Source organism: Vicugna pacos, chromosome 13, assembly GCF_048564905.1.
Source record: "Vicugna pacos chromosome 13, VicPac4, whole genome shotgun sequence".
NCBI lineage: Eukaryota > Metazoa > Chordata > Mammalia > Artiodactyla > Camelidae > Vicugna > Vicugna pacos.
In genome coordinates this window covers 50,528,952-50,589,899 of record NC_132999.1, presented here as the reverse complement: position 1 = coordinate 50,589,899, position 60,948 = coordinate 50,528,952, and the positions used below count along the sequence as shown (strand labels likewise).

At 41.7% G+C, this 60,948-nt stretch overlaps 2 protein-coding genes across 3 annotated transcripts in view; both read left to right on the top strand.

The window, feature by feature from the left end:
* Positions 1 to 1,090: 1,090 nt before the first annotated feature.
* RCAN3 (RCAN family member 3) lies at positions 1,091 to 29,242 on the top strand. Of its 2 annotated transcripts, none has more exons than XM_072975101.1 (5): positions 1,091 to 1,425; positions 8,401 to 8,642; positions 24,891 to 25,064; positions 26,298 to 26,469; positions 27,435 to 29,242. In XM_072975101.1, exons 2-5 carry the CDS (start codon positions 8,448 to 8,450, stop codon positions 27,623 to 27,625), a joined length of 732 nt encoding a protein of 243 aa, XP_072831202.1. In that variant the 5' UTR covers positions 1,091 to 1,425; positions 8,401 to 8,447; the 3' UTR covers positions 27,626 to 29,242. The 2 variants fall into 2 exon arrangements, with proteins under 2 accessions (XP_072831202.1, XP_072831201.1); XM_072975100.1 differs by having other exon boundaries at positions 8,398 to 8,642.
* Positions 29,243 to 56,163: 26,921 nt separating this feature from the next.
* The window catches only part of NCMAP (non-compact myelin associated protein), a 38,753-nt gene continuing 33,968 nt past the window's right edge, over positions 56,164 to 60,948 (top strand). The window contains exon 1 of the mRNA XM_006196785.4: positions 56,164 to 56,255. The gene's annotated coding sequence lies outside the window, so the exon portion shown is untranslated. The remainder of the gene's footprint in view (positions 56,256 to 60,948) is intronic.

The window sequence follows — 60,948 nt, the reverse complement described above, 5'->3', positions numbered from 1 at the left end:
TGGGTGCCTGACAGCATGACTGCCTTGATTTTGACCTTCATTTTGCTTCACTTTGCCTCTGAGGGGGCTATGTGTGAGTGATCAGAGCTGATTTTCTTCTAACTGCACACTCTTAAGACAAATTCCTTTCCTGTTCTGTGCTTCTGTTTTCCTCTCTGTGAACTAAGGGAAGAGACACAGACTCCCTTCCAAGTTTGGCTCAGATGCCTTGTAAAATCATCATCATCATCATCATCATCATCATCATCATCATCATCATCATCTGCCAAAGGAAGCCCCAGTCCTACCACTGTAACTGTGGACAACTCATTGAAAAGTTTATGCCCTTGCTTTTTCTATTTGTAAAATAGGCATAATTATGGCCCACTGTCTCTCGAGGCTTCTGAGAGAATCATGCAGGACTGTGCCGTGAAAAGTGTTTTGCAAACGTAAACTAAAGCATTAGAAATATAAATATTATTAATGTACGTGTGATGAAGAAGAGGAGGGAGGGAGAGAGGAAAGAGGAGGGAGGGGAAGCGGAGGATGGGGAGAGGAGGGAGGGAGAGAAGAAAGAGGAGGGGGGAGGAGGAGGCAGAAGAATCCCACCGTGGTTGAGTCCAGGATACGGAATAGCATCCGGATGCAACCTGTAGCTTAGCTACCTAACTAGCGGCCTCTCCTCGGGCAATTAAGCACATGGAAGTCCTCCTCATCTATAGAAGGATAATAACGTTCGGTTCGTCGGTTACTGTGAGGTTAAATGAGGTAAATCTTGCAAAGCACGCGCGCGGTGCAGTGTACATAGTAACTGGCCCTCAGTAAATGTTCATAATACTCCTACAAACTATCCTTGCGACCGACATGATGGGGCCAGAAGGAAAAGGAGATAAGATATACCTGGTCACAGTGCAAGACGAGAAGATCGCCAAAGGCCCTGTCGTCCGGGATACCTAAAGGCCCCGCCCCAAGGCGACCGCCCAAGCCCCCCACCTGTGGGGTACCAGAAAACCCCTGCGTGCAGGCCAAGTGCGCGCGCGCGCGGCCGGGACCCACCCCGCCCCCGCCCCATGGCTGTACGCGAGGGGCGGGGCCGCTTCCTGCCGGCGTCGGGGCCCGGCGCGTCCCGGCCCGGCGGCCAACCTGGGGCGCCTGCGCCGCGCGCGCTCGCCGGAGTAGGGGGCCGCGCGGGGCCGGGCTCGCGCGCGCGACGCCGGCAGCCTCGTTCGCCCAGACGCCGCTGGCGCCCCAGCCGAGGCGGCCGCTCCCGCCGGCGTCGAGGGCGTGGCGGCGAGGCTGCGGGGCGCCGCACTGACTTTGCCCCGGCCGCCGCCCGCCGGCCGCCGCGTCTCCCCAGGCCTGGTCCCTCGCGGCGCCGGGTTTCCCACGTAGCCCGTGCTGCCGCCCCGGCCGCTCCCTGCCTGCCTGCGGCGGCCACGCGCGCAGGTGAGTCTCTCCGAAGGGTGGGCCGGCGCCCAGCTTCTCCGAACTGGCTCGGCACCCGGCACTGGGCAGGGTGGGGGGCAAGGGTGCGGAAAGGTAAATTAAAAAAAAATTTTAAAGAAAGAAAGAAAAGAAAGGAAACAATATGCAGGTGCACAAGACCCTAGAGATGCTGCGCCTTTGCCTCCCGGGTCCAGCCCCTCTCGAGTCCAGGGTCTTTTCTGGGAGCTCTCGGGTAGTGTCTTGAAAAACAAAACCAAGAAAATTGTCCTCTCCGCTCCCAACGATTGTTTGACTCTGAAAAGCTGACAGGCCCAACCGGCTCCTGAAGGCAGAAGGGTGCTGTGGGTAAAACAGGGACGACCACAAATTGGAAGTCCCTCTTTTTCATTTGTTCTCCCTCCTCCGTGATGCGCGGGTAACCATCTCATTACTTATTCCGTAACTTCTTGAAACTTGTCTATCTGCTTCCATCTGCTACCTGGACCGGTAGACCAAAAGCGGTCTGTTTTCTGATTGCTTCGTTCTAGCTTCCGTGCAAAATCTGATCATCTCCTTCAGGGATTAGGAGTCCAGTGCAGAGAGCTTTTCAGATCCGTGTTGCAGATACAAACTAGGATTATTTAAAGTGACGTTTTAGTGTAGTGCTCAAAGCCAAAAGTATTGGCTCCCTCTTATTGAAAGTTACCTAGAACACCACATTTATCTGAACTTTTCTTAGAAGTCTCTGCATTCAGTAGAAGTCTCTGATGTACAGTTTGATAAGAGAAGCAATTGACTTATTTGTCGTTGTGATAAGAGAAGCAATTGACTTATTTGTCGTTGTGATTACATATGATTTAAAAGGATTAGTTTTAAGACTTTCATTAGCTCAGTTTCAAAATATTAAATTATAAAAACACAATATTGAGACTCAGAATGTAGATGTTCGTGCATCACACAAGTTCGTGGGTTTTGGTGGGGATTTATATTGGTTTTCTAGAAATGGATTTCTGATGCAGGAAGACAGTGAAAGGCCTGAAAACGGAGAGCCCTTCCTTTAGCCACGCTGTCAGCTTTATGTTTTACAGGGTTGGCAAACCTTTTCTTTTTTAGCGTGGGAAGAGATTTCAGTGCTTTTCGGGAAAACACGGTTTTTCCCACTATTGAATTTTAACATTTGTAAAGCTTTTAAACATGTGCATGTTAAGGGTTACAAAGGAGTACAGATTTTGTATGGTGCTAGAGGGTATATTAGTTGAAAGACTTAAGCAATGCGTGGTTTGGAAATCCAACAGTCTGAAGCCCGTGAAATAACGGAAGCTCTAAAAAAGTTCAGTATCATTTGTTATTTAGACCCAAAGAGCCACAGAAGGTGGAGGTCAGACAGTGAATCTCCACTTTTCTCCTAGAATGTAGAGGATACAGGAGGGGAAATGAATTATATACAGTGAAACAAATAGCCTCAGTGTTTGTATCCCTACTTCAGTTATTCTTTAAAATCTGTTATTTTCGTATGTTCTGACAGTTGGGTTTTGTTGTTATTTCTCTCACACTAACAAGTACTTCGCTGAACCTCAATAATTACAACAGGACCAATTCTAGATTACCTGGGAAAAGAAACTGTAGTCATTGAAACATACAAAATTCAAAAATCTAAATTTCACCTATTTTATTTGACTGTTGCCCCATTTTTTCTTTTATCACAGCTACTGAAATAGTAAGATTCTTCCTATAAGTGGTGAATGAGGAGGAAGTAGAAGATAGAGGCTTGCATGACAGCTTTTTGGAACCCCCACATTGACAATCCCGAGGGTTTTTTTTTAAAGAAATTTAGTCCAAATGTATAATTTAGAAGTTTTAAAAAATAATTTAGTAGTTCAGCAGCATCCGTATTTTCCTCATTTTATATATGAGAGAACAAATGTAATACAAAAAGCCAAGTGGCTTTTCCAAGGTTATACAGCAGGACACTTGTAGAGCTGGAGATGGGGTACTTGTTTGCTTCCAGTATTGATCAGTAACATTCTGAGCACATCAAAAATAATAAAGTGTATCTAACTAAGGTATTTTAAATATTCACCAAGTTGAGAGGCATACTATTTGAAAAATTAGTTTAAAAAAAAAATCCTCCAGGAGGAGAAATTTACCTTTTCTTGATGAGAATTTAAAATGCAAGGTTCAATCCATGTGCTTGACATTTTGCCTTGATTAGTTACTTTTGTCACAGGGCTTGTTGTAGCAGAGCAGATGGTCATGCTACTTGGAGTTTTCCACTCATTTGATGTTTCCATGAAGAAACAATTTGCCAGAAGCCAGCCATGGCTACAGTTGTGCTGGAGAGGATGCTAAACCCTGGTTAGCACAGACCGTTGCTTACAGAAGCTGGTGGATATTGGTTCAATCCTTTCTGTTGAACCAATCGATATTTCCCTGGGGTTAGTAAGTAAACTGAGGGAGAGCTTCGTCTTATAGGAGCTGGAGTGGGGCAGAGTTAGCAACAGCTCCAGTAATGCCAGCATAGAAGCACTGTACTTTGCCATTCTGTTCTTCGCATTAATAAAACCATACTACTTTTTAAGTACCAGCTGAGTTACCTTGTAAGATGATTTCTTTACAGATGCGCTGGGATTGTCCTTTCCACTGGCGGATCTGATCATATTTCTCTATTCAAATCTAGCTGTATTTGTGATGTCAGAAAATTAGGAAACGGTCGACGATGTTGACTTAAGCTATACCTTGACTCCCCCCTCCAAATCTCATGGCAAGCCTCTAGCAAGAGAACCATCATCTGAAAGATAACGTCTCTAATACTGTGTGTGCTGAATTACGACGTTAAAATTCTGTGAAGCCCTTAAAAAGTACACCATAGCCTTTTTTCAGCTAGCTTTGGTTTTAAATCTTTACATGGTTTTGTGCTGGAGCCCTGACTCTACTGCCAGGGGCTGCTTTGGAGCTGGTTTTATTGATAGGTCTGCAGTGGAACAATTTTCTTGAAATGATACAAAGTGTTAGTTTTATTTTTGGATCCTTTTTGTTGCTTGAGATTAGATCATCTGTGTATGTATTTTTCTCATTTTATTATTTAAATATCAGTTCCACCGAAGGTTCTGATATTACTGGGATCCTTTCAGCCCAACGATGCATTGTGCCTATGAAAAAACAGTTACTGAGCACCAACTGTATGCAAAGCATTATCCTCAGCACTTAGCATGTATCCTGCTATTTAATACTTCTAACATCCTTCTTAGATAAGGATTATCATCACCCCCACTTTATAGTTGAGGAAACAGAAAGGAAGGTAGAGTAATTTACCTAGCATGGAGTAGTCAGGGGCAGGGGACAGAGTTTAAATCTAGAAAAGTCTGGCTATGGAGCCTGAATCTTCCTGAGATATACTTAAAGAGTGTTCAGAGTTGTTTGCAGTTACTGTGATATTTCATCAATCCATCCTTTTAAAACATATCAAATACACAGTAATGTATAAGTGAAGAAAATGTGACAATGCTGTAAAGATTATTGAGATATCTTGGGACAAAAGGCAAATAATTTAACAATAATCTAAAAAGATTGAAGGGAAGATACCTCTAAAGACATTATAGGGGATAACTGACAACTTGAAAGTAAGCTCTGATTTAGATAATAGTGTTATATCAATGTTAAATTATTTAATTTTGATAATTGAACTGTGGCTTATATAAGAAAGTGAACTTGTTCTTATGCACTGAGTTATTTGAGAGTAAAGGGAGCATACCCTATCTTAGTCTTAATGGTTCAAAAAAATTTATATGTATAAAAGTGAGAGAATGATTTTTTTTAATGTACAAAAATGTAAGGAATTGATAACTCCAGGAAAAGTGTGTACAGAAATTCTTGTGCTGTTCTTACAACTGTTCTGTTTGATATTCTATCAAAAGACAGAGTTACCCAAAAATGAAGGTACAAAACAGGAAATGAAGGTGTAACATTCTAAGAATTTTTTTTTAAAGTCAGCTGAAGGATTGTTTCCTGTGCTCTGAATTTTTCCCCCTTTTTAGGGGTTGGAGGAAGGAACTTGAAACAAACAGAAATCTTACCAAAAATAGCTTGACTTTCTCAAATTTCAAAATCTAGCGGTTCAGAGAGCTCCCCAGCTCTCCAACCAAGCCCAGTATTTTCCTCACCTCTTTGTAATGGGGAAAGGGGAGGATAAAAACATTAGTGCCTCGAAGAAGTAAGAGGTAAAGCCAGCCCACTTTTAGTGATACCGAAAGTTAAACTGGGATGGTTATATCATTTCCCTTCCTAAAACCTTCAATGCCATGCTGATATTGACTGATTTTTATGTCTGGAACCCTACTTGCAAGGCAACCTGGCCCATATGTACATTTTTCACCTTGACTCAGGCCTCCCCCACCAAACAGGGTGCACTCTGACCACGCCAGATCTCATGCTCTTGTGCATGCTGATCTTTTGTCTCCCTGTCCTTGTCCAGAAACTGTAACACACCCCATTCTTCTGCTGAAATTCTGTTCATCCTTTAAGGCTAACCATGGCCGCCTTTGGGAAGCTGTCTCTAATCTCATGCAGAATTACATTTTCTTTTGTCTGTGCTGCCATATCGATGGGTAAACACAATGCTATCTGCTTTCACTCAGCAGCCCTTATGAAGCACATACTGTAGCTGGAAACTGTGCCAGGGACCTGGGATTCAGAGGCACTCATGCTCTGGTAGCTAGGAGTGATTTGTAAACAAATAATCATAAGTATGTAACAGAGAAATGAACCAAGTGCTGTGAGAGCCAGGGACTCTACCTGACCACTCAGTCTTGAAGAAAAGATTACATTGAAATTTACAGTGAGATACCATTTTTCCCTCACTGGGCACCTTTCCAGATTAGAGATTTCCAGCACAATAATCTACTTAAAGGAATATGTTGAAAACAGTTGTAGTACCTGTGAGCTTCCCAGATAGATATATTCAATGGAAAGCTAAAAATACAATTCTAGAACTCAGGAGAGAGTTGGAATCTGGGTGCATTAATCATATAGATTAGTGATTTTCAGCATGCATGGGCAGGAAAGACCTGGGCGAATTCGGAATCTCTTGGGATCACATAGTTCTTTACACCACCATCCCCTTTAGTGTCCAAGACTGCTCTTGCTTCCCCCTCAGCTCTGGTGGCATCCTTCCCGGCGTAAGAATAATTGTATGAAATGAGAGACAGTATTGATAGACACGTATTGTGTATGTGAACCACAGGGAGGCAGGAAACCAAGCTGAGAAACACTGGTGGTGAAGTAGTTAAAGGCTTGGGTGTGGATCAAACCACCCAGGAAGAGGAAGATGAGGAAGAGGCTGGGGTTGAAACCTCAAAGAGACCAAGTTGTAAAGGGTGAGTGGAGAAAGAGGAGCCAGTGACAGAGACAGCGGGGGAGGATAGAGCCCGAGAGGGAGGGAGGCCTGGCACAGAGAGGTCCCAGGGTGAACGATGGGTGGTGGGACCTGAGCTGCAGGGGTGGGCTGAGGCGCGGAGGCGGGTGCCACCCGGGAGACGGTGCTGCTAAACCACGAGGCCAGTTTCCACCAGAAGGTGGTGGCCCAAGTCCAGCTGCACTGAACTCAGGAGTGACTGGAGTTGAGGACGCGAACACAGCAAATACAGGTGCCTTTTTCCAGGAAGCTAGCAGGACAGATGAGGCCGAGACAGGGAGGTAGATGAGAGGAAGATAGAATCCAAATGGAAGTTTTTCTTTTTTCAAGCTTGGGGGCGGGGTTGGGGCCGGGAATCTCAAATAGGTATGTTTGCTGAGGAAAAGGAACTTGTGGACAAATGCCAAGTACAGGAGCCAGTTACTGGAGCAGGGTCCTTTTGGAGTGGTTAGTGCTGTTGAGAAGCAATTCTTGCTTCGTGGGAGCTCCTTGAGGATAGAAGCTGTGTCTTGTTGGTCTCCCAACTCCCCATACCTGGCACACAATAGACATTCGGGAAATATTTATAAAAACAGGTAAAGATTTTACTTTTTATAATTAGTCTGTCCTGATCAATACAGTGAAATAACAGTGTGGGAGGGAGGATCACCGTTTTTATCCTGTAACTGGGACTCTGTACTGTACTCTGCATGAGCAATGTGTTTGTGGCTTTACGTTCTTTGAAATGAAAGAGAAAATCACGAATTAGGTAATACTGAGGTAGTAGCAGTCATGCTCACCTGGTTTTTCTGTGCCTGATGGTATTACTTAAGTTCCATTTCAGTGTCTTGAAATGTGTTTTGTTCAAGGCACTCTGTTAGGTGTGGAGTCCAGTTCATCAGAAGAGACAAAAGTGCATATAAATAGTCCTGTAGACAGACTCTGTTCCAGTATTGAACACCATCAGCTCCATGCCTTGGGGATAAAATGAGTGATTTTTTAAATGTTCAGAAAAAGGACGTCTTTTTCATTGTCTTCTGTCAGATTTTGCTTATTGTAAATATTTCTGATATTAGCAGGGACCAACTTTATGCAGAATTTTTGGTTCTGCATAACTTAGTTCTTTGAGAGTATATTCAAAAAGAACTCATTGGTTTGAAAAGATAAAGTCAGCTCATTGCAGACCGTATTTCAGGATGCAGATGGTGAGTCAATCAGTGTGGGTTTTATTCTGCTGTGCCAGTTTCAGTGTTGTAGACCTAAAACCCAAACAAATATGTGAAGGCAGTGCTGGTTCACATTTTCCTTCCTGCTGCTTATAAACTGGTGTACATATTGATAGTATCTCAGTTTGTGTTATACACCCCATTTCACTAGGAAACTTTTGGCCTTTTTTTCATGATATGTCTTTGCCAGTGAAATATATAATGTAAAATGTGCTAAGCAAATCAAATTAGAATATATAGAATTCATTTATAAGGACTGTTATGAGTTAAATTAAACGTTGATTTATTGTCCTGAATAAAATTGCTTCATTTGATGAATTGATTGGAACATTATTGGGCCTTCAAAGTCTTGTCTCTGTTGTTTTCTTTTTTTAACAGTAGATGCCTGTAGAACTTTAAAAACGGAAAAGACCTGCTTTTAGGAGATAATGCTGAGGGACACTATGAAATCTTGGAATGATAGCCAGTCAGATCTCTGTAGCAGTGACCAAGAAGAGGAAGAAGAGATGATTTTTGGGGAAAATGAAGATGATTTGGAAGAGATGATGGATTTAAGTGATCTGCCTACCTCACTATTTGCTTGCAGTGTCCATGAAGCAGTGTTTGAGGTGCAAGAGCAGAAGGTAGGCACGCATCCTAGCTTTCCCTGCCTTTGGTAGTGTGTTGAATGTGTGTGGATTTGGGGAAACAGCAGATGGCTTCCCATTTGTAAAGTGTGTTACTGGTCCCTGAGAAGTGAAGAAGTGTGCCTTACACTTTAGGCATTGCTGCATCATTTTTATTGTATTTTATGAGACTACCAGTCTGGAACAGATAGGAAATATTTAAAATCCAGTCCTTCCCACAAATATTTTGCGAGGCACTGGTTTATAGTGACCTCTGGATCAAGTCTTATTAATTCATCCATTTATTCACTCAGTCATTCATTTTTGGAGCCTGTGGTTAAAGAAAAGCTAAGTGATTTTTAGCCTGGCTTCCTATTACTTGGAAGTAAATTCACAAAACAAGGAATTATTTTAAGCCTTTTTCTGGGGCTAATCACATAGCTAGAACTATCTGTGATTTTATTTTAACAGAATTGTTAGTATTTCTTGTTTTATTTTCTACAGCCTGACTGGGGCAAAATGATTGAGTTTATTTTTTTAAAGATTACTCTTTAGTTCATTCATTATTTACCTGGAGAAAGAGAGTCCAGTGTGTTTCTTTTTTTAACTCCCATCGTGACCTCACAAAAGCCTATGGGTCTCAGTCCTACAAAAGTAAAATATTTCTGCCATCAGCATGAATTTTCCATGTTCTAAGACTTTTTTCAAAATCCTATCACCATCCCTTTGAATTTGCTACCGGTGCCCTCGAAGTATTTTCCATCCATGAGTCTCTTGGGGCAGAACTCAGTATAGTTTGACTCAGTACAGGTTTGAGTGCCTCTAGTTGTAAGGCACTGTAGCAGTTTCTTCAGGGGATAAAGCAGAAATTTAAACAGCTTCTGCCTCCGAGAGTATACAGTCCTGCAGTGGAGATGATACATAATTTGATGTATGATGTAAGATGGAATACTAGTGCCATTAGAAACGTTCGAAAGTACCAAGGTAGCAGAGGAGAGAGGATCACAGCCAGCTAGGAAAAAAGACCTCACGGGGAGATGGCATTGCGGAAGAGCTGTGTGAGTTGGGTAGGAGTTTAGCAGGGAAGGGAAAGGAACTCCCGCCAGAGGGAACAGTATGAGCAAAAGAGCTGAATCAGGGAGTAGCAGGCAGTTCTATGTGGCTGGCACAGAGGTAAGGTGTAGCCACTCAAGAGAAGTCAGGCTGGATAGAAGAGTACGGGGCATCCTGTGACCTCAAGGAGCTTGTTCTTCTGTGGCCAGTAGTCTCAGCGAAGGAGTGACAGTCAGAATTACGTATTAGGAAGATCAGCTGACAACTGAGGGCAGAGGGGTGGCAGGAGAGCTAGAAGGAGGGCCCGTTGGGGCTTTCGCAGGAAACCAGCCTAGAGTCACAGGAGACCTGGAAGGGGAGCACAGAGAGGGATGGTGGCTGCTAGTTTTGTACCTTTAGGGTTTGTTTTCATTTGCAAATGGCTATTTTCTTTCCCAGGTTCAGTCACAATGCAGAAATGTTGAAAGCTTTCTTCCTAGTTTTCTCATGTTTTATGAGCTCCATATTTTCACATAATTTAATTACATTAACTTTGTTGTTTGTTGTTGGGAGAAACCACATGTATATCCCTAGTTTATCTTAAAATTCCTAAGAAACCTCACAATCTTAGCTACTCCAACTTTTTCTTTTTTAACTATAGCCTTGGGGTTTTTTTTTTTTTAACTTGCCAAAGTGGGGAATTCTTGTCGGTTTTCATTTTTAAAACTATTTGAGTTTATATCTAACTGGGATTTATATTGGAAATCATTATCAGCAGAAATTCTGGTAGGAGCTCAGTGGACTTCACATCCCATACAGTTCTTAGTCATAGTAAATTACACCGTATGAAGGCCTTGGTAATATCTGAAGCTGCAGCGTATGAAATGTTTATGTAATAAGATTATATGTGGATCATTAATTGGGTATAAAGTGTAAGGAGAATCAAGTGTTTTCTGTACATTTTTCTTCTCACTATCCGTGTCTTATTTTGCTTTAATTTCTCCTGGAGTAACCTCTTAGTGCAGGTCATCTACATATATGCAAAAAACAAAGCAGCACATAAACTTTTCTGATGGATTATGGACAAAATAATCCTGACTGCAGTTAAATGCTTTATTTTCAGAAGAATTTCAGTTTTTTTCCTGACTTGATAAGGTTTTTGCCTCCATAACTTTCTGATCGCTGGCGTGAGCTTTTTCCCTCTCCTGAAAGGGAGATTGAATCACACAGGTGCCACTTTAACATAAAGGTGAATCTTCATTTTTGATTGCTGGATTTTGGCTCTACATTTCCATCAGTGTTTTCTGAAAATTGTGTGAGGTGGGGGAGAAAAATAAAGAATATGATAAACTGTAAGAAAAATAAACTGAAGAAAAGGCTTATCTTGTAGTTTCTGTTTCTGCAGCCGCGTGGCTGTTGGTTTTGTGCCTGTGCTCAGCTAATCAGAGGCTCCATCCAGAGCGCTGCAGGTGCACTGCCTGATTTTTCTATAACAGATTGGGATTTGTCCCAGTGTGATTTTTATTGGTCATTTTTAACCAAGTTTTCCCTTTCGTAAAATAAGGAAAAATTAAACAGGGCTTCTGATTTGAACAGGAGAGGTTTTCAAAATACAGTTTAGGTTTTTATGATGGGAGAAATTGGACTGTTCTCTTCTTTGTGCTTTAGGTCTGTGTGCCTAAAGAGACTCAGTCAATGATTGAAAGCAGTGTTCCAGACAGGACTGACTTTATAAAGAATGCATATGGCTTTGGGGTCATAGTCTCTTCACAAAGCACTACTACCCTTTGTATGTAAAGCTGTTTCTGCTGACTTACTCACCATGTGACATTTGATTTGTTTTTCTGATGACAATGTTTGAGGTATATCAAGACATCTCTACTTGCTCTCCTGGTCCTGCTCTTTGATCAGTGACACTTGGCATCTGATACAGTTCCCAGAGCAGTATAACATCTGTTAAATGTTTGTTGAATGAATGGATTCTATAAAGTAGTTATAGAGAATTAGTGATACAGAGCTGTGGTGAAGAAACAAACTTAAGAACTGAGTGAGGTTAAGTAGTACATAGGAGATTTAATCTGAAATTACGATTTTAGATGCACTGGCCCAGATTCTTCAGTGGTCTGTAAAATTATATGCATGATGTACATTTTTCTATCAAGCATTTGGTTTCTATGCCCTCCATTTAAAGAACAGAAAATGTTGCTTAAGAAAAGTAAATGACAGTTGGAGGTTAACTGAAATAAACTGATTATCTGGTTTTCAGACTTAAATCAATTGTCAGGTGTTCTGATACAGTCTTCAGTCCAGAAATAAATCCTTTAAGGAAAGTAATTTTTTTTAATTTGGGAAGTGAAAGGGGAATTCAAAGGAAGAAATTTGTTATAGTGAACTGCATTTTTAATAATGCCTGGAACATAGTAAGGTTTCAGTAAATATTTGTTTGATTGACTCTATAATGCCATTCTGGACAAGAATTAGTAAATATTTAGTTACCTTCAAGGCTAGATTAAATACTGGAGAATCATAGAAATTTAGAGCTAGAAAAATCCTAGTCAAGTCTCTTTTGTACAGTAGGCTCAGAGCAAGTGAGCTTGCTCTAGAACCCATTTTTCACTTCTACATTGAAAACTACAAAACATTGCTGAAAGAAACTACAGAAGGCACAAATAAATGGAAAGACATTCATATCCATGGACTGGAAGACTTAATGTTGTTAAGATACTAATACTGCTAAAAGTGATCTACAGATTCAGTGTAGTCCCTATCACAATCCTGTGATGTTTCCTGCAGAAATAGAAAAGCCATCCTAAAATTCATGGAATCTCAGGAGACCCCAAATAGCCAAAATAGTCTTGAAAAAGAACAAAGTTAGAGGACTCATACTTTGATTTCAAAACTTAATACAAAGCTATAGTAATCAAAGCAGTGTGGTACTTATATGTCTGTTGTATCACAATTTTAAAAAATTGTGATATTTGTTATAGTGAACTGCATTTTTAATAATGCCTGGAACATAGTAAGGTTTCAGTAAATATTTGTTTGATTGACTCTATAATTTCTTAATTTCTTGACTATGACACTAAAAGCACAGGCAACAATAGAAAAAAAATAGATAAATTGGACTTCACAAGTTAAAAACGTATGTCATTGGAATGTATCCATAGAAGTGCAAAGGCAACCTACAGAATGGGGCAAAATATTTTCAAATCATATATCTGGTAAGGAATTAATATCCAGAATATATAATGAAGCCCTAAAACTCAACAACAACAACAAATAGCGAAAACAGGTAGTAATGCAGGTCTTTTTTTAAAAGAAAGTGGCATAAAGTACAAAGTGGCATAAAGCAAACTTTCAAAAAGTGGGAGATGCCTGTATTGGCATTTCTTCTGTTTCAACCTAATACTTTGTGTTTTTATATGTATTATTTCAAAATTTCTCTATTTGCAGTTAACATGATTGTCTATTTTAAAGAGGAATCTACATAAAAACTGTTAGAACTAATAAGTGAGTTAGGAAGGCTGTAGGGTACGGTGTCAGTATACAGTGTCAGCTGTATGTCTATATACTAGCAGTAAACATTTGGAAATTGAAATTTAAAAACAGAACCATTTACAGTAGCACCATGAAATGCTTATGAGCCTTGCTATTCATTAAATATGTGATGAATAAAAAACTGGGAAGATTATCTGCAGGGTCAGGGTACCAATGCTCCCCAACGTTTATGTTGAACCCTCATAAATTAATTTTAATAGCCATGTCTTTCCTATTTCTTTTTTCCTAATCTGATTACATTTCAGTTCTTGTAAGTTTTATAGATCATATTATATTGGGATAGCACAACATAACATATTTGTGTGTGTGTAAATTTAAAAGTAGGTGAATAAATAAAATATACTGGCAATGCATATCGAAATACTTTTACCGGTTTGGGTGTACAAAGAACTTTTTTTCCTAAACCATTTGAAGAGTAAGTTGCCATGGAGTGGGTATAGCTCAGTGATAGAGTGTGTGCTTAGCATGCAGGAGGTCCTGAGTTCAATCCCTAGTACCTCCATAAAAAAATAAAATAAGATAAAATATTTAAAGAGAAATAAAAATATATTTTTTAAAAAGACTAAGTTGCCAGCAATGGTGGTCAACCCCCCTCCAGTATTTTAATATGTATTTTCTACAAACAGGGCATCTTCCAGGGGAAAAGGCAAAATTCAGGAAACTAACATTGACACATTACATCCTTCTAATCCTCAGGCCCCATTCAAGTTTGCCAGTGGTTCCAATAATGTCCTTTATAGCGAAAAAAAAAAAAAGAGAGAGAGGAAGAGAGAAAGTCCATCCCCTTATCACATGGTGCCTTCAGATGTCAGGTCTCTTTAGTCTCTTTCAGTCATAAACAGTTCACAGTCCTCCCCGCCTTTCAGAGTGCTCACACTCTTGAGGACTGCAGGCTGGTTATTTTGAAGCACGTCTCTGGGTTTGGGTTTGTCTGGTGTTTCCTCAGGATCAGGTTCAGGTTGTGCATCTCTGGCAGGAACATCACAGACGTGATGCCGTTCTCTTCTCACATCCATTTTTAATTTGTCCCATTACTGAGGAAACTCACCTTGAGCTCTTAAGGTGGTGTCCCCCAGGTTTCTCCACTGTCAAGGTGTTTTCTCCTTGTAATGAGTACGTGCTTTGTGGGAGGTACTTTGGAGCTCTAAATATCCTGTTTCCCCATCAAGTTTTAAACATTTACTCCTATCAGTAAGATACGTGGTTTCCTATGTTACTCAGTGGTTATAATCTGTTACAGTCATGATTCTGTGCTCACTTCTGTCCCAGGTTTGGCCATTGGTTGCCCCTTCAAGGTGGCCTCTGTATCTTTTTGATGGGTGCCCATCACACTTTGAGTACCTCTTTAAACTTTCTAGCACAGTAGAATATTCCAGAATTATCTTGTACTCTCCCTGCCCCAGCTCTGGAATCAGCCGTTCCTCCAGGGAGCCCCAATGCCTTTCAATGGGGAACAGTAATATTTAGGAACCGGGAGAGGAGTTTGCTGTCTGTGCCCAGTGCTCTTGGAGTCTCACGGTGCCCAGGCTTCTCGCATGGAGCCAGGAACTATGTAGATATGTACATATGTTTGCATACATACCTGTGTTTAGACTTACACTTCCAACTCCAGTCCAACACTAAAGAATTGTTTCTAGTTTTCTCCCTTGTCAAATTTGTAACTTCTCTCACAGTGAGAAAACTAGCTTCCATATGTACTTGTTCAATCCCTTCCTCTGTATCAACTTAAATTGAATCACGACGCACCCCCTTTCCCCTGTGGACACCCTCCTTACCCTCCTGTGTGCTCCAGCATCCTGTGTCCGGTCCCACCCTGCACTCAGATCCCCCCACCCCCGACAAGAGTCCTCTTCACCCCACCTGGGTTCTGATACCCACATGGGCACCATTCTTACCTGCTTCAGGACCCAGTGTCCTGTGCTGGGCTACCCTCCTACGGATGCATCCCTGGGGCTCTAGTACCCCAGGCTGGACCGCCTTCCTGCATAGATCCCCTCCTTAGCCTTCTCATACCATCAGCCTGCCCGTCTGCTGGGGTACTCCGCTCCTGCCCTGCTCTGGGCAGTCTTCCCGCACTGCCACCCTGCTTGCCCCACTGAGCTTCAGCACCCTGTGTTGGGCTGTCTCTGCGTGGGCACAGTGTCCTCATCCATGTCAGGCTCTTGCATCCCATGCCAGGCCAGCCTCCCTTCCTGGTGTCTGCCTCTTTTAACCCACCTGGGCTCCGACACCCTGCTCCAGGCCACTGCAGCTCCCCGCCGCCCATCAGTGAGGACACACCTGCCTTACTTGGCCTCACCTAGAGGCTTCTGGACTGAATGTTCAGGAAGAGGAAGGATGCCTTCTTCTTTTAAAGGAACAAATCATACACTTCCTTCCCAGACTTGTTTCAAGTTTACATGGCATTAACAAGATGGATCCCTAACTTGAAAAATCACCTTCATCCTCTAATCTCCATGAAGAAAACACCACGGAAAGAAATGAACATTCACCCTGGAATAAATCACACAATGAGCATTTGTTCCTTGTTTTAGCCTCAGCATCTAAGATAGCACCTGGCCTTACTGAATGAGTGAGTGAGTAGGTGAACAGTGAGAAAGAATTTACCCCAACACGTTCACATTAAGATCTAGATGGAGACCAAAGAAATGAAACAGAGCTCCAACTGCTAGTCTCTGAGCACATGGACAAGCTGAGAACGACACATCTTTTTGGTCTTTGTGTGTAACTGACCATAGTGAAGAAGGATCATGTCTTGCTCCTCTGTGTTTTCACACGGGTTGTGATAACTTCACATCAGCTGTTACCATTTGTTTTAAGTGGCTTTTCATTCTTGCATGAATACGTGCATAGTAAGCAACTTCAGGGCCATCACCAAACAGTTGATTTTAAGAAATGGAAAACAAGACAAAAAGATAAAATTAATAGGCAAGAATAAAAGCCACTGACATGAAAACAGTGTATTTTTTAAGTATGTACAATTCCACTATGGCTACAATTTTAAAAAAAAATGCCTGCTATCCTCTCCCTCAATTCAAGTCCAAGGTTGTAGCAGAGTAACATAATACTGTGTCATAACAGAGCAGTGTCTGTCCTCCGCTTCAAAGGCTCAGGGTCAAAGATCAAGTTCTGAAGAATCCTGGGAAGGTGGACACTGATTCTGTGAATTAGTGGTGCCAGTATCACCCACTGCTCCTGCATCTCCTGGGAGAGCATGTCTCCTAGGTGACTTCTCCGTGGGCTTGATGCATCTGAATTAAACTAAAGGACTGTTGGGAAAGGCAGGTTCTGATTTTCCACTGGCGACCTCCGTAGTCCCTGCTGTCTGCTTCACGCTGTATCATCACGGCACATTTACCTCCTTCCTGGGGAGTCCACATCATGCAGCAGAGCAGCTGCTTTTGTGACCACAGAATGGCAACTGGACTGTTGCAAAAGCTCTACCTATTTCTGTTAACAGTAGTAATACTCCCAACATCTAGTCTTAAGAGCTTTAAGTGTTCCTTCTTTCTATCAGCAATAATCCAATGAGATGAGTTCTATCATTATCCTCATTTGATGGATAAGGAAACTATAGGCACAGTGGTAGTGAGTAACTTGTCCAAGGTCACACAGCTGAATAATAGACTGCCAGGAGTCAAACCCAGGCAGTCGAGCTCCAGAGTTCTGCACTTGATAAGTGGCTGGTAAAAACCATAAGACCTGGCTGAAGTTATCCATCCAGGTTGTGGATTCCTCCTCAGGTCTTCCTTTTGTGGTCCACATTTGAAGAAGTGAGCCGTCTGTTACTGGAGGCAGAAAGGCACATTTTATCCATCCTAAGGCCAATAAGCAGAGAGCTTCTGGTCCTCGGGAATGGATAGCGTGTACTTATGTCCCCCTCTCAGATACAGAGGTGTGTTTGGTACTTGGTCATCAAAGCCAGTGCCCAGTCACCGAAGTCCCAGGAGAGATACCACCATGTTGATGATGTTGAGTCTGGGCCGTCGGAGCATCTGCAGGCTGACGCATGCTGTTCTCCCCACTCCAACAGAAGCCTGAGGCTAGATGTGAAGTTCAACCTGAACCTGGACTTCCCTGCTCTTTCCTACTTCATGGGCAGGGAGAACAAGAAAGAGGAAGTGAAGATTCAGGTGGATGTCCTGGAGAGGGGAGTCCTCAAGCAGCTGGCGTAGATATCCGACCCACCTTGACAACTGAAGCCTGAGTACTTGGAATAACAGTCTGGCAGCTGAACCTGTTTTCCTTGTTCCTGGGGAAATTTACATGGTTTTTTAGGGAAAGAATTGACTTGTGGTTTTCCTTACCAGTGATGTTTTAGATCAAAACTGTATGTTTGCACCCAGGTGCTTGGATGGGTTTGAAGTGTTTCATGGGCTGTTTTGAGCCTTTGATGAGATAATTGCCCTGTAATCTGACTGCCTTTTCAAGATGCCCATCAACAAGAAAGTAGCTCAGTGGGGTGGCGAGAGGACACTCTGGGCAGGAGACGGAATTCTCTGCTTCACCATTTGTCCTGTCTCCCTGCTTCTGTTCCATCTGCTCTTTCCTCCAGGGGGCCTTGTAATCTGCTACTCTGTTTTCTCTGCTTTTTTAGTAAACAGCTAAACAACCTTAAGGCTAAAAAGAAAAAAGACACAAGCCATTGCTGCTGCAGAGGGATGGCCAACAGCTGGGACCTCGTTAGAAGTTCTCATAGTTATGGTTTTGAAGATTGTGCCTCTTTAGTAGATGTCACCCAGAAAAGTCACCTGAAAAGTGCTTTGTTCATTGATGGGCTGTGGGGCTTGAGTATCATTGATTGAGTGCAGTAAGTACCTTTGTCACTTGAAAATAGTGTATATGAGTGTGGCGGGGAGGTGTGTGTAAAGACTTCCCGTAGAGACCCTGAGTCCTGCCTAATCAGCTTAACTGTTAATGTGATTGGTGGGAGCTGTGGTTATGGTGCTCATTCCCCTCCTGAAGGGCCAGGCTGTGTTTTCTAGGGCTTTTGAGGCGAGCCATTAGCCACTAAACTGCTTGAAAAATGATGTCTGCATTGTGTGCACAGCTTCTGTGTGAACACAGTCACAGTCTTTTCCAGCGTAGCCATGGGGGAAAAGGGAGAACCAACGGCCTTGCCTCTGGTATCGGTGAACCTGTAGCCGCTGGACTCTGGAGAGATGGCATGTTCTATCTCAGATTTAAGAAACATAGAAGGTGAAGATCTCTTGCCTTAGGGCTCCAAAGATAATTTGACTGCTGAACAGACGGAAACATCACTTCTCTCATCAGTGAAATTGTTCCTCCTCCAGCTTAATGTACAGAAATGATGGGTGCCTCAGGACTCTGGGGTCCAAGGCAAAGGATGCAGCAAAATCACTTTCGTAGTTTGTTCCTGGGTGAAATTGGTAAACCTCGCCTTCTCTGCTTTGGGCTGCGGATCAGAGAGTGGAGCAGCCATAGTTCTGGAAAGGTCAGGAAATATGCACTTGGTTGCCATCCTCATCCTGGAACCCTACCTTCCCATCAGACCTCCACTTTTATCCCTCAGTGATTTTCGTATGCCTGTTGCCCAGCTACAAATTACTCTTCTCGAGTTCTCAAGGCAGTTGTGAACTGTTGTCCTTTCGTACTCTAGGTGCCAGGCATTCGTAGTCATTTTTACTGCTAACTTATTTGCATAGGTGAGTTCAGCTTGCGAAGGCAGCTCTGGTCTACATCGTGCGGAACACTTACATAACAGGAAAAGCCTTGGCTTTTAGGCCAAATTAGTTATGTTATTCCTGTAGATATTATACTGCCAGAGGGGACTACCAGGTGACCACCGGAAAAGTAGAGTGCTCAGTAATGACTTTGGTTTTATGAGGTCCACATGTGCAGCTGTCACCCTTTTAACATGGTGATGTCACTTTTATATCATCAGAGAATTCAGAAACTTACTAACGTGAATTATTTCTAGAACAATTTAAGGAGAAAAAATGATGATTTGGTTTCCGAATGAGTTAATATTTGTCACAAGTCATTTGTCACAAGTCATTTTCAGCCCATGTTCGTGGGTTAAGTCCTTTCCTCCTGTGTGCAGTCTTCTAAATCCCTTTTGTGCTAATGCAAGGTTGGCAGGAGCAGCCTCAGGAATCCACGTGTTGGTATCTGTGGATGTATGAAAGGCAGAGCTGCTAGCTAAGGCTTCTAGCTTTTTCTTCAAATAGGAAACAGCTGTGATTTTGCCCCCACATTAATTTTTCATGTTTCCTACCTACCTCATGGCTCGAAGTCACATATTTCATAAACCATGTTTATGCCACATCAAGGGGAGACTGCATGGGAAAGAGCTAACAAAACTTAGAAAAAGTCTCATCAACTCTTGCATGGCTTCATTTCTTAAATAATTCTTAATCATTTCACAGATGTTGGGATTTAGAGAGAGAGACCCATATAACTCAAGGCGATCATCTGCGTGTTATATTCATTAACACTGTATTCTAGAGTGATTTAAAAAATGTTTTGAAACAAAATAGGAAGAAGGATGTGATTATCAAGTAGCTATGTAGTTTGCAAGATAGCTTGTGTTACTGTTACTATGAAAAATTCATTGTTGTGAGGAATTAGGAATAAATACACGGTCCTTTTACCTTGGACAGGAAACTGTTTAATGTACAGAATTACAAAATACTAATATTTCATAAACCATACTTAACTAGTTTTTCCTTAGTTTCCATTTCCCTTGTATTCAGTGTTGATGTTTTTAACTAGCTCATGTGGGAATTTTAATATTTACTTAGTATACAAAATGTGTTTAAAGTAAGCATCTACTAAGAATTAAATGAAATGTGATTTGACAGAATCTCAATTCTGACTTTTTAAAAAGTGACAAAGCTAGCCATCTTTGAAATAGATGCTGAGAAAACTATGAAATGCTCCCAGGAGTATTAATAATTATTAGTATTTAATATACTTACATGTTCATATTTCTATTTAAAAATCTTTATATATGATATTTTATTTGTCCATATTTCTTTAATATGTGGAAATAATATAGAAAATAATAGGACTGAGCTTAAAGTTCACCTCTCTTTTTAACATTTGAAATCCAGCACTTAGGATGTGGTTTGGTATGCCATTGATTGTTTAATATATTTTTAAATGAATGAACAAAAATACTAATATAATTTTTAGGATTAATTACACCTCCTGAATAGTAAGAGATATTTGAACACTAGAAGAATAAATATTAATGCACATGTCATTTTATATTTTATCAAATTGGAGAAATATTGCAAAGTGGTAGGTAAATGTCAAGAGAAGATAATAAATGAGGGAATGTATGATTTTCACTTCACTTTCAACAGGTAATTGAAAGATCTTCACATAGACCAAAAAGCTGATGTATAGGTTCCTTTGACTGCATCGCCATTGGCAAGCCTAGGGAGTATTTTTAAGGGTATTGAGAATTTTCTTAGGTATGTTTTGTTAGACTTCACTTATGAAACTACTGCATAAAGTGACTGGTAAAGAATATTTAATGTTGCTATTCTCTTGATAATTGAAGTTTTTTCACTATCCCAATTAATTGGCAAATGAGAAAAGAACCTTTTTTTTTCTCAGCCACTTAGAATCACTCAAATATTGTTCTGCCTCTTTCCTGCTCTATTCCGTCTCAAATTCTTAGGGAATGTGTATATCTAATTTTGCTTTTTGCCAAAAAAGTGCTATTTTTGTGGAATCACACACTTTCAAATAAACCTTGAGAAAAAGATGTTACTGTTTTGTCTTCATAAGAGAGAAACTGTGGCTGTAAGATACTATGCTTCTTGGAAGAAGGTGCTAAATACATATTAGCGTCTTTCGTAGAAATTCCACTCAGAAAAAGAAAAAAAATCAGTGAAAAGATGGCAAAAAATGAGATAAAATGAACATAGTGAACCGGAGATAGTAGATAAATTAAGATGTTAAATGTCCAAAAATATCAGTAATAATAACTGAACCAATTCCTCCACTTAAAAGACAATGATTGTCAGACTGGATTTATTTACATGTACATCCTTTAAGGAGGTGTGTTTAAAATATAAGGATGCATAAAAGCTGAAGTAAATGATGAGAATTGAGTTCTGTGTAATAGGTAGTTGACCCTTGAACAAGACAGGTTTGAACTACACGGGTCCACTTAGGCATGGATCTTCTCCAGGACACACTTACTAAGGTGCTACCCGATCCCCGTAGTTGGTTGACTCTGTGCATGTGGAACCGTGGATAGGAAGGGCCCCTGTAAGGTTATGTGTGGATTTTCGACTGGTAAGGGCTGGTGTCCCGTCTCCCGTGTTGTTTAACTGTATAGCCAAAAGAAAGCCAGACCAGCTGTACTAATATCAGACAAAACAGACTTTAAGGCAAAAGACATCCCCAGAGAGATAAAGAGGGCTACTTGCTACCTAATGATTAAAAATTCAATTCACAAGGAAGAGAAGATAGTTCTAAACTTGTATGCACACAATAGCATGACATAACCTTAAAACTGATGAAGCAAAAATGAGCAAATAGAAGGAAAAGTAAATCCACCTAATAGTGGGAAATTTTTACAGACCTCTCTTGGTAATCAGTAGTTCAAACAGACTTCCTACCAAAAAAATCAGTATATAGGATTTCTAAATAACACGAGTTAATATACTGGACATCTTTACAATACTGTACCCAACAGCTCCAGAAATACATTTCTAGCACACATAGAAGATTTCTGAAAATTGGTGACATATTAAATCAAAAGCGGGTCTCAAAAATATTGAAGGAATATTATCACAATGGATGACCTCCTCTGATCATACTGAAAATAAATTAGATGTTAAAAAGATAACAAAAACTCCCATCTATTTGGAATTTAGGAAACATCTAAACAATTCATGAGACAAGGAAGAAATCATAATGGAATTTAGACTAAAGTATCTAGAATCGAATGGCAATGAAAATAATGTCTATTAAAACTTGTGGAGATGGCTAAAATAATACTTAGAAATCTATATTCTTTATATGCTTATAATAAAAAGGCGAAAAGTTGAAAAATGAATAGACTAAGCATCCATCTTAAGGTGAAAGAAAAAGAAAAACTCAAAAGAAGGAAGAGCAGAAATTAATGAAATAGGGAGTAAATACAGAGAGCGAGCCAACAGTGTCAGAAAGGTGATGTCCCGAGGGTAAAAGTTTCTCTCTCTCCACTTATTTGGATCTTTAATTCCTTTCAACTATGTTTTATAGTTTTCAGCACACGGGGGAAAGGACAGTCATTTCAACAATGGGTGCTGGGACAAAGGGATAGCCATATGGGGGGGGAGATGAACTTCGACACTTGTCTCACATACAAAAGTTAACTTGAAGTAGATCATAGACCTCAGTTTAATAACTACGCTATAAAACATCTACAAGAAACATAGGAGAAAATCTTAGTGATCTTGGTGATGGCAGAGATTTCCTAGATATGATACAGAAAGAACAAAGTGTTTTTTTAAGTCAACAAATTGGATTTCATCATATATTTTTAAACTTGCTTTTTAAAAGACACTTCCAAAATGAAAAAGCAAAGGCAATATTTGAAAGACACAGATTTAGCAAAGGACATATCTAGAATACGTAAAAGAACTCTTACAACTTAAGAAGAAGATAACCCAAGTTAAAAGTGGGAAAAGACTTGAATAGACACTTGACCCAAGAAGTTATAGACATAGCAAATAAACTTATGAAAAGATGCTCAGTATCAGTAGTCGTTAGGGAAATGTAAATTAAAACTTCAGTGAGATAATACTGTACACCCACTAGAATGGCTGAAGTTAAAAAAGACTGGCCATACCAAGTGTTAGTGAGAGGGCAGAGGGGCAGAGCGCTGGAACTCTCGTACACTGTTGGCATAAATGTAAAATGGTACAACCACTTTGAAAAACAGCTTAGTAGTTGCTGAAAAGTTGATCATATACCTGTCATACAATTCAGCCGTTCCACTCTTAGGTATTTCCCCCAAATCATATATCCACCCAAAACCTGTACTTGAATGTTCCTGGCAGCCTTATTTGTAATGGTTCAAAACTAGAAACAACCCAGATGTCCGTCAACAGGCAAATGGGCAAACATCCTTACAGTAGAATTCTACTGGACCAAGAAAGAAAACAGTTATATATGGACCTCAAAGTGATTGTGCTCAGTGAAAGAGCCTGGACCCCTCCCCAACCCCCACCAAAAGCAAATTTATATAAAATGCTTAAAAAAATACGGTCTAATCTAGAGTGATAGAAAAAAAGATAGCGGTTACTGACAAGGGTGTGGGGCACCTCGTACACATCTGTTCTATGTTGAATAAAGACTTGGTGTTTTAAAAAAAAACAAAAACAACAAAAAAAGGAAAGACTTGAACATGAAAAAACCCCATAAAACTTTGAGAAGGCAGTCTGGGAGAACATCGTGATCTCAGAGTGGAGAAGGATTTAAGACAGAAAACAAGAGGAAAAAGTGGATACATTTAGTAATGTTCAAATTTATAACTTAAATTCCTCCAAAAAAAAAAAAACCCACCACTATGAAAAGAACTGGGGAGAAAAATACTTATGGCACAATAATTGACAAAGAATTACTATCTCTGTAGAACTCCCATGACTTAAAAAAGGTAACCCAGTAGATAAATGGGCAAAAGATATGAGCAGAAGTATCATATCAAGAGGAGTCCCAAATGGCCAATAAACATGAAAAGAGGTTTAACCTCCTAATTGAGACAAATGTGAATTATAGTCAATATTAGAGCCCACTTCACATTCCCTACTTCATACTGATAAAAATTTAAAGGTCTCTATCAAATGTTGACATGGATATGAAGCAACCAGAACACATATTCACTCTTAGAAAGTAAATTGGTACAAACATTTGGGAATCTGTTTGTCATCATCTACTAATGTTAAAGATGTGCCAGTGCTGAGTCCCAGGAATTCCACTTGTAGTATGTACACCAGAGAAACTCATGCATGTGGGTACCAAGAATGTTCACAGCAGCACTGTAGTAGCAAAAACCTGGAGGCAGTCCAGATTCCAGCAGCAGTAGAGGAATTGTGGTATGGCTCTCCAAGGGAATGCTATACAGTCATGCAAAAGATGGCTCAGTTATAGCAGCAAGGAAGACTCTTAAGGACAAAATGTAAGGGAAAATATTAGGAACAAAATCTTAGGAACGAAATGCAAGTTATAGAAGAATACATACAACATGGTTAAATCTTTAAGTACACATATAAATGTTGTAAAACTATAAAGAAAAGCAGGGGAAAGATAATTCCAGAAAATGGTTACTTTGAAGCGGGGAAGAAGTAGGATGGAGATAAAAACTCTGGCTCACTGAGGACTTCAAAACCATAGTCTTGTTCTTGTTGTATAATTGGGCGTGTTTGTATCGTGTTTATATTTTATATTTATTGATTTTACAACTGGAATCTATACAACAGTTACTAAAGTTAAAATAAGTGTAAATTGTAGAATTTAGCATATGACTAATAGTGTACCTGCTCTTGTATACCTGCAAGAAAAGAATGATTTTTGGGGGGGAGGTGGGAAGCAAATCATAATGAGTTCTACCCCATCACTTAGGTTTGATGATTTAAATTTCCTCTTGGTAAAAGTTTTTCTCCACCCTCCCACCCCATTTTCTCTGCCCTGCTGCCCCTCAATTTATAGGAGAGATTTGAAGCACTTTTCACCATCTATGATGACCAAGTTACATTTCAGTTGTTTAAAAGCTTCAGAAGAGTCAGAATAAATTTCAGCAAACCTGAGGCAGCAGCACGGGCTCGAATAGAACTCCACGAAACAGACTTCAACGGGAGGAAGCTGAAGCTGTATTTTGCACAGGTACTTACTTCATTGCAAAGGACGGTGTTCTCCAGACTTGTTTTTCTCCATCCAGAAATACTGTCAGTTCACCATTTTCTCTGTTATTATATCAGAGGTTTTTGAAATGAGCAATCCAAATCAGCAGGTCATGTAACAATATTTTTTTTCTTTATTTTACAGATACATACTTTTATTTATTTATTTATTTATTTATTTGTTTGTTTGTTTGTTTGTTTGTTTATTTATTAAGCATATTTACTCTCTTAACTTGTTTTGCTTAGACTAACAGTTGAAGAAATTCTCTTTTCTGGCAGCTTTTCTCAACTGGGGTTGAGAGGGTTAAGCCCTAACACTTTAGGGTCAGTGAGTTAACTTTTCTGCACATCTATGTGCAGAATGACATTTGTGACATGACATCCTTGGGAGAAGTGAAAAAGCAGTCTCTGCAGTCGTTTCCACGCTCTGTGACTCACATGAGGCACCCACTGAAAATGGCTCCCAGCCCAAGGGGTGAGCAGAGATTCGGCACAGCCTGTGGTGCATCTTAGACTTTGGAATTGCAGAGCATCCTGCAGGTTACCAAGAATTGGCCATACTTAACTGTTCTAATCCTACACTGATAGGACTCTGAGAAACCAATTTCTTCTTGGAAGAATTAGTGAAATAAATAGACCATGTGTTAAGTGCACTGTTTTATTTTCAACAAAGCGCTTTTTCCCTTGGTCTTAGCTTGGTCTTAGCTTTCAAAGTGGAAAAAAAAAAACAATTTTAAGGGGTTTGTTGTCTCACTCCAAATGAAAACCTATCTTTGGACATTTCTTGATGGAGATGATGGAGACGGTATAACCTAATCTCTTCCAAAATTGGGATTCAGTGCTTATTACCACTCTTGGTCATTCATCTAGTCATCAGGTTATTTTTCTATTCAGCTAATATTTATTTAGCACCTAATGCTCTGTGCTGGCCACTGAGTGTTCAAAGATGAATCAGACAGAACCAGACCCAATCACTGGGAGATACAGACTTTTTTTAAATTGAAATATAGTTGGTTTACAGTGTTGTGTGAGTTTCTGGTATATAGCATAGTGATGCAGGTATACATTTATATCTGTTCTTTTTCAGGGGAGATGTAGACTATTAAAGAGAAATTTTTAAATTTTTAGTTTTCTCCAAAGAGATGTTATAGTTAATGTAAAGATAAAAATGAAAAAATAGCCCAGTCATAAATTTGAAGTGCCTCCTTCCCTGCAGGTACAGATGTCCAGCGAAACACGGGACAAGTCATATCTACTGCCACCCCAGCCTGTCAAACAGTTCCTCATCTCCCCCCCAGCATCTCCTCCCGTGGGATGGAAGCAGGGGGAAGACGCGATGCCTGTTATAAATTACGATTTACTCTGTGCTGTTTCCAAATTGGGACCAGGTAACAAACTTCTGTCCTTCCTGTTTTTTCTTCCAAGAAACTTTTGTAGTAAAGACCTCATTCAGCAGTTTGTGTTCTAGCCAACAGGTGATAACATGAGCGGCTTGGAGGACAAAGTCAGGCAAACCTGAGTTCAAATTCTAGCATTTGCTAACTTTGTGATCTTGAGCAAGTTACTTAGCTTCAATTTTCTGAGCCTCTGTTTTCTCATCTGAAATAGGGACCATAATAGCTACTTTTCCACATGGTTATAAGGATGAAATGATATATGTAATAATCAGAGTGCAGTTTTTACTGCTACAAATTCTAATACATAACAGATCATTAGTGAATATTAGTTGCCGTCAAAATAGTAGACAGACAACTTGTACGTTGAATAGTATTGCAAGGAATTGGTAGTGATACCACGTCATCCCTTCCAGATTCTTCTCTTGTATTTATTTTTTATTTCTTCTGTTCCTTCTTTTTAATTTCTCTAACTCCCTCATCCCTTTAAACTAATACAAGAAATCAGTGCATTGTTCGTTCACACTAGTTGTCCACCTAAAATAATGTTATGTTTTTTATAGGCGGTATGAAAGGCATTTTGAAGGGAAGTGGCCAGTGGTTTTTTAGATATCAGAGCTGTATCTTGGATCTCTGAGGTCCTTGGAACTTTACAGGTGTCTCCCACGGGAAAACTGGAACCCATTATGAAGTTAAGCAGATACACTTGTGCTGTTCATAGAACAGCAATTAGCATTTATACTTTAACTTCCAAGACCTCAACACTCTTCACTAGATAATTTCTTGAAATGCCAAAACTTTATAGGAACCTTAAAGCGTCAAATCTCTAATGCCAAAACAAGATAAAGTACCCTGACATAGGATTTAAGGATTGAAAAACCAATGATCAGCTATTAAAATGTGTGTAGAACCAGAAGTTTCAAGGGACAAAACTCTTCCTTCTCTGTTTATCTCCACAGGAGAGAAATACGAACTTCACGCAGGCACTGAGTCCACACCGAGCGTGGTGGTTCATGTATGTGAAAGTGAAACTGAAGAGGAAGAAGAAACAAAAAACCCCAAACAGAAAATCACGCAGACACGGCGCCCCGAACCTCCAGCCACCACGCTGAGCGAGCCCCAGACCTTCGACTGTGACTGTGCACTGTGAGGCCCTGATTGTGGGGCGAGGAGCTGCCAGTGCCAGCATGGGGTGGGCTTGGATGGGGGACCCCTGCCGACCGCCCACCATCTCGGCAAGGCCAGGAAGGAGCAGGGTGTCCACACTGTGGACGGGGTAGTACAGAGAAGCAGCCGATTTTGCCTGTTCAAAATTTTAACTGACTGTTCTGAACAGCACTTTAAATTAAGGGATTAGCCCCCAACACTGACAACATGTTGACCATTTTTAAACAGTAGCAAATTAGGGAAATGGCTACCCCCAGTTCGTTTCCCTGACTCGGTATAGCATCGTACCCAAAACGAAAACCATATTCCTAGAGTGCAGTACCATTTTCATTTGAGTAATCTAGTGTGGGTGTTTTTGTTATAGTATATTGGCTTCCACTTAATCTACTGGCCACAGGTTAATTGCTGTTCAATACACATGGAGGGTTTTGCACGAAGTGCAAAAGTGTAGAAGTGAAGTGTAGAATACTTTACAGAAGATCATTTTTCTTAAGTGGTTTTTTTTCTTTAGCTTCGGGAAAGAAATGTCAGATTCACTTTACTGTCAGAACCAAGTGGCCCCAACGTGTGCGCACTCCTCTCGTCCCTGTACTGTCACTGGCAGAGGAAAGGGATGCGCCGTCCCTCCTCGAGCTGCAGCTTTGGAAGCTTGACTGACTGTGACCTCTGGCGGCCACCGCGCCCTGCCATTTGTGACCATGTCCTGGCCGGTAGCGTTCGACTGTCTCCAACCACGAGTTGAGGTTTTTTCTGTTATACCTGTTTGTGTGTTGTCATTCACAGACTATACATTAGACAAGGTAATAGTAAGATTTTCTGAAGACCACTTTTAAATTGTCCACTTAAATCTTTTTCAGTTGGCTTTGAAAGAAAAGCCACACACCTTTTTTTTCTGTGAATTAGGGAGAGATGGGGCAGAAGATGATGGTTTCATTAGTCAGACTTTTCTTTTTGGTGTAACTTTTTTACCCTGGCCTCCCGTTGTCATTCTCCCATTGTCATTTTCCGTTAAAACAGAATTGTTTCCTGCTTGTGTTTCAGTGTATCCTTGAACCTGCTGAAGTAGAAGCAGGCATCTTATTAACTCTTTGTGATCCATTCAGACTTCGAAGTCCCTTTTGTAGAAAAGTGTTGTAACTAAGAATGCTTTGCTTTGGGTTAGGTGGCTCTGTTGATTCTCTGCACACTCTGAGGTTTTCTTTGTGTGGCAAGAGTCTGGAGCTCCCTGGGGTATTCGTGAAGGGACATGTGAGTTTGGACTAACACACCAATGTGGCTGCCACTACAAAGGAAGGAAAATGCAGAAATTCAGGCCATGTGCTGTCTGTATGTTTCTGGTAACATGTTTCTGTGATTTAGATGTTCTTATTGTGGTAGAATTTATTTCTGATGTCTTAAACTTTATTGCAAAAAAAAAATCTATATTTTCCTTCCCCTCAAGTACTCTGAGATGATCAACTCTTCTATTTGTAGATACCCACCACTGCTAAGCCTCAATGTAAATTCAGTTGAAATTTGTGATTCCAAAAGCAGTTTATTAAATTCATCATTTGACAGTTTAACTGGCAGTCACTTATTAAATTTACTTTGCAGTTCTAAATTCAGCCTTTTGCCAATTTTTAATCTTATCTGGGTATACTACCTTATCACTGCAGAATGGACCCTGTAAGTCAGGAAATGTGTGTATTTTCAACATTTGGAAGGGTTTGAATCACCTTTTAGGTCATATTTTACCTTTGAAGTAATTTATTCACTATCATTTTCTAAGTGATCAAAAGTCATGATGTTTTATTATTTGGCTTGGCTTTCATGCTCTACCTTCAAGTTAAAGAATACTCTATCCCTAACTAAAACTTTCCTCTAAAGTCAAGTAATGCCAATTACCTGAATTTTTCTTTTTTTTTTTTTGAGTGTTGAGTAAATTGAAGAAAGACTTAAACCAAAATTAAATATATATTAAATAATATATATTTTATGTAATATGTAATTATTTAATATATATTAAACTTTTCTGAGTGGAGAACATTAATATTTTCATTTTTTCTAGTATAGTACTTCCATAAGGTAAACTCTGTGAAAAACAACTAAATGCCCATTAACTTTTTAACATTGTGAAATCAACCACATGTTATGGTCTCTTGTCCTTTTTTGGTTATTTTGTGTCCAGTTCACATATCCATCTTGTGAGAGGTGAGTCTCATCCATCTTTTTTTTCAAGTTCCTTTTAATAATTTTATCTGCATTTTTTTCTTCTTTGAAATCAAGTCATTGCTTAGATTTAACTGATACTACAGTAGCCATGTTTTCTATAGAAATCATAACATCCTCTCAGGAATCAATTTATTGAGACAGTTATGAGGAAAGAAGATGGTGTTTTGGGTTAAGAAAAAACATTTGTGAAGGGTAAGAAAACCAAAGCACTTAGTAAGGAGAGTTGATGGAACCTGCGCCGCATTGGCTCTCATGTTCTTGCTTCTTTCAACTCACTCACCTGACGAAACCAGAAGTTAATCCATTTAGTACTTGTGGGAGCATCTGCTAGTTTAAGATGCTAAGAGGCAGAAACAGTAAGAGCAGTTCTCTTACCTGAGAGCGCTGAAAATCAGGTGGAAAGCAAACTAGTCGTTTCACATTCTGCTCCTTCAAAATGGTGTGCGCTAAAACCTGTCAATAACGAACAACCAAGTAAAAGCTCCTGGGAACTTTCAAGTTCAACATAAAGGTTTAAATATACTTTGTGGTTGATAGCGTGTTTGAATTAAAGAGCTACAGGAGTTAGAGTTGGGCTCAGCACTTTCGTTCTTACAGTTGTTTGTGTTTCCCATTCACATTAATTCCATCTTTTAAGAATGTTGTGATCTAAAGTGAGAAGACTTGATTTCTCAGAATCTCAGCTACAAAGCTGCAGGTGACTTTGGAAACCGTATAGTTGTGTTACTCGGACTAGAAAACAGGAGATGAGACTTGCTGCAAAGTCCATGGAAAGGCAGCCCCGGTTCTAGAATTGGCATTCATTCCCAACTCCCAGGCTAGGGCTTTCTCTACTTTTTCTTGCATTAGCCTCTTAAAGACACTCAGAGACAGTGAACCCCAGCCACAAGAAGACAAAAACAAAAAAGGAAAAAGTTATTTTTCTCCTGTTGGGATACAATGAATAAGATAAATCTTAGCTGATGAAGTCAGTGACTTAGCAGTTTTAATGAATGAATTTGATGTTCCATGTTTTGTGTTTTTGTTGTCATTGTACCATTGGGTTTGGAATCCTTTTAAATAATGTTATGTTGATAGGCAGCAGCTGCGCTGACATTTAATCCAATTTGAGTTTGGAGTGGAGTGACACTCACTCACTGCTTGTAAACTGGAGTCCTGTTAAATATTGAAGCCTGACCGTGCTTCATATTTTTACATAGACTCTTTTACAGACCGTGGCTTTATTTTTTAAAGGAAAATTTCAAGCATAATTAAGCAATGGAAAATGTACAAAATTCTTTGGTGCGTCAGGTTCACTGTCTGCTGGTTCCCTTTCTTTTCTGCAGAGTTGTGTACTTCATCCCTGTCCTGCAGGTGAGCGTGCTCAGTCTTTCCCTTCTTTGCACATTTGCAGTTATATATTCCAGTGTGAAAGGAAATAAATTACTTACGATAAGTGTGACAATAAAAAGAAACGAAAGACTTGGCAAAATTGTTGCCTCCTAGCTGAGGAGGTAAGTCCACATTGTAGAACCTCACCTTTTAAGAAGTTAAATAAGTTTAAAGAATAAGATTTATGAACCTTGTCCAACAATTTGGTAAATGCATGTTTTTTAAACTTTTGTTGGAGTGGAGTCACATAGAACCTCTTCATTTAAATGCTGTTATTTTTTAAATCATGAATTGGGAGAATGGTAATAATTTGGAGAGTGTTGTTATTATTACCAAATATACGGTCAACAGAGCAACTGAAATTTGCAACAAATCCTAGGTTCACTAACGAAAAAAGTTATGAAAATGGTCAAGTATAAAATAGAAGTTTCTGGCCATGGCTAAGAAGAACTAACTAAACTTGGGCTGAGTCAGTGTCTCTGTCCATTTAAATGAAAGTTTAAAGACTTTTCACTTGACTAGCCGTGCGGTCTATCTTGTAAACCTACATTTCCTCTTGAAACAAAACCATGTTCTTCATGCTCTTGGAACTCCCTCGGAGAGAGGCTGAAAGTCCATCCTTGTCATGAGGGAAGACTTATATCTATGCAGCGAATGTGTGTTTTTCTGTATTGTTGTCTATTTAGTCCCCAATCCTCCTCCCTCACGTTGGGGACTGAGGAGGGAGGGGCAAAGGTGGCTGATCTCGTTGGTGTGCTGTTCGTCCCACTGCTTCTCCGCCCAGGGGGCCCCAGTGCTTTCGTGTCTGCTGCACTGTGCGTATTCTCCAAGTTTAAGGAAAGTTTCTCCATCATTTCACTTCTGTCTTATTGAACCCAGGGGTTGAACTTACTGTTTTATCTGAACATGTTTGTGATCTTGTGCTGCATTCTGGGGGCACATTACCTTCCTGGTACTATAAACTGTAGTGGGTATTATTGTACTTCAGAAAGCTCGTCAGTGCTTCCCGTCTGTGAATTCCACATTTCACTGTGCTTCAAGTGGCGATTCATAGTTTGTAGCCCTTGGTTTTTTGTCAGCTTTGGCTCTTCCATATTTTGGGGACATTTAAACATTCCTTGTCCTATCGTGGTGATAAAAGCAGAATGTCATTTTGGGGGGAATCTTTGTGATCAATTGTAACAAGTTTTGTTTTTAAAGCTAATAAAGTTTAGTGTTTTGGTTTTTTTTTTAATCAATCCTTTGAATTGAGTTCTTTGTGTGTAGTATTTTCAATAAGTATCACTTACGTGTAGGTAATAACACAAAAAAGGCAGACAAGTGAAATACTGTTTGTTCCCAGTTGAACATCAGTGCTGTTTGTACCAGAGTTAAAGGTGGTGACTCACTGCCAGCTGTGGAAATAACCACTCTGGTTTGTGTTCCTCACCAAGAAAACTGTTTGCCACCGTTTGCTCCTCAGTTAAAAATGAATTATTCTTATTAAAGGTTTATTTTCTGTCTTGGTTTAAAAAAAAAACCCAATCAAAGTTTTGAAGCTAGAAATGACTGTGGAAGTTATCTAGTGCTGCACTGACTTCATATATATATGTGTATATATATATATATATATACCCACTGAACTCTGCTCTTTTTTCAAATAAAATCATATGTAAAGCCCAGTGTAAAACAGATTACCCCCCCTCAAAAAAAAAAAAAAAAGCAGAGCTGCTCCTTTTGAAGGGGACAGAGGGTGGGGAGAGACCCAAAGGCCCCTCCGGCCCCTGTGAGAGCTCCCAAAACAGTCCAGAACACACAGATCTAGTTCAGTGGCCTCCACGTCTCGCCCTCACAGCCCCAATCACATCCCTACAAGTAAACGGCCCAAGAGGCCTTGCCAGAGTCCCACATCTGGATGGTAGCCCACCTGGGACTAAAATCTTAAGTTTCTTGCCTCTGTTCCCAGGTCTTTTTTGCCACACTCTCCTACTCTATTAAACAAAAATCGTTGATTTTTCAGGAAAAAACATGTTAGGATTCAAAGATTCTTAAAATTGTGTTTTTATTTATTTCTTTGTTTTAATAGAACTCAGAGTCGCTGTGGACATTGCAGTTTTCACAGATGCGCTTCAAGCTGTGTTCTGGGGGGCGGCCTCCAGGTGGAGCTGAGCCTCCAGTTGCCTTCACTCTGCTTCTCTCTGTTGTGCACAACGGTCTTAGAATAGGATTTCACTGGTGCTAAGGAGTCCTTGGCTAAAACGGCAAGTTGGAAAACTGCTGCAAATAACCTAAAGATAAAGCATTGTTTTAATACAGAAGAGAAAGTACAATAATAAAGGTTTAAGTAATTTACCTCATAAAAATAGACTGACTTAAAAGTTAAATTCAACAATAAATGTATCATCACCAAGAAACATGCTAGAATAGATCTGAGGAGTGAGAAGTAACCCACTCTGCCTTCATTGAACGCCTCAAAATATAGTTCTAATCTAGAAGGAAAAAAGATTTAAATTCTTAAGCTTATAGGAAAGATCACAAATCTTGCCAAACTTCCCCTTGTCTTGAGGCACAGAAGGTATAAATATGAGTAATTTGTAGATTAGGCATTTAAATCGAGTGTCTCAAAATTTGTTATTTGGGAAATGTTTGTGGTCTGAAATATTTGGAAAAGTTAAACAGTTTCTATGTTGCGATGCTTCTAGGAACTTTTAAATTTGCACATTCTGAATCTCCAAGAGGATATGCTGTATTTATCAAGTTTAATAAACTATGGAACCCTTTTTACCCAGAAATGTTTCATTGCACTGGTACTCGAAGAATATTTAGAGAAACATTCTACTAAAATCCTGACTTTAGCGTAATCAGTTAAAGGATAGGTTTGCAAATTAAAATGTCTTTATTAATTTCTCTAAGCAAGAGTATTTTTAGATTGGGGCATCAGAAAGAGCCTGCCTGGTTTAATGAATGGGAAAACCAAGTTAATGAAACTATTGGAATCTCTAAGAAGGTACAGCAAAGTTGCCAAATATAGTAATTACTTAGAAAAATAGGTAGTGTTTCCTTCCACTATCAATGGCCAAACTGTAAGCAATAAGGTACCATTCATAATTGCAACAAAACATCAGTGGAAGCAAACCTTCAAACGCTAATAAGAATATGGATAATTATCTAAGTATATGCTCTTAAATGGGGTAACAATATTTTCAGAATGTCAGATTTTCTGCCCATTAATCTATAAATTTAATGAAATCTCTGTCAAAATGCCAGCCATATTTTTTATGATAAACTCATTAAACTTACTCTAAAACTTTTTTGGGAGAATAAAGAAACAAATTGTTAAGATGACCTTAAAAAGAAAAAAGTTGAAGACATGCCCTACCACGTATGAAGACAACCTACAAAGTCAAATGACATCAGAGCAAGAAAAGGCAAATAAACTAAAGAAAAATAATAGAGACAACCCATGTCTATGTGAGAATTTAATATACTATAAAGTGCCATCATAAATAAATGGAGAAAGGCTTAGATTGTCTAGTAGATGGTTGGGGAAACTGGCTTAGCATGTGTAGGCAAATAAAAATTGGTTCCCCATCAAACACCACATACACAGATGGACTCCAGAGGAATTTAAGACCTAACTATAGAATGTAAAACTATAAATGTAACAGAACAAATTGTAGGAGAATGCCATTGCGACCCAGAGACGGGGCAAGACTTCATGAAACTTTAAAAGCATAGCTGTTGTGTAAGTATAATTTGATCACATTGAAATGAATGATTTGGGTTCCATGAAGACTGCCATGGACAGTGTTGACCATAGGGAACAGATTTGCAGTCCTAACATGGGATAACTATAATACGCAAGGAAGTTTTGGAAATCAAAAAGAAAAGCAGCCCAATAGGAGAATGGGCTAAAGGATACAAACAGCAATCGACAGAAAAGGAGAAAGTGAGCCTGTGAAGAGGCACTCTAGTCCAGTAATCAGGTAAGCGTAGATTAAAACAAGATGCCACTTTACACTGTTGGAGTCTCAAAAATGTAAAAAGCAAATAATGCTTAATCTAGCCAGAAGGTGGGGATGTAAGAAATCTGATAAAACACTGGTGGGAATGTAGACTGGTTGAGTTACTCTGAAGAACTATTTCCCAAGAGCATCCCAAAGACATTCTCATACAGGTCCATAAGGAGGCATCTTGAGAATGTTCATTGTGCCATTATTTGTGGAGGCAAGCTGGTGTCCCCAACTGGGAAGTTGACACTGTGGAGAACTATAGGGCAAGAGTGTAACCATATACACAACAGCAGGGATGGGTCTTAAAAACAGAGCTGAAAGACAAAAAGTGAGAATCAGTAAGGTGTATAGAATAGTTGCATGACGTGAATTAAAATGCAAAGATGGTGATCACTGCACAAGAATATATACAAATAAAAGATACACATTAAACACATAGGTACATATGTAAGAGGCACCTTGCACTGGTCAATGATGATGATGTGCCGTGAACTGAGAAGTCTGATTTACTAGTAGACTTTACATAACCTTTATATAGACTTTAAGAAGCTACTAATACACACCTCAGTCTCTTTCCTCCTTTGATTCTACATTAAGTTTAGTTATGGTATTATTCTTTATTATTGCTCTAGAAGAAAATAGTTTGCTGTGATTTGTTTAGGTGAAATAGAGATTTTATTGGAGATACTTGTGCCTTGTAGGATAAATATTTCAAAAAAGTATCAGGTACTGCCTATTCTCTCGTTGGATGTGTGTATATAAATGCTTCCTCCAAGTAAGTGACATAGATCCTTTACTAACCCATACTCTCATATGGATAGAAAAAATATACCCACCATTCATGGTTCTCTGAGCTACAAATAAGCAATGGCACGTGGTTTGACTCTAGACTTACTATTTCCTCTTGCTTCAAAGAAGTAATCAAATTATTTCTTGGCCTGGTGCTGTCTTTCTTCAGTGTGTTTTGAATAATTGAGATTTTGAATGGAGAATTATACAATCTTCTGTCCTGAGAGATCTGACCAGGCCTCTTGGCCCCAGGAGAGTTATTAGACCAAAACTGATTTCTCAGAGGTTGCCTGCATGAGTCCTTTGAATAAAAGATCTTTTATGGGCCAAATTTACAAGTCTTCTATTACTTATTTCCTTTATAACTTTAATCATCTCTGAGACTATTTATTAGAAATTTCTAACAGCTGTTGGAAAGTCTAGAATAGAGAGTTGTCTCTTTTGCAAATGAGAAGCAGCCCTTGGGCACTGATTTACCAGCGCCCCTGCAAATTCTAGATGAATTAGTGAGTTCCATTGTGAAAGACACAGCTGTCCTCCAACTCAGTTCCAGGCTTCAACTTCCCTGAACTGTCCACACAGGAATGGAGTACCTTAAAATGTGTTTCCCTGAAGAGAGGTTTACTAATTGTTCATGCTGGAGAAAATTAAACTGCAGGTTTAATAACGCTCCATTACAGAGTACATTAGTTATCTATTACTGCATAATAAATCAGCATAAAATTTAGCAGCTTCAAACAACAAAACATTTACTATCTCACAGTTTCTGAGAGTCAGGAGTCTGGGGTATCTTAAGGTGATGGCTCAGGGTCTCTCAGAAGGTTACATCAAGGAGTCAGCATGGCTGCAGTCACCTGAAGGGACTAGGGGACCCGCCTCTGAGCTCACTCACATGGCTGTTGGCAGGAGGCTTCAGTTCCTCACCACAGGGTCTCCCCATAAGTCTGCTCACAGGGCTTAGGGCTGGCTTTTCCCAGAGTGAATGCTCAGAGAGAGAGCCCAAGGTGGAGACTTTTTATAACCTGATCTCAGAAGTGACATGCCATCACTTCTGCCATATGCTGCTGGTCACGCAGACCAACACTGGTAAGGTGTGGGAGGAGAGAGAGGTGCTCGTGCAGTCCTGAGAGGGGAACGTATAGCTCTGCACGCCAAGAGGAGGAGTTGAAAAGGTACAGGGTTAGAACTCTCCCTTCAGCTCTCAGCTCTCCATACCTCTGCGTCTCTTTGGTCACTTCATCCCCTCTTACTGCAAAAAGGACTTTTCCCTCAGAATAGAGACCACAGCAGCCAACCACTTAAGCAGAAGATGAACTTTCTAGAATTCCAACCTAGGGGAGGATTCTGATCCGCCCATCCCTGTGGCCAAGTCCTTTACCCCAGAAAGGGAAACAGAAGAGGGGCAGACGAAAACACCGTGGAAGCACTTCAATATACTGATGAAGTTCGGAAAGCCTAGAAGGTGAGAGCATTTTACTGAATGGTGAATCCGTCAGGTTTTAGCAACTGAACAGATAAGCATTGTTCGTTTTTAATCTGATCTTCATTTTTCACCATCCAACTTTGATTCCAGGTGAGATACGAGGAGTAAATTTTAAGTGAGTCTTTTAAACATACCCAAAATAACATGTGCTATGGAGGTTTCTGACACAGACCTTCCATGATAAGTTACCACAGAATCTCTTGGGATTTTGACGTCAAGTGACAGCACCAGTGTCACAATCTTCCATGTTCCACTGAGACATGTACCGTACAATCAGAACCCATAAAGAATGTCATTTTATCCCTGCTCTAACCTTTTGAGAGAGTGAGTCACTTTATATTACGATTTCATGTATTGCCCCTATGGACATATTTAAAGATCCAGAGAAGGAAACATCACAGCTTGTTTTTATTTAGATTTTTGACTGTGTAAAGTGTTGCTCAAACTGTATCCTTCCAGTCTTTTTTTCTTACTGTAAATTTTTATTCACAAGTTTGCAAAACTATTACCAGTATCTATTTCCAGAACATTTTCATCACCTTTAAAGAAACCCTGCATCTGTACAGTCACTACCCAGAGTCACACCCATTCTCTCCTCCCCCCAGCCCTTGGCAACCTCTAATTTACTTTCTGTCTTACAGGTTTGCCTAGTCTGGACATTTCTTATAAATGGAATCTTACAATATGTGGCCTTTTGTATCTGGCTTGTTTCATTTAGCATATTTTTAAGGTTTATCTGTGTCACAGTATGAATTCTTCGTTCTTGTTTGTAGCTGAAAATATTCCACTGAAAGTATAGAGCACATTTGGTGTATCCACTTGCCAACTGATGGATTTAAGATGTTCCCACTTTGGGGCTGTTATATCTAATGCTCTCATGAACATCACGTACAAGTTTCTGTGGGGACATATGTTCTCAATTCTCTTGGGCATATATCTCGGAGGGGATTGCTGGGTCATGTGGTAACTCTGTTTAACTTTGTGAGCAACTGCCAGACTGTTTTCCAAGGCAGTTGCACCGTTCTACATTCATACCAGGAGCGTATGAGCATTCCAGTTTCTCTGCATCCTCACCAATTTGCATTGTTAGCTTTTTGATTTTATCAGTGTTAGTGGGTGTAAAGTGGTGTCTCATTGTGGTTTGTTTTTGTGTTTGGGGGAGGTAATTAGGTTTATTTACTTATTTAATTTAATGGAGGTACTGGGGATTGAACCCAGGACCTCCTGCATGCTAAGCAAGCACTCTACCACTGAGCTATACCTTTCCCCACCTCACTGTGGTTTTGATTGGCCTTTCCCTCGTGAATAATGATGTCAAGCACCTTCTCCTGTACTTATCCTGAGCTAATTAGAGAAACGTCTATTCAGCTCTGTAATGGGTTGGTTGAATAGTTTCCCCCTAAAATTCATGTCTACCTGGAACTTGTGTATGTGACCTAATTTGAAAATAGGGTCTTTGCAGATGTAATTAAGTTAAAGTAAGGTCATACTGGATTAGGGTGGCCCTGAGTCCAATTTGACTGGTGTTCTTACAAGAGGGAAATTTAGACTTGGACACACACAAAGAGAATGCCATGTGGAGACAGGAAAAGAGATTGGAATGATGTTCTGTAAGCCAAGCAATGCCAAGGATTGCCAGCAATCACCAGAAGCTAGGAGACACATTGATTTAAGACTTCTAAAGCCTCTAGAAATGTGAAAGAAAGCAGTTCTGTTGTTTTAAGCCACCCAGTTCGTGGTAATTTGTTACAGCCACCCTAGGAAACTAATACAAGCTCCTTTGCCCATTTTTAAATTGGGTTGTTTGTCTTTTTATTCACAACTTCATCTTATAACCAGAGCATGCTGCATAGGACTTAATTCTTTCCCTGCAGTTATATTTTTTAACAAGAGTCTGATTTATATCACTAGCTTTAAAAGCAAATTTTTGTATTTTGGTTTTAAAAGACTACATTTGTGCATATTTCTTTATGTTTATTTTTTTCCCACTTGTCCTTCTATCCTAACAATGACTTTACACATGTGTTCTTTTATTTGTTGGGAAAAGTTACACAATTTGTAAGGAAACATGAGTGAGAAGAGAGAAAGTTTGAATGTGGCTGAGCTCCTTTGAGTAAATGCCTTCCTCTGTTCTTGGCTCTCATTCATTCATTCATCCATTCATTCATTTATACAACAAGAATCTATTTTTTGTCTTCTCAATAGATGACAAAAGCATCGATTTTTGCCCTTGAGTGTGTATTCCAGTGGGGGAAACCAGACATATAAACAGATATTTCACCGTTATTCACAGAGTTAGTTACTGCTGTAGATTGAACACTTGTGTCCCTTCAAAATTCATATGTTAAAATTCTACCCACCAACTCTACAGTATTAGGAGGTGGGGCCTTTGGGAGGGAATTCGGTCATGAGGGTGGACCCCTCATGAATGGGATTAGTTCCCTTATAGAAGAGACCCCAGAGAGCTTCCCAATCTCTGTCACCATATGAGGGTACAGCAAAAAGATGGTTTGTCTATGAACTAGAAAGCTGGTTTTCGCCAAACACCAAAGATTTATGGAATCTGCACAGATTAAAAGTCTTGCCAATTTGAGTCTTGCTTCAGGGAAAGCAGGTTATTTAACCATTATATACATTTGGGTCATAAAACAAAACATGTAGTTGAGAAGTAAAAATAAAAACCGATCATACTAAAAGAATTTTCACTGGAGGGAACTCTTAAAATGTGGCTTTCATGTAACTGGTTTAGGAGAGGAAAACTGTCCTCACATATAGTGCAAATATCACAGTGGGTGATAAAACATTCAGAAAACACATGTGACCTGGCAGAACAGGGAGAGTTTGGATAAAGAAGCATAAGAGAAAAGCATACTAATATTTTTAAAACATAGTATCAACAACTTTCATGTGACCTTGATCATGTGCCTTTGCCTGTCTCAGTTTCCTGATGTGTAAAATGGAGAGGCAACATCTGCCCTGTTGTTAGACTCAAGTGAGGTGATGAGGTGCATGTGCAGCAATTTTATAAATTGCAAAGTGCTGCACATATATAGAGAATTATTATATTACATCCAGACACTAACCCCTCCAAGACATAGGACATAGCAATCTTGTATCTCTCACAGTGCCTAATTCAGTTCCTTGTCCCTTGTGCACTCTCAGTTTGTGCTTATGTAAATGAATTCACACAGGGCTGAGTTAACACGTGTGTCCCAGAAAAAGTGACTTCCACTCCTCATAAAAAAAGTTTAGCAAAGGCAACTCTGTACATCAGGAGGAACTTTCTAGAAGCAGTACGCTAGTTTCCCAGATGACAGCTATCTACAGAAAATGTGTTTTTTAAATTTTATTTATTTTTTAATTTAAGTACGGTTGATTTACAATGTTTCAGGTACAGCAAATTGATTCAATTATATATATATTTGAAGTATATACTGAAATACACATATATAGAAATATATTATTTTTCAGATTCTTTTCCATTATAGGTCATTACAAGACACTGAACATAGTTCCCTGCACTATACAATAGGTCCTTCTTGTTTATCTATTTCATATATAGTAGTGTGTATCTGTTAATCTCAGATCCCTAATTTATCCCTTCCCTCTCCTTTCCCCTTTGGTAATCATAATTTTTTTTCTATGTCTGTGAGTCTATTTCTGTTTTGTTGTTTTGTGAATAAGTTCCTTTGTATCATTTTTTTTTTAGATTCACACATAAGTGATATCACATGATATTTGTCCTCCTCTGACTTATTTCACTTAATATGATAATCTCTAGGTCCATCCATGTTGCTGCAAATGGCATTATTTTACTCTTTTTTATGCTGGTACGCTGAGTATTATTACATTTGTGTGTGTGTATGTATGTATATATCACATCTTTATCCATTCATCTGCCAAGGGACATTTAGGTTACAATTGTCTTGGCTATTGTAAGTAGTGCTGCTCTGAACATTGGGGTGCATGCATGTTTTTGAATTAAGAGTTTTCATCTTTTCCAGGTATATGCCGAGGAGTGAGATTGCTGGATCATATGGTAACTCTACAGAAATCGTGTCTTATTTTTAGCACTGTAGTCATGTATAACTGTAAAGACGTGTCTGTATTAATTAAGCAAACAAACTTAAACTAGCTTTAATACTGAATATTTTCCCAGATCACATGAACCTGAAATTCATTCGGCTTAGTTTCTACTATATTTCTGAGAATTTACATAAGCACTTAATTTTCTTTAAGCCAATTAAATAAAGTTTTTACAAATTAATTTTGGCAACGAAGGTCGAAAATATCACATCTACAAGACACACATCAACAGAGCAAACAGAGAACCCATAGCTCCTGTTCTAAAATTTCAGCCATGAATCAGGTACAATAATAGAAACCCCACAAGTTACAAAAGAGGTTGGATTCAAATTGGGTTTCTGGCAGACGGAACAAATCAAGGGCATTTGTTCAGACGGCTAAAACTTTTCTACTAATATTTGTGGAGAAGACAGTTAAGATTTGCATTTGTCCCTGAGAAGTCAAGTTCCAAATGACTTTTACCCCCTTCTGATTTTTTTTTCTTTTGGTAAGTTACCTTCTTGAATTTTGCATTTTTAAAGAGATGGCCTAGAAAAGAGTTCCTGGGGAAGACCAGGTAGAATATTTACATCTCAAAGGCACAGGGAGAGAATCGCGAGGTCCTAGGCTTTGATCCATGTTGAGTTTATTTTTTAGATGGTGTGATGAATGAGGACGTGGAAGTGCATGATCCACTGAGGGCTCCTGTTTGTCAGAGGTGTCAGGTTTAGGTGTTTAGGTCAAGGGTATTTTGGTTTGTTGTTTGCAGGCTGGCTGGCTTGCTTGCTTGTGTGTTTTGCCTGCAGATGTCCAGTGGCCCTGATGCAGGAAAACGGATGTGGGGCATGAGGAGGGCTGTGTCCCAGGTCTCAGCTGAGCCCCTGGGACATGCCCCACCAGGAGTGGGTCCTTGGCTTCACGCAGGAAGGGATTCAGGTGCGAGCCACAGTTGAGTAAAGGTAGATTTATTTAGAGAGATACATACTGCATAGAGTGTAAGGCAAGAGAAAGGCAACGAAAGAGGTATGGGAAATGGGTGCTCAGGTAAAAGTAAAAGTAGGTACACACTCCATAGACAGAGTGCGGGCCATTTCCAAAGAGGAAGGAGTGAAAAAGGCCGCAAGGCATGGTGGTGTCAGTTTTTATGGTCTCAGTAGCTTCACAGGCCTACAGGTGGGACCATTCCAACTGCCCTGGGGAAGGGGCTCAAATTACCAGGAATTGGGCCACTGCCCATTCTTTGGCCTTTTGCGGTTAGCCCTGTGACCGTCATGGTGCCTGCGGGCATGTTATTTATCACCCTGTTACAATGAGCATATAATGAAGCTCAAGGTCTACTAGAAGTCAAACCTCTTAATCCTCAAGGCCAACCAGGAGGTGAATCTTCCACCATTTTGGTGTTAAATTGCTGTCATTCCTTGAGTGGCTGTGCCCTGCCCCCTTCCATCCTGTCTCAGCCCTACTCTTGCTGGAAGAAGAGGCTTTTGCACATTTGCCAAATTTCAACTGGGCTTTGGGCACATCTGTTTGGGTCTCCATTCTATTCCATGGGTGGAGTCTCTGCTTCCACCAACATCACTATCTCCTACAAGCCTCTTAAGATAAATGGGGAAGATCTGGGGAGTGGTAAAAAAAAAAAAATGATGGGCTTTGAATTGTTACTGGAGTCATACTTCTGGTCCTGAAAAGACTAGATTTGTAAAACAAAGAATTGGGTGGTGACCTAAATGATATCAAAGGACTGACACAACCATCCACCTATGTTTTTCTTTCCCTCTGGGTACATTTAGTTCCTATCTTAAACATTGTAGACTCTGAGAAATTTTCTGGACCCATCCAGGCAGAGCTAGATGATATGCTATCTGGTTCTCAAAGCCTCCCTTGACTCTCCCAGGAAGTCTAGGTTAGGTCTCCCCCCATTTAACGGTGCTGGAGGCCTCTCCCACCAGGCTGTGAGCTCCACTGGGACAGGAATCATGTTCCTCTCTTTCATCACCACATTTCCATGGTGCTTGGTACACCAGCATCACTTGAAATCAGCAAGTGCTGTTGAATTGGGTTTTACTTACCTGCTCAAAATTCTGTAGTCAGGACTATGTCTCTATACTCAGTACCTATACTGTGCTTCCTATCAGTCAGCTCTGGATGATGGGTGGATGGATGTGCAACAGGAAAGAAGAGGGCAGGGCACAGCCCTTCAACAAATGACACAACAGTGAGCACCAAGATGGTGGAAGATTCAACTCCCAGTAGACTTTGAGGCCCAAGATGGCGGGAGATTTGACTTCCAGCAGACACTGAGCTTCATTATACACTCATTGTAATATATTAATATGTAAATGGCACTCCCATAGTCACCATGACAGTTCCAAGGCTGACCATAAAAGGTCAAAAAGTGGGCGGTGGCCCAATTCCTGAGATGTGAACTTAGCAAAAAATCCTCATGAGAGAGAAGGGATGAATTCTGTGAGGAAAGATTAAGCCTCAGGTAAGTAGAGATAAAGAGGAAAGATTCTGTAGAAAAGAAGAAGACCTAAGCAAAGGAGCCATAAAGAGCAGAGTCCCTGAATTGGTCTGGTCTGGACTTTGCACAATAAAGGAAACAAGGCTGGGGTCAAAGTTGGATTTGTGGAGGATTTGAACTTTGCCCTGAGGGTTGATATGGTTTTCAGGATGGAAGGAAGTAAAGGAGAATTGTGTAATGTGGGGCGGGAGGACAGTTGGTCTGGCAGCAGTGGGTGGGATACCTGCAGCCAGGAGCAGTCAAGCCCAGGAAGGAGATTTCTGACGGAGTCCAGGTAGTGAGGATCTCTGCAAGAGATGCCAGGATCCAGGTTTTGGAGTCAGACAGACCTTGGCTCAGATGCTGATTCACCACTGTGCAATTTAGGGCAAACTCCTAATCCCAAACTGTATAATCCTCAGATTCTTCATCTATAAAATGGGAAGAATAAAAATAATACAGTAAGGATTAGTGATGACACTTGTAAATCACCTAGCAGTGTTCTGGTATCTAATATGCTCTAAATAAATAAATAATAACATTTTGAGTATTTGGTGGCTGACCTGGTGGGAGAAGAAAATCAAACCAATTTCTTTTTTTATTCCCAAATTCCCAATTTATCCCTCCCGTACTTTCCCCTTTCCATAAGTTTGTTTTCTATGTCTGTGAGTCTGTTTATTTGTTCTGTAAAAAAGTTCATTTTTATCATTTTTTTAGATGCCACATATAAGTGACATCATATGATATTTGTCTTTCTCTGTCTGACTTCACTTACTGTGATAATCTCTAGGTTCATCCATGTTACTGCAAATGGTATTATTTCATTCTTTTTTTATAGCTGAGTAATTTTCCATTGTGTATATATATATGTATATACCATATCTTCTTTATCCATGCATCTATTGATGGACATTTAGGTTGTTTCCACGTCTTGGCTATTGTAAATAGTGCTGCTATGAACATTGGTGTGCATGTATCTTTTCAAATTAGAGTTTTCTCCAGATATATGCCCAGGAGTGGGATTGCTGGATCATATGGTAGCTCTGTTTTTAGTTTCTAAAGGAACCTCCAAAAAAACAAAACAAAAACAAAAACAAAAAACAAAAATATAAAGGAACCACCATACTGTCCTCACAGTGGCTGTACCAAATTACATTCCAACCAACAGTGCAGGAAGTTTCTCTTTTCTTCACACCCTCTCCAGCATTTATCATTTGTAGACTTTTTGATGATGGCCATTCTGACCAGAGTGAGGTGATACCTCATTGTAGTTTTGATTTGCACTTCTCTAACAATTAGCGATGTTGAGCATATTTCCATGTGCCTATTGGCCATCTGTATGTCTTATTTGGAGAAATGTCTGTTTAAGTCTTCCGCCAATTTTTTGATTGGTTGTTTGCCTTTTTTTGATATTGAGCTGTATACATTGTTTGCATATTTTAGAAATTAAGCCCTGTTAGTCACATTGTTTGCAAATATTTTCTCTCATTCCATAATTTGTCTCAGACCAACTTCTTTACACACAGAGGATTACTCTCTCTACCTCTTAAGTCTGAAGAAAAAAACCTTTCCTTGAAGGTTTTGTATTTCCTTACAGTACAAAAGCACTAAAGATAACCACTGGGAAAATAATGTCTTTGGTCAAAATCTAACCAAAGAGCCACCAAGTTTTACAGAAGAGAAGCAAAACTTTGAAGAACTATGTTCTTCCCAAGGGCACTTCTAACAGCAGTGACCTCAAAATGCCATTCCATGATCAGTTGTGTAAAAAGAGCTCAAAGGATGCTTTGTTTCCTGAACAATCTGCATCCTTGATTTACAGACGTCCCTCAATTGCTGTTATTCATTCCTGATAATATTGCCCCACAACAGCTCCCATGCTAGGCTATAGTATAATCACAACATTTTGTGTTCCAGTCATTATGGGTTTAATTATTAATGGTTATAATTAATTTGACATTTGTACCTCTGAGGTTTTAAAGCATTTTCACATACATTATCTCCTTTGGGCTTCACAGTAACCCAGAAGGTTAGCTAGGCATGTATGATTACTGTTTAATAGACAAAAACACAGTTGTTGAGAGAAAAAGAAACTCAAGGTAAGTGCCTGAGGAAGGCAAGAAGGAAAAGCAGGAAATGATGTGGATCTTGAGAAGAGGTGAGCACACAGGATAAAGAAGAGGAAGGAATGGCTCCAGGCTTGGAGGAAATGGGACACAGGAAGACAAAGTCATGTGTGGGGCAACATCAACCCTTCTAATGGGCTCATCTCAGAGACAGCAGTCAGCTTTGAAACAGAGCCTGCCTAGGGCATTTGGAGAAAGTTCACAAAGGAGATGGTATATAAGCAGAATGGGAAGATTTTAATACGTATCTTAAGAGATGTGGTATACAAAAAATAAGTACAGAAAATAATAATTTAAATAAAAATTAAGCATTTAAATTACATATTATATAACATATATTGCATTATATAAAATATACATTGTATAATCATAGAATATAGTATTCTGATGCTTAATTATGTGATTTATTATCTATAATAGATTATGGGTGTATCTTTATATATAATTTTGTGCCCTCCAAAGCACATTCTTTTCATGCATGTATTGAACATCACTAAAAGTTATCAAGTATGAGGCCACAAGGAAATTTTCAATAGATCACAAAAAGCAGAAAACTCATTGTCTTAATTTGTTCAGGTTGCTGTAACAAAATAGATAGACTGGATGGCTTGTAAACAACAGTAATTTTTTTCTCACAGTTCTGGAGGCTGAGAAGTCCAAGATCAAGTCACCAGCAGATTCAGTGTATGGTGAGAGGCCACTTCATGATTCATAGACTTCTATCTTTTCACTGTGTCCTCATATGATGGGAGGGGCAGGGGATCTCTTTGGGCTCTTATTTATACAGGCACTAATTCCATTCATGAGGGCTCCACCCTCATGACTTAATCACCTCCCAAAGCCTCCACCTCCAAATGCTATCACTTTAGGGATTAGATTTCAACATATGAATTTGTGGGGGTGAGGGGGACACAAATACTCAGTCTGTAGCACCCATATGCCACATTAACCATAATGTAATAAAATTTGAAATTAGCCACAAAGACATAGAAAAACACATCTAACTACTTGGGAATATAAAACTACCTTTCTAATCCCCGTTCTTTTGTTAAAGAGGGAAACAAAACTGTTTTTGGAAATGAACAGTTTCCCTAGTAAGACCTGTGGGATGTGGCCATGTCGGTATTCAGAGGAAAATGCATAGTAGCTTTAAGTCCATTTACTAGAAAACAAAAAGATCTAAGTGTAAATAACACACTCAGCCCAAGAAGCTGGGGGGAAAAAAGAACAACAAAATGAACCAGAGCTTACCGGAGAAGCAGGATTTTGACAAAGTGGAGTTGGAAGGAATGGCTATCAAGACAGAGGAAACAAAAGCCTAAAGATGGAAAAATGTTCAACATTTGAGGGAAGAAGAGTAGTTGTTTGAAGGGTTGGATATTAATAGGTAAATAGCAGGAGACAATGTTGGAGAGAAGAGCTAAGGCCAAACTAAGGCAGGCCTGACCTAATGACTTTGTTCTTGATCCTGAAAGCAGTGGTGAACTGGATGTTGGAAGGTGGTTCCTTCAGCAGTGTGCTAAATGCTTTTGGAATTACTTTGACCTTGTGCCATGGCCTCTGAATTCGACTATCATAAGCTCTTCTGTGTTTTACATCTGACAGCAAAGGGCACGGTCTTAAAAACAAATTTTTGTACATTTCCTGTTTGACCAATGTTATATTTGGGGTACTGCCACCGGTTTCTCAAAGCTGGCTGCTTCCCTGGGATCCCAGCAGCTGTCCTGTTGGATGATCATTCACTACCTGCCCCAATTTGTGAAATTATTTTTCTCTGGAACAGGCTCTAGTTTCACTGGTCATAGGTTTTTACATCTGAGACCTGTGTAGGAAAGAGGCAGTTGAAAGCCCAGGTTCTAATCTGGACTCCTCCTGGCTCCCCAGGTGACCATAAGCATGTCCCTTTCTCATCTGTGAAGTGGGAAGAGCTGGACTAGATGACACAGTCTGAGACACCTAGAAGAATGACTGGCTCCCCTTAAACTCAGTCTGAGGGTATTTAATGGGAGTTCAGGTAAGGGATGAGGAGAAGCATGCTGGAGGATTTGTGTGCTTAAAAGTTTGAAAAACATTGGGATTCAGAGTTAAATTGCCGTGCTTCAAGTCTTGCCTTCATGACATCTTGGCCACATCGTTTTGTGGCCCCTCCTTCCACCTTCCTGCAGGCTGGACTATCTCCCTTACCTGAGGGCTAAGAACCTGTGTGATTTCTCTGTGATGGCCAGGCTGTTGATCGTTCCAAATTCAATTTCTGTTATGGGCTGAATTGTGTGTCTTCCCCCATCCCTCAAATTTATATGTTTTAAGTCCTAACCTCTAGTAAATCAGAATATGATTGTATTTGGAGATAGGGCCTTTAAAGATGCATGTCAGCCCTGGGAGGGAAAGAGGTACTGAGCCACACGTGGTGACACTGTCCCTGGAAGAGGAGAGATCTCAGGCCCAGGTACAGCCCCTGGGCAAGTCACCCCCTCTCTATGGTCAGATGTGGCTTTCTACCCTGGTCACACATTAGCATCACCTGAGTGCTTATAAAAACACAACATAAATATCTGGCCCCACCCCCAGAGACTCTGGTTCTAGGGACTTTCCAGTGTGACCTTGACCTCTGCAGTTTTTCAAAGCACCCAAGCAATTTTGGGGCACAGCCAGATCCCTGGGCTAGAGGATGTCCGAGCTCCCTTCCAGCCCCAGGCCATGATTCAAGCTGACTTGGGTTCTCCATCCCTGGATCACCACATTTGCTGAGCCTTTAGGATCTCTGTCAATGCTTTCATTTAACAAAATGTTCATTTACAATATCATAGTTACTCTTTATGTTTTCACAGCCCATTACTGTTTGAGGAAGTAATTCCACAAGCATCAGCTCATTCAATCCTCATCATAACCCTTTGGGGTGGGCAGTGGGCAAATACCACTGTTCCACCTCCCTTTTATTTTTCTGCAGAGCACCTATCACTTTCTGACATGCCATGTCATGGGCATATTTATTTTTATTGATTCCCCCTCATGTCAGAAAGTAAGCATCATCAGGACAAGGGTTGTCTCTTTTATCCATTACTAGCACATAACAAGCACTCAGTAAATATTGTTTGAATGAATGAATCATGGAAGAGTAAAGCCCAGAGAGGTTAGGAGAGCTATCTGAGGTCATACAGCAAGTAAACAGAGGAGCTTCTGTGCATGTGTGTTCTTTCTGCTCTGCTCTGGGTTTCCTAGGGTGACTGTAAAACTAGGGTGGACCCAGGAGGTATCAGGGGAGACAGAATCCAGTGGCGGAGTTAGCTGCAAACGTGCTGCCTGTTGCCAGGAAATGGTCCCAGAATCCTAGATAAAAGCACAATCTCCTTGCCAAGGTGAGGAAGGGCAGCTTCTGCTGGTGGCCAAAGGGCTTAACTTGATTTACAGCCTCTCAGTTGTTTTTCCCTTGTTACCCAGTGAAACTGAATCCTGGGGTTCCTCAAAATGTAGCATAAAAATGAGAAAGCTACCTGGTAATGACCTGGGCTGGCTGTTTAAAGGGTCAGTCATGACAATCAAACTTACCACGGAGCTGGAAAAGGCCTCAGAAACCAAACAGTTCAATCTGCCATCTTACAGATGACAAAACAGAGGTCCAGAGAGACCAGGTGACTTGCTGGGGGTTACAAAAGCCTGACTCAGCTTTGGTCGCTCTCTTCTTTCTTCACCTTCCATCACCCAGATGCCAAAAGCTGAAACGGGAATTAACCCGAATGCAGGACAGCAGCTCAGAGGAAGGGGTGCCTGCCTCCTCTGGATCACATCTGGGTACTTCGTTTATCTGGGGAACTCACACGAGAAATTGCACCATGTGCTCTGCAGATAGTTGAGAACCATGGCTTCTGGAATGAAATAATGCCATTTACAGCAACATGGATGGACCTAGAGATTATCATATTAAGTAAAGTAAGTCAGACAAAAAAAGACAAATATATCACTTACATGTGGAATCTTATAAAAAACTGATACAAATTTTATTTACAAACCAAAAATAGACTCACGGACATAGAAAACAAACTATGGTTACCAAAGTGTAAAGGGCAGGGGAGGGATAAATTACGAGTTTGGGATTCACAGATACACATTGCTGTATGTAAAACAGATAAACAGCAAGGACCTACTCTATAGCACAGGGAACTATATTCCATTTCTTGTAATAACATATAATGAAAAAGAATCTGAAAAAATATGTATGTATGTATATGTATAACTGAATTACTCTGCTATACACCTGAAACTAATATTGTAAATTAACTACACTTCAATTTAAAAAAAAAAAAGAACCATGGCTTCTATGTCTTTTGGCTTTTGCTGTTCCCTCCACCCCCTTGGCTGAGAGGCAAGAAATTGATTTCAAAATCAATTGGCCTAGGTATGTTTGCTTCCTCGTTTTTGTGTGTGCTGGATGAATCAGTGCTGACTTGGATGTCTCCGGATTCATAATTTCCTGTGCTTCGTCTCCCCCTGAAATTGCATTCTAGTCCTACCTGACATTTGTCTGGTTTCCCCAGCAACCATCTCAAAAGCCATAAATAGCAGATTAAGGCTTCGAGGGCAGAAGTAAGAGACTGCAGAATCCCAGGCAGAAGATAAAAATCCAGGGGCTCCAAGGCTGGTTCGCAGCAACACCCTCTGCTAATAAGAAAGGGAAGGCTAGCTCGGAGCATTTGGTTATTTTCCATGTGGAAAGAGCAGGTTTGGGGGCTATTTTTAAATCTCCAAGTGCCTACGGATCCATATGGTACATCTGAAACAGGGGTGGTTTGTTGGGTAATTTTGTAAGCCATTTTCATTGACTTATAAAACTGTTTTACATAAATATTATCTCTACAGAAAATCACCACACTTTATTTACATTCCGCCAAATTTGCATCAAATCTTAATCAGTATACGGACCCCCATTTTATATAGCTGTCAGAGTCTGCACGTGCTGTTTCATTTTATATTAATACACTCTTTTGCGACAACATACTCTTGTGTCTCCTCTACTCTCAATACCCTGCTTACTCCTGACACTTCTGGTCACCAAATGTGTGTGTTTGGGGGAAGAGGTTCTCACACCAAGTAATTCTGAGACACCAGCTGGGTGTCCTACAATTTGACTCAGTTCTGACACTATCTACCTGGAGTTGGCATCAGATCTGGCAGGTTAAGGGCTCAGTCCTACAAGACTGGTCCTCACTCCAGATGCCAATCAAAGGTCCAGGTTATCACCTGTGCTTCTAATGACGTGGTACAAATCAGAGGTTCCCATGACCTGCATCTGCTCAAGCCACTCACAGAACTTGGGAAAACAGTTTACTTACTAGATTACTGGCTTATTACAAAGGATATTAAAGGAAATGAATCAACAGCCAGATGAAGAGATACATAGGATAAGGTCCAGAAGGGTCCTGACCACAAAAGCTTCTGCCTCTGTGGACTTTGGGGTCTGCCACCCTCCCAGCTGCATGGACAAATTCTTATTCACCAACTGGGAAACTTTCTGAAGCCTGTCCTTTCGGTTTTTTTATGGAAGCTTCATTATATAGGCACAATGGATTAAATCTTGGTCATTGGTGATTAATTCAACCTCCAGCCCCGTCCCCTCCCTGGATGTGTGGCGGGGAAAGTAGAAATGAAAGTTCCAACCCTCTGATCACTTGGCTGTTCTGGCAACTGTCTCCCATTCTTAGGTTACCCAGAGGCTGTCCAAAAATCACCTCATTAACGTACATACAAGTGTAGTTGAAAGGACTTGTGAATCACAGCAGATACTCATCTCACCTTTATCACTCTGAAGCTATTTTAGGAACTGAGAATAAAAACCAAATATTATAAGGAAAGATGCCCCTATTGCTCTGATCACTTAGGAATTATAGGGTTTAGGGAGCTGTGAGCCAGAAAACTTGGATGAAGACTAAAATATTTATTTCTTACTATAAAGCACAATGTCACGTACACACGTCTCCTAGTTGGAAACACCTAGGTCTGCTGCCTCTATTAGAAAGCACGATTGGCTTGGCCAACCTCTATCACTTGGAAGTGTGATCATTTCTTGTTTTTACATGCAGAACATCACTTGATAATACTTTTGCCTGGAGTGGCACCTTAGATGACCTGTCCCTGGTTTGCCCAAGGAATAACTCAAGGCCAGTGGGTCAGGGAGGTTCTGGACTGGGAGCTAGGGGACCTCTGCCTTTACCTGGACACGTTTCCCCACTTCCCTGGGCTCACTGCAGGTGTAAGATCCAGGGGAGACCTGAAGGTTTCTGAGTTGTATCCAACTCAGTAGAAGGAGGGTCAGTGATTCTGGTCATGGAAGCTTCTGCTGTTCAGAACATGAATTGACTCATCAGTAACCAAACCACCACATGGCTTTCATTGAACTTTCCTCTCCATCAGTAATTCCTCTCTGCCTGTCCTCCAGAATATATGCCAAATCTGCCCACTTCCACAGCCACCCCCTGTTCCACACCACCTGTCAGCCAAGGGGGGCTGACGTGGGGTTCCAGAAGGTGAGTGGCCCAAAAGAAAAAATGTACGAGGAGTTGCCATACTGCCGGACAGACTTCAGCAGGAGACACCATGAGGTTAACAACACTTTATTCCATTGCCACAGGGAGGTGTGCACACCTATGATGCGCCTGTCCTGCCTTTTATCTGTTCTCTGCCAGCACATGTGCAATGTGAATTTCTTTGTTTATTAGTCTTACAGAATATCTCTAGCACATGCGTACTTCTATTTTCTTTGTTCTAAATTTTATATAATTGACACATCTGTACGGCAATTATTTACTGCATAGTACAAACATGCTCTGATTGTGGCCTTGGGTCCCCCGGCCTTAACTCATCGCAAGGCCAGCTCACACCACCCTTCTACTTGGGCTCCCTTGATCCCTTCTTCTCAGCCAGCCAGATGGTCTATTGAAAACATAGGTCAGGCCACTTTCTTTCTTAAACTCTCCTGTGGCTTTCCAGAGTTCTTGGAATGAAATCTCCTCACTCTGACATATAAGATCTCATAGGATCTGACCTCTGCCTGCCTCTGACCTCATCCTGTCCACTCTGCCGTCCACCCCAACTCCAGTCAACCACACTGGCTTTATGGGCTTTCCCTCCATCTGGAATGCTCCCCAGCCCCAGCCCCTCCTGCACCTGCCTGTTTGTCCTTCAGATATCAGGTCACTTGCCTTCTCCCAGCAGACGGTCATTACTCTCCCCTCCCTTTCTGAAGAAGCCCCAGTCCTCCCACCAATAATGATCAAAGACAGATGTTATTTCCTTCAGAAAACTTTTCACAGACTGTCTTTCTCTCTGTTAGCATTTTTTGTGCTTATATATCAGCTGTCCCCACGGGCCCACGGGAAGGTGAGTTCTACAGGGTGGGGCAGGGCCCCCACTGACTCTACCCTACCCTGCAGAGTGCCTGGCCTATGGTGAACATTCAGGAGGACTTAATGAATAAATAAACTGACACATGAAGGTTACCTAGAGCCTTTTTACGCTTCTGCCTTGCTGGGCTTGGCTTGTGTGTCTGACCCTGGGTCAACTCCTTTGGGGGAGGCTGGTGAGAGGAAGAGTTGTTACCAAAATGAAGGCAGGCTTGCTTCCCTGACACTAGCAAAGCCAATCTACTGACACCAGAAAGTACAGTGTTTATTGCAGGGCATCAGGCAAGGAAAATGGCAGCTAGGACTCAAAAGGCCTGAACTTCCTTGGCCTTCGGGCAAGGAGTTACTTTTTAAAGTAACATTAGCAATAGGGTCGCAGGGTACTGATCAGCTCAGGGACATTCTTCTGATTGTCTGGTGGTGAGGTGACTGACAGATGTTTTTCAGATCTCAATCATCAGCCTCCGTTTCCAACCAGACTGGGGTCTATGTGCTTGTGGTCGGCATGTAATCACCATGCTCCTCCAGGTTGGGGGGTGGTCTAGTTTCTGCAGGACAACTCAAGGACACGTGTCTGCTTGTTATCTATATCCTTTCAGGAAGAACTAGGAGTCCTGCGACCCTATTTTCTAATCATTAACTACTTGAGTCTGTTCTTTAGAACTCAGGGGAGGCCAAACAAGAAGTGGGGGATGGTACATGGAGGGGCTTGTGTCTAGGAAGGCCCTGCAGGGTCCTGCTGGGTTTCAGAGTTTCATTCCCAAATCCCTCATGGTAGGTGTATGCAAAGTCATTCTGACATGGCTAGAGTCCTGTGGTTTGGCTTGATTGGCCTGGGAGAAAGCAGAAGGTTGACAGAAGGCTGAAGACCGCTGAATCCCTCAGAGGGGGACCTACCCAGGGATGCCAAGGTCCCCTTTGTGTCAGCATGTCCACCACCATCCCCAGCCCCCCTATATTTTAATATATATAAAGTATATATTTTAATATATTTCAATATTAAGCATATTTAATAAATACATAGTATTTATTATTATAAATAATAATTCTTCCATTTATCTAGCATTTTATAAGCATTATCTCATTTTTAATTCTCACCACAACTATATTGAGATAAGTATATTATCTTCATCCAATCGAAAGAAACTGAGTCTCAGAGAAGTTAAAAAAAAAAGCCCCTATCTTGCAATCAGTAAGCAACGGAGTCAGGATTGGAACTCGAGACCATCTGACTGCAGAGCCCTTGACCCCACACACAACCCAGCAAGAGCTTCTGGAAGCATCTCGAAGTGGTCTCGTAGATCTCAGGTCTCAGGACCAGAGCGATCTCTCCCCCGGCTCCCTCTGCCTGCTGCCTTCCTTCACAGCCCCTGCTTGGTGGACATATTTGCCTCTCCCACCAGAAGTCAAGGATTGTGTCTCAAGTTTTTGGTAAAGAAGTAGAATCACAGAATTACACTTGTTTGTATTATTATTCTTGTTGGAGTATAACTGATGTACAATATTATGTTACAGGTGTACAATATAGTGATTCACAGAATTTCACTTCTTTAACAATTCTTGCCAATAAACACCACCTGAGTTTCCTCGGAAAACACTGCGGACTCATCCTCAGCCAACTTGGGAGGAAGTTATCAAGGCTTTGACAGCATCTCACAGGCACCCAGTTTGGGCAAAGCAACAGCCCCAAACCAAACAATTTCTAGAACTAATTTGAAACAGAATGAGGAAACCCGGTCTGTCACTCACCTGCTGTGTGACTTTGGGCAACTCATCTCTTCTTCTGGGGCCTCGGTTTCCCAGTTTGTGAACAGAGATGGGTTGGGATTCCCATAAGATCTCTTCCCTCTTTCTCTAACTATTGACTGAGGGCCCACTGTGTATCAGGGAGAGAGTGCTGGGCTGCTGGCATCCGGCCTTAAACCAGTCTGGTGCAAGAGACGGTAGGATTTTACCGGGTGGAGTTTTTGACACTTGCCAGCCCTCAAACCGCCTGGGTTAACATTTCTGTGATTCACACACACACACACACACACACCACACACACACACACACACACCCCCGCTGCAGCTCACACCTAGCCTGGTGTATTTGTAAGGCCCCTTCTCCCCTTCTGCTCTGGACACACACACACACACACACACACAAACACACACACACACACACACACACACACACACACCCGCTGCAGCTCACACCTAGCCTGGTGTATTTGTAAGGCCCCTTCTCCCCTTCTGCTCTGGACACACACACACACACACACACACACACACACACACACACACACACACACACACACACACACACGCTGCAGCTCACACCTAGCCTGGTGTATTTGTAAGGCCCCTTCTCCCCTTCTGCTCTGGGAGACGTGGCCTGGTGGACCGAGCGCCCGGGGTCGGGGGCCAGAACTGGAATCCCAAGAAGGACCCAGGCCCGGGAGAGGCGCGAAGCCACCACAGTGAGGCGCCGCCACGCCAGTGTCCCGAGCCTGGCGCCCCCAAAGCGGCCCCCGAGCCCGGGGACCGAGGGGGCAACTCGGCCCCTCCCCGGGATCACCTGCGCGGGGCGGGGCGGGGCCGAGGGCGGGATCCCGGGCGGGTTGAGCCTGGGCGTCCGCGGTGGCGCCGGCGGGAGGCCGAGCAGGGGGCGGCCGGCGCGCGGGGCTTCTCAGAGCAGGTAGGAGGCTCGGGACACCGGGGATGCCGGGTCTGCGGGGACCACGGGAGGCCCGGCTCAGGCGCGGCGGCTCGCTGTCCACCTGCCGGCCGCGCTCGGAGGAAGCGAGCACAGGGAGCGGGGGTAGGGGTGCCAGTCACGTTCTCACCTCCGTTGGAGGAAGTGCCTGGGGTCTGAATGCGAGGGCGGTGGGCAGCGGTCGAGGGTAGTGGGAGGGAGATCGACCATCTCCCGCGGACTCAGGAGATGGGGATGGGGGCATGCGTACTGGTGCCCGGAGTGCAAAGCAAGCTCGACCCAGTGCGCAGAAGCGCCCTGAGCGCCAGCCTGCATTTCGGGGTTGATATTACAGGCATCCAGCTGGCAGGTCGCTTCCTCCTCCCGCCGTCACCAAGCCTCCGGCAGGGGGGCCGAGACTTCCCGAAAGCCAGCTAGGTGGTAGAAAGGATTGTGAATCGCTCAGAATTTCTGTTGTCTTCATCTGTGAAATGGGTGGCTTATTGGGTCGGCTAGTTCGGAGGCCCCTTCTGGAGGAAGATCTGCCATTTAAAGAGATGGAAACCCACAGCAGGAGGAGGAACCCAGGTTTCTAGCTCAGATCAGCAAACTCAGCTGCTCCCAGGTGACTCACTGGACTAGCTGCTCCAGAGGAAAGAAGCAGGGACTCTCCAGTTCTGTGGTCTGGGTACCCTGGCAGGGGAAGGACAAGGGTGTGTCAAATACTAGCGCTGCCTTAGAGGGACCAAGGAAGCCCTGTAGTTTGGAGGAGGAGCCAGAGTGTTCCTTAGAGGAGATGGGACTGAGTGGGGCTGGGAAAGAAAGCATAGTGCTTAAGAGCTGGTGCTTTGGAATTAACCTGGTCATTGGAATCCCTGCCTTGCTCCTTAGGCAGCTGATAACTTGATCTTGGGCAGGATCCTGCATTTCTCTACTGTTCCATTTGATGTGCTCCTTAAACGAAGCCATTTCTTTTGACAGTGTGTCAGATAGTTCATGTAAAGTGCTTAGTACAAGGTCTGTATATAATAGGCACTCGATAAATATAAGCTGGTAATTTCCACCAGACTGAACCTTCTTGGAGACAGGGGCCATGTCTATATGGTTCACCACCATAGGATGCCTGGCAAATAGTAGGTCTCACTATGTATTTATTGAATGAATGAATGATGAATGAGTATGTAGTATAACACTTGGCATGTGGTAAGTAGTCAACAAATAGTGAATTTAGAGATGGCCAGATGCTAACAGATGGATATGCACATAGAAGACAGTGGTCTGGGTGGCTGGAGCAGTATAAACATGAGCCCAGTGGGGAGGGTATAGCTCAATAGCACTTAGCTAATGCTTAGCGTGCATGAGGTCTTGGGTTCAATCCCTAGTACCTCCACTAAAAGAAAAAAAAAAAAACCCATAAGCCCAGAGTAGCAGATTCAGGGTACCCCCTCTTATGGAGGGAGGGGAGTAATGTGATAAACTCAGGCAGAGCACAGAGGTGGGGGAGGGCACACAAAATTCTAGAATCCATAGTCTTAGCAGCCACGTGGGAGTAGATGAAGCAGCTGGAACTCTAGGTAGGTCAAGTAGCTTTCCCAAGTGTCCACCCCAAGTTACAAGGATGAGGGGAGGGGCGGGCTGGGGGGCCAAGAGACAGCAAAGGACTGTGGGTGCCTGATGGGAATGGAAGATGAAAAGGGAAAGGGGTTCCCATGGTCCCTTTGTCTGGGAAGGACATTCTTCACCTTGTCCTGCTGTCCCCTGGCTGCTGGTGAGGTAGCTGAAGGAGGCAGGGCAGTGCCAGGTGGGCCAGCTCCTGGGTGTGTGGTGAGCCAGGCACATAGTGCATGTGCTGGGTCTCTGGGGGAGTCTGCTGTCATCATTTCAAATCAACAGCTTACTTTCATGGTGGGTTCCCGCACCTCTTATAGCCCAGTGCACTGTGGCCCCTCCTGCCTCAGGTGGGGAGGGAGCTGCTCCTTGAGGTGGAGTCACTCTTAGCAAAGTTAGGGGCCTTCAGCTTGTCTGACCTCCTGGCAGGCAGTTTCATGGGATTCCCATCTCCCTGAGGTGACAAGGACTATGTGAGAAGCAAAGATCAGAAGGGGAGGTGAGAAATTTAGAGGAACATATCAAGAGGAGATGGGAGGCACTGTACCCCTCAGAAGAGCCAAGTTCAAAGCTTCCCCTGGTAACACTTTCCATAATTGCTCATAATTATTTAATATCTGTGTTTTCCATGGACTGTAAACTTTATGAGAAAAGGGAGCAAGCCTGCCTCCTTCCTAGCTGTATCCCCACCCATGACAGTTTCTGGCATGTAGTGGGTGCTCAGTGAATGTCTGTGGAATGCACGAACCCAGGCTGAGGACTGGGGCTATTGGCTTTGAGAGAGGAGAGCTTTGGTGCCCCTTGGAGAGCATCTCCTGACAGAACTGATGTAAGCACCATGGGTTCTTTTCCCCTGTCCTGTCCCCACCCCACAACTTGAAGGGTGTGACCCTTCTCCCCCATCACATGTATGTGCCTCTGCCCTCTCTCCCACCACCATCAGTGTCTTTTCTTGGGAAAAAAATCCACTTCTAGTAGACATTTGCTGTGCTGCCCTTGATAATCAGACCCCAGGGGATCCCTGGGGCTCCAAGAGGAAGAAAGCAGTGTCCAAGTTGATCCCTATCCAGTTACTCCTGGGATGCAGGGTCACAGAGTGTAGGAGCTACAGGGACCCTTAAAGGTAATAGAGGGCTCCCTCCATTTAAAGGTGAGGAGACTGGGGTCCAGAGAGGATGCAATACACTCAGTCAATGGAGAGTTAGGGGGAACCTAAAGTCTCCTAATCCAAGTGCTTTTTCACTGCAGAGGGCTGTGAAATTCTCTGGGAATTGTAAACGCTGCAACACTTTACTTCCCAATCTTCTGATTAAATGGAATGGAAGGTTAAAAAAAGAAAGGGAAAGTGGATTTTAAGTTGCCCAATAAGCCCTTTTAATTAAAAAAAAATCCTTCATATGGGATGAAAATAAAGAACTGGGGCGGGGGGAGTACAGCTCAGTGGTGGAGGGCATGCCTAGCATGCATGAGGTCCTGGGTTCAATTCCCTGTACTTCCATTAAAACAAACAAACAAACAAACAAACCTAATTACCCTCCAAGATTTTTTTTAAGAAGAAAATAAAGATCCCAAATTATATAAGTAGTCAATTTACTTTTTAAAATGTATATATTTGATATTGAAGAAAAAAGAATCCAAAACTGGGATCTCTCTAACCTGGCCAGCAGTGCCTGCGCTAAGATGCACCCTGCGCACTGCCGGACGAGCGCTCAGAAAGCAGCTCAGAAGCAGCGGCGCATTCGTTTCTCCTAGACAACTTCCAGGTGCCAAGCATGCTGCCCCTATCAGCTTCCCCATCTCCATCCATCCTGCCTCCTGATGCAGTCGTTGGCATCTGGGCGGCTGGCATCCCACTCTTTGCTTTGGGATCTGGTGGGGTGGATCCCTCTTGGTCTTCTCTCAAACGAATTCCTTATCAGAACCATAGATCCTAGGTGGACAGGAGGAGGCAGGAAGAGAGGAAGGGGTCTGAGCCAAGGCAAGAGCCTGCCAGCGAGTCTCTGCGGATTCCTGAGCTGGCCTGGGTGTAGGTAAAGCTGAGGGGGTAGGGCCAGAGTGTGGAGCAGGACTGGAACCTCTCATGTGGTTTGAAACTCCCAGCGGTGGTGGCTACAGTTTGGCCTAAGGAAGGAAAGGAGGGTGTGCCAATCTCTAAGACAGAGGGGCCTGTTGTGAGGGGTCTCCTGCCCTGGCCGGCACTCCTGAGCTGTTGGGGCCCTCAATGGGGCTGCCAGATCCTCTGGGATCTGCTGGGCAGCTTGAGGAGGTGGAGGGGGTGGTGTGGGAAGCACCTGGCATCTCAGGGTTCCGTGCAGACCCTGGACAGCCAGCACGCCTTGCTCAGCCCAGGGCAGCCTTGGGCAGGAGCGCCAGCAGCGAGGATGGGGCCAAGGGCGGGGACCCAGTCCTCTGCTTTTGAGCTGTGAGATCTAGTTCAAGCCACATCACCTCTCTGAGCCTCAGTTTCCTCCTTTATTAAAGAGGACACTATCCACAGCACTCACTTCATAAATATTAGTTTCCCTTCCTCGACAGAGAAACTTGCGTCTTGGGACCTGCTGAGCTAACTTTTGTGAAAAAGAAGCTTCAGGATTTTAAAATTCACTCATCGTTCATTCGTTCACTCACTCATTCCACACTTTCAAGGCTGACACCGGCCTACAGTGGAGATTCAGAGACAGCTCTTTCTACTGCTGTTGGTGTGGTTTCTTGCAAACCCCCTGCACACGTGGCCTGGCTTGAAGCTTCCATCTGTTCCTCCACCTGGGGTTATCTCTTTCAGTCTGTTGTGCAATAAAAAGCAATTGTGTAACTTGTTCCCCCACTGCTGTCCCTAATCCCATAACCCTCCTCCAGGTCTGCTAAAGGTTTATTTAGCCTGCAGGTCTCAGAGGAAACCAAACGGTTAACTCCTGTTTGCTGAGAGCTTGCTAGTGCCCACACAGCGCTAAATGCTCCACATGCCTCAGTCCCTAAACACCCACGGCAGCCCAGGAAGTGAGTAGTGATGTTCCCTTGTTCCTTGCTAAGGTTCAGAGACCACTTCCTGGCTGTCACAGAGCTAACTGGGATGCGTTCGAACTTCCTG

Bases quoted from the DNA above. Each gene is read 5' to 3' on its own strand.
- RCAN3 (XM_072975101.1), top strand. From the start codon at position 8,448: ATGCTGAGGGACACTATGAAATCTTGGAATGATAGCCAGTCAGATCTC. The intron at 8,643-24,890 runs GTAGGCACGCAT...CTCAATTTATAG, and splicing joins TTGAGGTGCAAGAGCAGAAG to GAGAGATTTGAAGCACTTTT. The intron at 26,470-27,434 runs GTAACAAACTTC...TTATCTCCACAG, and splicing joins TGTTTCCAAATTGGGACCAG to GAGAGAAATACGAACTTCAC.